Source organism: Mesoplodon mirus (assembly GCF_964341445.2).
Source record: "Mesoplodon mirus genome assembly, contig: HAP1_SCAFFOLD_434, whole genome shotgun sequence".
NCBI lineage: Eukaryota > Metazoa > Chordata > Mammalia > Artiodactyla > Ziphiidae > Mesoplodon > Mesoplodon mirus.
In genome coordinates, this window is record NW_028295540.1 from 73,408 (window position 1) to 145,496 (window position 72,089).

Below are 72,089 nucleotides of genomic sequence, written 5' to 3' on the forward strand. Positions count from 1 at the left end.
GGAGAAATGTAACAAAAATATTTTTAAAAATTTAATCATATAGATAATGATGTATAATAATGCTAAAATTTGAAAGAGAAAACGTTCTTCCAAAAACTTGGAGTGAATACTTTTTAAATCATGAATTTACCTCAAACGAGTTCGAAATCATAGCACGATACCCAACGAAGCAAGCTTTACATCTACTGTTTAGTCTATAATTGAACAATTTATTTGATTGAAACAACTGCGCAAAAGCGACAAACAAACATAAACTAATAATTTACTATTTATCCCCGTCGAAGACGCTTCTATTCATGTAGACTTAGAGCCTGAGGAGTTTTGTTTCAATATTAATAGACTTTATATCGATGGAACATTCTATCGATATGCTGTTTTTCAATACTTTATATTATTGTAGTATAATGAAGCCAAAGATTGTAGTGAATAACTTCTCACAGTTTCAAATTACTTTATTAATTACATTTCTGGTTGGTTTCATGCAAAAACATACAAGCAATATGACGGAATTAGTCGTCACAGCTGACACCACTTGCTCGCTAATTTCCGCTATTGCTGACAATGTGGCGCTGATCCAATGTTCAGTGTTCTCTTCTTTTTCCCATTATCTTTTCTTTGATCTTGATTCTGTAAATTGATAAATATTGAACAAGGGAAGTAAAACTGAATCAAAGAACTAGAAAATGGATGTATCGCACTTATATCCTTAACCCCTCAAGAGGTAAGGGTGTATTTTTTTTGCTAAAGTGATTGTAGTTGCTTAGTCAAGAACGGTAGAGATAAAAAATCGATAGTATACCGTAATGCTTGCTGACTTTCTAAGATTATGTCGCCATCTGCATTTAAGAGCTCACCTTAACGATCTCACTCGGTCTATATGCGAACACATCGTCCGCTTCATTCTAAAATGAACTAGAATAATTTGAAAGCAGAGTGATTTGATAAAACTTGCATGTTAAACTGAAGCATAGCTGTCTTGAGTTAGAGATTAATGGTGTGATTGAGTATGAAAGTCGTTACATCATTTGCCACCATTGACACGAGTAATTACGATATTTATTTGAATAAAATTCATCTATTCACATAGAAAAGGCTATGATGGAAGATTTAAAAAAAATGCTCGTCAAAACTTCAGAAGTCTACGAAAAAAAATCAAATTATGTACATATAAGCATCACAAGACAAGAAATGTTGGAGGAAAGTGATAGTGATAGCACGAAATGCTACAGAAATCTTAACGAAAAAAAAGGAAGTAAACAAAGAACACGATGAATGTTGGGTGATCAAAAATTGCATTTAAGAACTGTTTATGAAATGTGAAAATTAAACCATTGAAATGATAATGTCTTCATGCAGATTCTTCTACCTTAACTGGCTTCAAAAGCTTCTCCTTTGAAATGAATTTCCTCATATCTTTAGCCGACCAACGGTCTTTTCCTCGTGCCGTCAACGTTCTAAAATAAATATGCTCTTCTTCCACGACTATCTTAAGACTTCGAAAATTATTTAAACAAGTAATTTTTCTGCTCAATAACTGAATAATAAAAATAGACTCCTATACAAGTTTTAAGCACTAGAAATGTAACATTTTTGTTTTGTCCTCAATGATTTACTTGTCGACCGGGATGAAAGCGCTCCTGATTGTCAAACTGTGATGTACAACAGAGTTTCTTCGGACAGATGATCGCCCAAATTGAAAAGGAGTTTGAGATTTCCATCCAAAAACCAAGCTGTTATAAATTATTGAGAATAATAGCTATTTTCCTGTGAAGCATAGTCGTTAAGTTGTAAACCTTGTAAACCTTGAGAAATTCCTAATAATGTTATAACGGGAAAAGAAAGAGATCTCACTAAACCAGCAACATACTCTTCATGTGTAACGGCAATATGAGACAATAGGCTTACTCTTGAATGTGTTGCAGCATGGAAGTGCCGAACTTGTCCTCAGGAAACCAAATGCACGAGCAATTACAACTATCTCAGATTTTAGCCGCTTAAATTAGATCTTAGTAATATTTCACGATTACTATGTAGCTCATGCTACTCGTTCGCAAGAGTTGGATAAAAAGTAAAGAAAAATAGAAGTCCGGAAGTCGACATTTTTAGTCAAACTTACCTTTTCATAAGTTTAAATGCTTTTTCACTAAACAACGTCCATCGTTTTGGTAGTGTCGGATTTTTATGCTTCAACCATTGCTCCCATTCCCAGTACTCCTTACACATGATAGACGCTTTTTGCCATAGGAATCGTCCTCTCAAGCAGTAGTAAAAGATAACACCTGAAGTGGCATGAAAATCAGTATGCCTTGCCATAGTTAGTCATTAAATTCTATATATTGTTCTTTCATTTTACTAAATGCTTCCTGAACCTTCTTCAAAATACTTTGCAAGCTCTCATATAACTTCAATTGTATATATGTTCTCCATTTCAAAAACTTGTTTTAAAAGCTACACTTCAAACATTGTTGTATTTTCTTATTGTGTTGTTAATTAGTGGTAATTATTAAACTTTTGAATGAAACGCGTGTCGTGTGGAAACCCCAGAGTGATATTAATGATTATGAACAGAAACCATAGATTCATCAAGTCAAGAAAAAGATTGATTTTGGCTTTGAAAACATAACAGAAGAACTGCTGTAGGTAAGAGAACACAAATACTTACCTTGAACCTATTCTTGAAAAAGGGCATAAAGTGTAGATCCTAGAAGTGCAAGAATGTTTACCATTTTGAATACAGACAATCTAAGAAACCATGGGCACGGCTTCAGTGACCGAGTTATAAAAAGTGGTTTCTACCTCATTTTTACAGAGAAGATCTAATCATGAAACTTAGCCATGTACGTTTTTTGTGCATTCGTCTGTTTATTATGTAACCATTCATGAAATGAGAAATTCCGTCTAAAAATAAGAACCGCACGTCTTTTTCAAGCAGCTCCCTTACTGAGACTCCAGAAAGAGTGGACGGTGTCGTTTTGCCGAAGAGTGTCTAACTGACGCCCATATAGAACGAGATTGATAACCTCACATGAAAACGGATCAACGAACTCCATCATCAAATCTTATCCACGATGATTCAGATGAGGGATAAAATCGACGAAATCGATTCCAAGCATAGCTAGTGAGGAATAGAACTTTCGTCACACTAAAGGAAAGCTTGAAGCACATTCCAGATAAAGAAAGTGATGCTTGTAAACAGGAAATACTTTACACTACATTTTTCTAACTAGGTAGGTTTAACAAAAACTTTTTAATCCAAAATTTAGTGGAAATTGTAAGAAGAATTATTAGTGATGTCGACGCCAAAAATACGATAATTATAAGAGGCTGAAGATTTATGATAATGTAACACACCAAGTCAGTCTAGCCGCTGGGTTAAACGGCAACTTACAAGCGGTAGCATCATAATATCAGATGAATTCATTTCAAAATCATGTAAAACCACTATGAATTGTTTTCTATTGAACAGTTCCTGATCAATAGTACTCGCGATAATTCCTGATAAAAAAATTTCTTGCAATAATAAGTTAATAAAGCGAAGATAAAGTGGTATGCCTCGATCAATCCCTGAAGAATGCGCCATACAATCGACTTCATCAAGCATCGTAGAGGTAATTGAATGCATATTTGCTCCATACACTGATCTGCGGTGTCTTCCTATGTATCAAGTCGATGCCTTTACCCTCTCATTATCAATTTTCCGATCTCGGAGGTACGGAAGGATTGGTGAGCACGATGCGCTGAATCGAACCATCGATCGATCCAGTGTGAATTTCAGGACACATCTAATCGCTGCGCTACACTCGCCGACAAAATTATAAGAATTCGGAACGTAATAAATCTAAGGAACGGGCTATATTCACATCTATCTTCCCATCAAGGAAGAGAACTGCTAAATAGCAAGCTGAACTGCTTAAATACTATGCTGTCCAAACACATACATGCTCAAAGTCACGGCTGTTCGATAGCTGCGGATAAGATTTCGATAATCAGAGCTGAAGAGTTCCGAATATGACAGACTTGAAAAAGACAATTTATACTAACGTTCTATGTTTATATGTAAATTTCTTAAGCGCAATTTCCATCGGTTATAACTGGGCGGGATTTCGTTATGTTTCTCTGACTTTTGCATCTTAACGCAGTAATGATGCTCTTCTCTCGTCCTTCCTTTTATCCCTTCTCTGAAGAACTTTGCAAGATCGGCATGTTGCTCGCGCATCTCCGCGTTTGGGTATCTACCGGAGTGCTTCTGCCGACGGACTTGTGCTTTTAAATTATCGGCTTTATTAGCACTGACATGGAGACGTTGATTTAAAGAGTCTCTTCAACTGCTTGAGGTTTCGAGAAACCTTTTTTCTTCGGCATCATAAATCACTGAGGTATTCCAATCTCGGCCTATCTAGTGATACCGTTCTTAACCTTCTTAGCTAATATCACATCGTTAGTCAAAGATTCAGACGCAAGTGTGTATGCGTTGTAGCGACGTATGTACAATACGCCTTTATACTATCACCAGACCCTAGATGGCTAGAATGATGCTGAGATTTAGTGACCTTGTTTGGCTCATCCCACCCAAAGTTGCCTTATTATAAGTTCTTTTGAGGTGATGAAAATAAGACAATTTATTTTCGCTATTTTTGGCGACAGCTACCATTGGATCGTTTGCAAGACTCCGCCAAGGAAATTGATATTTCTACGAGCATAGCTCTTCGGACTTTTATACAGCATAAGTGAAGCGGAAATGCTAGACGTAAGGTTGCATACTTTGATACACGACAAACGGTATTAATAAAGGTAGAATAAAGCAGTTTCTAAAGCCATGTGTTCAGCAGATCTAGGAATAAGGGAGGACGGTATACTTAGATATCTAAGTGCGTAACTAACACACAGCAGATTCAATAGAAAAGAAAATGTTAGATGATTTAAAACGTCAAAATAGAAATGAAACTGAATCAGTTGAAGTTTGGACGACTGACTAACAGAGAATTGGTTAACATGATACAACTTCTTGTCTGCCATGGACAACAACATTGGAATGGGAGGCACTCAAAAATACCGTAACAAGGATGAGGCTAAGAAGATTGTTAATTAACATTGTTAAAACGCGCAAATATAACCTTTTTCAACATGTTGCTAGAACAAAAAAGAAGGAAAGCTTTCGAAAATAATCACAATAAAGAGGGAAAATCACTTAAGAATGCCGCAGATAAATGCTAAAAGAATACACCCGTTTAGAAGTCGTCACGTGTTTCTTGTACACGAGCGCCAACAACAATTTATTGCAATTCAAACAGCTTGTGTTTTCCTTGTCACTAATGGTTTTCGCCCACACATACAAACAGTCATCAACAAATGAATTTACCAAAACCATAACAAACAATCAACAATCTACTTTTGAATAAATTTAATTATTCTGAATCCTATAAAAAGAAAAAAAAGCAAATTCCTCTCCACAGTATCGAACGATATATGGTAGAAATGTGCTTAGCAAGAAGCATAATACTGTTATTAATGTTAAAGGATAAAGGATGAAGTGGTTGACGTTGATCAATCCTTGGGATGCGCCATGCATTCGACTTCATTAGACATCATAGAGGTGATTGAATGCATATGTGGCCTATACAATGCCTTGCGGGGGCCAGCCGATGTGTCAAGGCAGTATTTTTATCCTCCCATACAATTCTGGTACCAATTTACCGACTCCGAAGTGATAGTAATCTTGGTGAGCCCGCCGCGCGGTATCGAATGCATTTTGCATTGCAGGGCGCCTCTAACCACTGCGCTACACGTGTCCGTTATTATCGTTACGTTTATCAGTCTAACGTGCCCTTCCTCATCTTCGAAGTGGGATTCTCCACGGTGAAAGTTTGAAACCAACGTTGCACTGTGCGTTTGTTAACAGCTCCTTGACCCCATGCGTTAATTGTGCTACTCTATGTCCCAGTCTGAAATCGTAGAAATAGACTTGTCGAAATTTTTCTTTTGACACCTGAAATTCTAACGTTTTAGATGTGTCAAAAACATAATTGGCAGCATTAATTAATTATGAAGTTAATTAAAACATATACAAGAAAAAGATATAGAGAGAGATAAGATAGGGGCACGTGTAGAGCAGTGGTTAGAGGTGTCCTTCAATACACACTTCATTCGATCCCCACGCCCTGGGCTCACCAAACCTTCCATCCATCCGGTTCAACAAACTGGTACCAGAATTGTATGGGAGGATATAAAAAACACTGAGTAGACACATCGCGCAGCACCTCCAAGTTATAGTATAGGCCAGACATCATTCAATCACTTCTACGATGTCCGATGAAGTCGAATGCATGGTGCATCTATTAGGGATTGATCAACGCCAACCACTTTATCCTCTATCCTTTTGTAGAAGAAAAATGACATTACGAAAGCAACATTATTCTCCGAACAACCTAATACATTACTAACTAATTATGTGAATAAATAATAAACCTGATTTTTCGTGAATGAAGTTCTAACTTTCTTTTCTTGGCAATTTTGGTCCACGAATTCAGCTTCGTCATTTCGAGCACACCGGTTTTTTTTATCATTCATCTTAAAGTGTTACTGTTAGAACGCAAATATCCTTACAAAATACATGTGAATTTTCAAATTTACCTGTTGATATCCATATAAAATATTGTTGACAGAAAATGTAGGGTTTTCCATTCGCTCGAAATTGTATGAATGATAATACGAAGCAGCTACAGCAATTCCTCAGAAAAGAGGAGAATAAGCGGCGGAACCATAATGAAATTCGGTGTTAATGTCAATCAACTCGTTTATTTGCTATTAACAACCACAATAACATTGAAAATGAAAATTAAAAGCGGTGGAAAGTAAAATGACAATTAGGCAATCGACATAACTGTTTGCAAGCACTGTTATTCTCATCCCGTATGTCGATAAGATCATTACGACGTCTAGTTGTACTTTAATTGCGGAGAAACAAACTTTCTAATTGTATAATAAAAGAATAGAGCTAAATAATGGTACTCAATAATACGCAAAAATTTTGACCTCGCAATTTTACCAAAGGGGTGCATTTCAGTGCTTGGCCACGTTGCCTTTGGCTCGATCTCGTGTTCTCGGCAACCGAGGCCTCCATCATTCCGGATTCCAAAAATTGGTAGTGGATATGTTTGGGAGGATAAAAACATTGACTTGATAGGTGAGTTGCCCAACGAAAGTCATTGTTTAAATGTCATACTCATTCAATCATCTCTAATATGTATTAGCTCGAATGCATAGCGCATCCCTGAGGCATTAATATCACCAACACTGAGGATAACATTGAATTAAGAACAAACACACTTAATTGATGGATTTAATTCCAATGATTTCTGTCTGCATAACATGTCATAAAATTGGAATTTATAAAAGTCCTAACACAGCATTGCCATACACTGCATTTGCATATTTTCTGAAATTTAATGACCAAAGTAAAAATCGTAGAATTCCACTGTTTTCTTCAAAAAAGGCATTCTTTTCTAATATATATGTATATATTCGTATACTTTATGATGTCAAAAAATTTAGGAATTTGGGCATTCTTTGCATATTCCTTGAATGTGGATTTTGAAGCAAATGTACACCAAAAGTAGTATTCGAGAAGAATCTTGTTCTATAACCTCAAAGCGACAAAGCTAAGTCACTTTCTTAAGTCTCCAAGCTCTTCGCGGTGCTCAAGTACTTTAGTTGTCGGAAAATTATTGGGAGTTTTGGATAAACCATCATAACTCATTATGTGCTTACTATAGACTAGAATTATCATCAGGTCTAAACAATCCATCGTCGTTTGCTGTCAAGTTTTGTTAACAAATAAACGTTCAAGGTTATGGCTCACCTCCATGTTTCCTATAATTCATTCAACGATATGGAAGACAGGTTTCATAGGATTAGATTACATTTCGAACTTCCCAACAGAATTTACCAGGGACTTCTCAGACATCACAAGATACGAGTGTACTTGAATATTTATGAAATTATTAGTGTCCTAACGCTATCACTTAGCCATGTACTTGAAAAGGCTGATAGAATTTCGAGACAACGGAATGACAGAGACGCTGTGTTGCCTGTTATAACAGGTTCGAAAAAATCTACTTTAATGTGTACCAAACAGGTCAATACTAGATGTAGTCAATGTAGAGGTTGTACACTGCAATAATTGTAATATGTATATATATATATATATATATAGTGTATATTGTAAACGATACGGATTTCAATCATGTTTAAATGATGTAAAATGTAAACGTCACATTTTAGAGAAACATTTTATTGAATATTTTGTGAAGAAAAATCGTTTAAAGGGTGCAAGTTATGTGAACACCTAGCATTTTTTCAGACAATCGTTTTGACGAAGCCGAGTGTTCAACTACATTACAATTTCATTCGTACAAGTCTTCTCAATGATTTATTCTTTTTTTTTAACAAACAATTAAACAAGATATTATTGCAAATGTTGAGCTTCAGAGCTTAGAAAATACAGTATTTATAGTCGTAGCTTCAATGATTTCTTCTAAGATGATTCTCACTTCACCATCAGCAATCTGTCGCCCTAAATTGGTAGTGTCAGAAAAAGTACCTACTTCAACATTTCCAGTGCATTCACGGACTACAGAATCCAACTTAGACAAGAATAAGATCTTCGACAAGACAAAACGACAGATTAAAATTGTCATCAAAGTACTGAAGACAAGAGTAAAACCAGAACAAATGATGCGTGATGTGATCAATATTAACCTGGAGTGATTGGAGCTTGCTAATAGTCTCTAAATAAGAGCATATGAAATATTAGGATTTTGATTGTGAATTAATTTCACCGTCAGCATCTTCGACAGCTTCGCTCCTTTTATCATCCGACTCTTTTGTCTTATTTTCTTTATTGTCGACGTTCGAAGTAGACGCAATCTGAATTCTGTGTTCGACGCACGGAAATAACGAGCTGCGACTTATACTAGCAGCAGTGGTACACATGTATACAGTATAATACTTGTAAATGCTTACCTAGTTAGATGTACAGTATATAGAATCATTTTATATTACACAGCTATTCCGCTAGCATTACGAAACCATACGATTAAAATATGAACGAACCTCGGTGATTGATCCACTTGGCTCATCCGATGCTGCCGGACCAGTCTCCTCAACAGCTGGTGTTGAATCTTTATTTAATTCGCTATTAACGATATACTGAAATCATATCAAGTAAACCAATGACACGCCATTCTCGATGAGAATGTTTTGAAGAGTCGCTAATTTAAAAAATGAATTCAAATTTTTAGAGTATCTTTACACGAACGAAGAATACAAACACACACAAGCAAATATACACGCCCAAATATTCACATGAAAATACGTAGGTATACCTTAATACGTACACATGAACAAACGTTTATATGTATATATATCGGACCACAGTTTAAAGATTTAGGTTCTGTCAGCATTCGCATTTTCGTTGAAGAACGTACCACCAGAGGTAAGATGCGAGCACTTCTGCTTAGGAAATACTTTTGATTAAGGGCTGGTAATACCAATGAGGAAAAAATTGTTACAAAACATTCTTTGATAATGCCCTGATAATGTCATACTTTTGAATGAATTGGTTGGTGTTTGTTCAGTACGACGATGATAATACACTACAACTATGATTCTTAAAAGAGATTTCAAATGAAAAACAACCAATTGCTGGTAATAACTGGATGTTCCACGGATTTCCACTCACTGAGGTTATTCCTCACTGATGGATCTCGAGCCGGTTAGTCGTGAGGCTACGTGGCGCGTCCCCAGGTGGCGGATAGGGGGTCAAACGCGAACCAAAAGCGACCTTGTGCTTCCCAGAGCAGCAGGTGGATCAAAGGGATGAACACTCTTTTTCTGCTGCGCAGATCTGGCAGTGCAAATTGTATTCTACAAGTCAATTCGGCCAAAAGCCTGCAAGCAAGTGACTAGGAAGTACATGGGAGGCGGTTAGGAGTCCTGTCCACTCAACTCCAATGAACTCTGGGAAAGACTGGCAAGCTACTCATTAGTATATTCAGCCGCCATGGTTAGAGCCCGGCAAGCTACCCCATGGGTACAAAAGATGCCAAACAGAGTAAAATAAATGAAAGTCATTCCCCTGACCACGAAAGGGCCCCCGATAAGGCAGCGTTGGGTAGGACGAGTACGGAGAGGCTGCTACAATCTCAGGGCTATCTGGGCTACCTAAATGTGATAGGACTAAGGTGACGATCTGTACCTACAACGCAAGATCGCTTGCATCTGAGTCCGCTGTTGAGGACTTGCTGATGCAGGCCAGAAAGATCAGATACGACGACATCGGACTGGCTGAGACGAGGAGACATCATTCCTTTAACGCCGTTTATGATTCTGGAAAAGAACTCTTCCTTGGAACATGCGACAATAGAGGAGTTGGAGGCGTTGGTGTCCTCGTCAACACGAGTTTGGCCATGAACATCGAATCGTTTAAACAACTAACAACCCGAATCGGACGGGTAAGGTTGAAGAGATGTGGGCCTATGCCGGCTCTAATTATCTACGTCGTCTACGCAGCTACCTCAAGCTACGACGAAGATGAGGTCGAAGCGTTTTATATGGACTTGGAGAAGTTCTACAGAGAAGATCATACCTCCTTCAAAGTCATAATTGGCGACTTCAACGCTAAGATTGGACCGAACAGGGAGAGAGGCTATCCGAGTTTATCATGACGACCAAGACAATCCATGGTAACTCACAGTTCCAAAAGCCCCTCTCTCAACGCTGGACGTGGGAATCCCCCAATGGAGAGTACCATAGTGAAATAGACCACATCATAGTAAACCGAAGATTTTGCATAACCGATTTGGGTGTGCAAATGCACTGGCTCGTCTCTTCACAGGCTACCTGCCAGAATGCAAGGTTCCAAACAATGGAAGACCAGCAAAACCGTGTTGTTGTACAAAAAGGGAGACCTCCACGACATTGGCAACTATCGCCCAATCTGCCTGCTGTCCGTCGTAAATAAACTCTTTACTAGAGTCATTCTCAACAGGATGGACAGAACATTGGACGAGGTACAGCCATGCGAGGAAGCAGGGTTCCGAAAAGGATTCAGTACGATAGACCACATACACACAATAACGAGGCTCATCGAACTATCACGAGAGTATAAAAGACCGCTCTGTCTCACTTTCATCGACTTGAGGAAAGCCTTTGACTCCGTTGAGACAGAAGCGGTTATAGAAGCTCTGGGAAACCAGGGCGTCGCTACCCAAACACCACTCCTTCGTGAGCTATAGAAGAATTTCACGAATAGAATACCGTATCGCCATTTTACAACGCAATTAAAATGAACGTAAAGAGGGGTGTTCGACAAGGCGACACAATGTCGCCAAAACTTTTCACATGGAGCCTCGAAGACGTTATGCGAAAATTGGAATGGGACAATGAAAGAGTGAAAAATGATGGTCGGCAACTACACCATCTTCGCTTTGCTGATGATATCGTCCTTATAACATCAAACATCAGTCAGGCGGAACGAATGCTTGCCGACATTGACCGAGTATGTGGAAGTATTGGTCTTCGACTATACATGACGAAAACGGTATTCATGAAAACGGATCGGTCTCAAAGGCCCCATTTAAGCTCAACGGAACAAATATCTCCGAATGCAACAGTTATGTGTACCTAGAAGAACTCGAGAACTCAAATGATGAATGACGTAGCTCCATAGCTGAGCAGGAGGAAGAGAGCAGCTTAGGGAGCTTTTAAGAGCATCGAGGATGTAGTGAAGAGGATGAAGAACACTCGACTCCGTGCCCACATTTTTGAATCAACGATGCTTCCTGCATTAACATACGCATCAGAGACCTGATCGCTACGTAGGCAGGATGAAAGAACACTCAGCGAAAGGGCGATGCTAGGAGTGTCTCGTGTCACGCAAGTGAGAGAGGGAATACGAAGCTCGGACCTACGTCAACGATCGAAAATTAGAGACGCCGTCCTTTACGCCAAAATGTCAAAAATAAGGTGGGCCGGGCACGTGATGCGACGAAATGGCAACCGATGGACAAGAGCCGCCACGGATTGGATTCCTCGGGATGTCAAGCGCACAACAGGAAGACCACCGACCCGATTCTTCAGAGTTCTTTACAAACACGCTGAACGAATGGTATGATGCTCAACGTGTCCCTAGAGCGAGCAGAACCCTTTGGACCACTCTTGCACGCGACAGGGACAGATGGAGGAATTACTGGCGCCCGCTTGATTCAATCGAAGATCAACGGGAATACAGGTGATACAGTTGAACTGGATGTTAAATTGTATGTTCAAATAAACGCTTGTGTTATGTCGGCCGAAGACAACTGAACTTTTTCGAATTGTTCAACGAGTGTAAAAAATACAATTCATAAGCCACAGAAACATCCAGTGTTTCTCATATGCGAAGAAAGTAAAGAGAGGTACATAGAAGGACAAAGATGACTTCAGTGGTGGAGCAATATGATGCATCACGACACTTGGATTATCGAGAACAGATTTTGCAATGGACTGCAGCTGCTGGGAGAATGAACAGAACTTTAAGAATTTTTGGAGTACTTCTAATATCTCGTTGTGAAAGTAAAGTGGCTTGTGCAGGCGACGAATCAGAATCGAGGGTACCAACATCTTTTGAAGAGATGAACATATTTATTAGACTGTGCCTTCACATAACAACTGTTAACACTATTAAGAGGAATTCCAAACTTCGCTTATGTATTCCATCCTCTTGAATCCCAAATCCCATCAAGAGATAAATTTGAAAATCTGTCTTACTTAGCTTACAATGAAAGTAGAACTGGAGACTTTTAAAATGTCTTCTAAACAATATGCGAATTGCTAACTTTGCTTCAGTAGAGAAAATTTCCTGTTTGAAAACCTCTCTAGGACGCTGGAAAGATTGCACAAGCTCAAAGAGTTTCCAAATTGGTGAGTAGAAGCTCCTTAGGTAAAGGATTAACTATTCGGCTTTGATTAGACCATGAAGGAAGTGGCATGTGGTCGATTCCATCAACCATCATAGGAATGATTGAATGCGTATTTGGCCTATACACTAGCCAAAGGTGGCCCAATGATGTTTCAAGTTAGTGCTTTTATCCTTCCAAACAAGTTTTAACCAACTCGTCATCCACGGAGAGATGAAGGCATGGTGAGCTTAGATGAAGGGATCGAACCTTTGTTCGATACAGTGCATATTGCAAATTCACCTCTAATCACTGCTCTACACCAGCCCCTCCTGAGGTTATATATATGTATATATATTATAAATATATAAATGTTATATGTATATATGTTTGTATATATGTTTGTTTGTATGTATATATACATATATACAAACTCCACAAGTATATATATAAATGGTATACCAAAAGGTTCAAAAGTTGATGGCAAAACGTTTAGGTTATACGAGTTGTTACGATAGAGTCGAGTATCTCTAATGTCTTCAATGATAAAACATATGGAATCATAATAATAAGCTGGTACTCTTAGTTTCCTTCTTCTTAGAACAGTTCCGTCGCGAAAAGAACTAACCCGTTTGCAAAAAAATTTTGCAAACTTTAATTTGTACAAAATAAGCTTCTCAGGCGACGCGTGATATAACGTCTGCATCGGGAAGCTGTATAGATTAAATATATGGAGAAGAGCAATAAAAAAGTAGTGGGTGGGCGAGCAAAATAAAGAGCTGAAAGGAAAATGAATCATGCTAAATAGAACGATAGCAAAATAAAGTCAAAGAACAACCGTCAATGTGGTAGAAACCTTTGAAACCATTTCATTGTCAGGAACAATTGTCTTATTCATATCTGTAGTTTTATCCTGAACAGAATATGTTAGCCTTGAAAATAAATCAGGAAGACAGCCTTTACAGAAACACTTGAAACTTAACCTACCAAAGCATTTTCTGCCACAGCGAATCCAGCCTAAACTACAAATATATTGCGCAATGTTATTGCGGCAACTATAAAAGACAGCTCCTACCATGATTCCACCACTGCTACATGATTTAGTGGAAGAGAGATTACGCGAGGTACACGGCAATGATGGTTTACTTAAATAGAGCAGTGTGAATGCACCTTTTTTTACTAATTAAGATATATGCACTGACATATATGAAACCGGAGGCGCAAAAAGTTGATTATGATCTTTTCGTGCCTTCACTCGACTTTTTCTATGCTCTTCCAACACCTTCATTAACGATTCTGTGGAAGCACCAGAGGGTTGTTTCTGAAAAATTTTTCGTTTTAATTCTGGAAAGGTGTCCGACTAATAAGAAACATTTTCATAAACGGGTTAAAAGATTCGACATTAGAGATGATTCCACCGTTCTTCCAAGAACTCAAACACCGCGATCTTTTTTTTTAACGAATAAATAACTGAGAAAAACTATGCTGTTTTTCATGCCAGGGTTATCAATGTTTCGCAAGAATTTACTAACCTAACTTATGTGTAATAGTCACTTTTAAATATACTTCTTGCTTAAGTTAAGACAATAAATACTCGTTTCAGAATTTTTGATTATCGAAGATACACTCTTCGTTAGGATCAAAGGTATACCTTTAAAACCTCTTGAATTGTCCTTATACTTAAATGAAGCGATCCCGTGGTTTCCGCAACAGAGTGCTCATCAAGTGTAGATGAAGCTAAAAAGAAAAAACAACTCTATACACATAAAAGGAACCCGAACTAAAGCCAATTTTTCCATGTAAATTACCTTCAGGCAGGATCAGAGATATACCATGGAATTCTTTAGCAAGATCATGATGTCGAGATGTAGCTTTGGCTATTAAGGCTAAAAAACATATATGTATATATACACATATATGTATATATATGCATATATATATGTATATACACATGTATGTACGTGTGCATACGTATATATATATATATATATATATATATATATATATATATGTAAAAGAGTGAATATGCAGTGGATGGCTATAGAATTAATATGAAAATGCAGTAACACACAAATAGGAGTGCTCGTTTGTACGACTCCTGAAGATGAAACAGAAGGGTTTGTCGGTTCGTTGGTAACATACGATGAATCCAGAATCCGCTTGGGAGTACTCCAACTATGACTCAAATTAAGCTGAAATTTGAACGCCTCAGGAAGCTTAAAACATACAGTAACAGTTCCAAGAAAGTTCTTAATCACTTTTTGCATGTCTAATAGCATGTGATCGTAGTCTTTATTGGTAACATCACTCGTTATGTTTTCCTTGTTTACGATTTTAGTACTAACGGAAACCTGGAACAAGATATTCAATCGTTTAATTATTGCATGGCACTTTTATCCACTGCGCTTTTCCGCGCACTCTAACTTACCTCAACTTTCCTTCCCACCGTTTCTCCACACGATTTGGTAAGTTTTTCCACTTTGTACGGTTTGTTATCTGAATTTTTGGCGTTGATATGCACACATCGCTGCTCAAGAAAACGAAAAATCTCACACTCTGCTAACCTTCATATTACGACGATCTGTTATTCCAACGTATTTAGTGTATTTTAAGCTTTGTTAAAATTAAAAAAGAGCTAATGAAGAAGTTTGCGATTATTCGGCACACATAGAAGAAAAAACATAACTAGCCTCGAAGAACAACTCTACTACCCTCTCTTGAACTTTTTTTCGCTTTTTCTTTTTCGTAGTCTTCCTTAAAATATCATCGTTATTTGATTTATTTTTTCTAGTTATTCGTCGTAAAGTCGAAAAGAAAAGATGTGATTTACAAATATGATGAGATAAACTCCATAATCGTTGTTTTGTCTCCGACACGAAGAATTAATGTGTGACAAAGCAGAGAAGCTGTTATACCACTAAGGTTAAGTATTGTTAACCATTTATTTTTTGCATAGGTAGGTTATATGTTATTGCCTTCGCATTCGTATTCTCGTCCGATCGATACCTATCGTTTGTGCGCGCATCCGCAATGCTGTTACGGCTCGCTCAACCTATCACAGGTGTATTTTTGCTCTGCCTACTTTCAGTCTATGTTAATTTTGTAGCCTTTTTTCTAACTCACAAAACTTTATGCACTTTTTGGCATAGCAAAATGTTTGAAATACAGACTTGGTAAGTTAGAGAATAGTTCTACGTAGTGGTTTTCTATTGTGGTTGTTAAAAATTGTAATTATGCATCAGAAAGAGAGACTTGTAAATTATGTAGTTAGGTACATAGAAAAGTACACATGCGATGTACACATGCGCACACACATTACATTTATGCACAATTGAAAAAAGCTTCAAAAATTTTTACTCACTCACCGACATCATATGATTCTACCTTCTACACCGCAACACCGCAAATAAACTAAACCTCACCCAGTGCTGTTGTATTATCATCGTCGTACTGAACAAACATCAACCAATTCATTCAAAAGTATGACATTATCAGGGCATTATCAAAGAATGTTTTGTAACAATTTTTCCTCATTGGTATTACCAGCCCTTAATCAAAAGTATTTCCTAAGCAGAAGTGCTCGCATCTTACCTCTGGTGGTACGTTCTTCAACGAAAATGCGAATGCTGACAGAACCTAAATCTTTAAACTGTGGTCCGATATATATACATATAAACGTTTGTTCATGTGTACGTATTAAGGTATACCTACGTATTTTCATGTGAATATTTGGGCGTGTATATTTGCTTGTGTGTGTTTGTATTCTTCGTTCGTGTAAAGATACTCTAAAAATCTGAATTCATTTTTTAAATTAGCGACTCTTCAAAACATTCTCATCGAGAATGGCGTGTCATTGGTTTACTTGATATGATTTCAGTATATCGTTAATAGCGAATTAAATAAAGATTCAACACCAGCTGTTGAGGAGACTGGTCCGGCAGCATCGGATGAGCCAACTGGATCAATCACCGAGGTTCGTTCATATTTTAATCGTATGGTTTCGTAATGCTAGCGGAATAGCTGTGTAATATAAAATGATTCTATATACTGTACATCTAACTAGGTAAGCATTTACAAGTATTATACTGTATACATGTGTACCACTGCTGCTAGTATAAGTCGCAGCTCGTTATTTCCGTGCGTCGAACACAGAATTCAGATTGCGTCTACTTCGAACGTCGACAATAAAGAAAATAAGACAAAAGAGTCGGATGATAAAAGGAGCGAAGCTGTCGAAGATGCTGACGGTGAAATTAATTCACAATCAAAATCCTAATATTTCATATGCTCTTATTTAGAGACTATTAGCAAGCTCCAATCACTACAGGTTAATATTGATCACATCACGCATCATTTGTTCTGGTTTTACTCTTGTCTTCAGTACTTTGATGAAAATTTTAATCTGTCGTTTTGTCTTGTCGAAGATCTTATTCTTGTCTAAGTTGGATTCTGTAGTCCGTGACTGCACTGGAAATGTTGAAGTAGGTACTTTTTCTGACACTTCCAATTCAGGGCGACAGATTGCTGTTGGTGAAGTGAGAATCATCTTAGAAGAAATCATTGAAGCTACGACTATAAATACTGTATTTTCTAAGCTCTGAAGCTCAACATTTGCAATAATATCTTGTTTAATTGTTTGTTAAAAAAAAGAATAAATCATTGAGTAGACTTGTACGAATAAAATTGTAATGTAGTTGAACACTCGGCTTCGTCAAACGATTGTCTGAAAAAATGCTAGTGTTCACATAACTTGCACCCTTTAAACGATTTTTCTTCACAAAATATTCAATAAAATGTTTCTCTAAAATGTGACGTTTACATTTTACATCATTTAAACCTGGATTGAAAACCGTATCGTTTACAATATACACTATATATATACATATATATATATATATACATATTACAATTATTGCAGTGTACAACCTCTACATTGACTACATCTAGTATTGACCTGTTTGGTACACATTAAAGTAGATTTTTTCGAACCTGTTATAACAGGCAACACAGCGTCTCTGTCATTCCGTTGTCTCGAAATTCTATCAGCCTTTTCAAGTACATGGCTAAGTGATAGCGTTAGGACACTAATAATTTCATAAATATTCAAGTACACTCGTATCTTGTGATGTCTGAGAAGTCCCTGGTAAATTCTGTTGGGAAGTTCGAAATGTAATCTAATCCTATGAAACCTGTCTTCCATATCGTTGAATGAATTATAGGGAAACATGGAGGTGAGCCATAAACCTTGAACGTTATATGTTAACAAAACTTGACAGCAAACGACGATGGATTGTTTTAGACCTGATGATAATTCTAGTCTATAGTAAGCACATAATGAGTTATGATGGTTTATCCAAAACTCCCAATAATTTTCCGACAACTAAAGTACTTGAGCACCGCGAAGAGCTTGGAGACTTAAGAAAGTGACTTAGCTTTGTCGCTTTGAGGTTATAGAACAAGATTTCTTCTCGAATACTACTTTTGGTGTACATCTGCTTCAAAATCCACATTCAAGGAATATGCAAAGAATGCCCAAATTCCTAAATTTTTTGACATCATAAAGTATACGAATATATACATATATTAGAAAGAATGCCTTTTTTGAAGAAAACAGTGGAATCTACGATTTTTACTTTGGTCATTATATTTCAGAAAATATGCAAATGCAGTGTATGGCAATGCTGTGTTAGGACTTTTATAAATTCCAATTTATGACATGTTATGCAGACAGAAATCATTGGAATTAAATCCATCAATTAAGTGTGTTTGTTCTTAATTCAATGTTATCCTCAGTGTTGGTGATATTAATGCCTCAGGGATGCGCTATGCATTCGAGCTAATACATATAGAGATGATTGAATGAGTATGACATTTAAACAATGACTTTCGTTGGGCAACTCACCTATCAAGTCAATGTTTTTATCCTCCCAAACATATCCACTACCAATTTTTGGAATCCGGAATGATGGAGGCCTCGGTTGCCGAGAACACGAGATCGAGCCAAAGGCAACGTGGCCAAGCACTGAAATGCACCCCTTTGGTAAAATTGCGAGGTCAAAATTTTTGCGTATTATTGAGTACCATTATTTAGCTCTATTCTTTTATTATACAATTAGAAAGTTTGTTTCTCCGCAATTAAAGTACAACTAGACGTCGTAATGATCTTATCGACATACGGGATGAGAATAACAGTGCTTGCAAACAGTTATGTCGATTGCCTAATTGTCGTTTTACTTTCCACCGCTTTTAATTTTCATTTTCAGTGTTATTGTGGTTGTTAATAGCAAATAAACGAGTTGATTGACATTAACACCGAATTTCATTATGGTTCCGCCGCTTATTCTCCTCTTTTCTGAGGAATTGCTGTAGCTGCTTCGTATTATCATTCATACAATTTCGAGCGAATGGAAAACCCTACATTTTCTGTCAACAATATTTTATATGGATATCAACAGGTAAATTTGAAAATTCACATGTATTTTTGCAAGGATATTTGCCTTCTAACAGTAACACTTTAAGATGAATGATAAAAAAAACCGGTGTGCTCGAAATGGACGAAGCTGAATTCGTGGACCAAAATTGCCAAGAAAAGAAAGTTAGAACTTCATTCACGAAAAATCAGGTTTATTATTTATTCACATAATTAGTTAGTAATGTATTAGGTTGTTCGGAGAATAATGTTGCTTTCGTAATGTCATTTTTCTTCTACAAAAGGATAGAGGATAAAGTGGTTGGCGTTGATCAATCCCTAATAGATGCACCATGCATTCGACTTCATCGGACATCGTAGAAGTGATTGAATGATGTCCTGGCCTATACTATAACTTGCAGGTGCTGCGCGATGTGTCAACTCAGTGTTTTTTATATCCTCCCATACAATTCTGGTACCAGTTTGCTGAACCGGATGGATGGAAGGTTTGGTGAGCCCAGGGCGTGGGATCGAATGAAGTGTGTATTGAAGGACACCTCTAACCACTGCTCTACACGTGCCCCTTTCTTATCTCTCTCTATATCTTTTTCTTGTATATGTTTTAATTAATTTCATAATTAATTAATGCTGCCAATTATGTTTTTGACATATCTAAAACGTTAGAATTTCAGGTGTCAAAAGAAAAATTTCGACAAGTCTATTTCTACGATTTCAGACTGGGACATAGAGTAGCACAATTAACGCATGGGGTCAAGGAGCTGTTAACAAACGCACAGTGCAACGTTGGTTTCAAACTTTCACCGTGGAGAATCCCACTTCGAAGATGAGGAAGGGCACGTTAGACTGATAAACGTAACGATAATAACGGACACGTGTAGCGCAGTGGTTAGAGGCGCCCTGCAATGCACAATGCATTCGATACCGCGCGGCGGGCTCACCAAGATTACTATCTCTTCGGAGTCGGTAAATTGGTACCAGAATTGTATGGGAGGATAAAAATACTGCCTTGACACATCGGCTGGCCCCCGCAAGGCATTGTATAGGCCACATACGCATTCAATCACCTCTATGATGTCTAATGAAGTCGAATGCATGGCGCATCCCAAGGATTGATCAACGTCAACCACTTCATCCTTTATCCTTTAACATTAATAACAGTATTATGTTTCTTGCTAAGCACATTTCTACCATATATCGTTCGATACTGTGGAGAGGAATTTGCTTTTTTTTCTTTTTATAGGATTCAGAATAATTAAATTTATTCAAAAGTAGATTGTTGATTGTTTGTTATGGTTTTGGTAAATTCATTTGTTGATGACTGTTTGTATGTGTGGGCGAAAACCATTAGTGACAAGGAAAACACAAGCTGTTTGAATTGCAATAAATTGTTGTTGGCGCTCGTGTACAAGAAACACGTGACGACTTCTAAACGGGTGTATTCTTTTAGCATTTATCTGCGGCATTCTTAAGTGATTTTCCCTCTTTATTGTGATTATTTTCGAAAGCTTTCCTTCTTTTTTGTTCTAGCAACATGTTGAAAAAGGTTATATTTGCGCGTTTTAACAATGTTAATTAACAATCTTCTTAGCCTCATCCTTGTTACGGTATTTTTGAGTGCCTCCCATTCCAATGTTGTTGTCCATGGCAGACAAGAAGTTGTATCATGTTAACCAATTCTCTGTTAGTCAGTCGTCCAAACTTCAACTGATTCAGTTTCATTTCTATTTTGACGTTTTAAATCATCTAACATTTTCTTTTCTATTGAATCTGCTGTGTGTTAGTTACGCACTTAGATATCTAAGTATACCGTCCTCCCTTATTCCTAGATCTGCTGAACACATGGCTTTAGAAACTGCTTTATTCTACCTTTATTAATACCGTTTGTCGTGTATCAAAGTATGCAACCTTACGTCTAGCATTTCCGCTTCACTTATGCTGTATAAAAGTCCGAAGAGCTATGCTCGTAGAAATATCAATTTCCTTGGCGGAGTCTTGCAAACGATCCAATGGTAGCTGTCGCCAAAAATAGCGAAAATAAATTGTCTTATTTTCATCACCTCAAAAGAACTTATAATAAGGCAACTTTGGGTTGGATGAGCCAAACAAGGTCACTAAATCTCAGCATCATTCTAGCCATCTAGGGTCTGGTGATAGTATAAAGGCGTATTGTACATACGTCGCTACAACGCATACACACTTGCGTCTGAATCTTTGACTAACGATGTGATATTAGCTAAGAAGGTTAAGAACGGTATCACTAGATAGGCCGAGATTGGAATACCTCAGTGATTTATGATGCCGAAGAAAAAAGGTTTCTCGAAACCTCAAGCAGTTGAAGAGACTCTTTAAATCAACGTCTCCATGTCAGTGCTAATAAAGCCGATAATTTAAAAGCACAAGTCCGTCGGCAGAAGCACTCCGGTAGATACCCAAACGCGGAGATGCGCGAGCAACATGCCGATCTTGCAAAGTTCTTCAGAGAAGGGATAAAAGGAAGGACGAGAGAAGAGCATCATTACTGCGTTAAGATGCAAAAGTCAGAGAAACATAACGAAATCCCGCCCAGTTATAACCGATGGAAATTGCGCTTAAGAAATTTATATATAAACATAGAACGTTAGTATAAATTGTCTTTTTCAAGTCTGTCATATTCGGAACTCTTCAGCTCTGATTATCGAAATCTTATCCGCAGCTATCGAACAGCCGTGACTTTGAGCATGTATGTGTTTGGACAGCATAGTATTTAAGCAGTTCAGCTTGCTATTTAGCAGTTCTCTTCCTTGATGGGAAGATAGATGTGAATATAGCCCGTTCCTTAGATTTATTACGTTCCGAATTCTTATAATTTTGTCGGCGAGTGTAGCGCAGCGATTAGATGTGTCCTGAAATTCACACTGGATCGATCGATGGTTCGATTCAGCGCATCGTGCTCACCAATCCTTCCGTACCTCCGAGATCGGAAAATTGATAATGAGAGGGTAAAGGCATCGACTTGATACATAGGAAGACACCGCAGATCAGTGTATGGAGCAAATATGCATTCAATTACCTCTACGATGCTTGACGAAGTCGATTGTATGGCGCATTCTTCAGGGATTGATCGAGGCATACCACTTTATCTTCGCTTTATTAACTTATTATTGCAAGAAATTTTTTTATCAGGAATTATCGCGAGTACTATTGATCAGGAACTGTTCAATAGAAAACAATTCATAGTGGTTTTACATGATTTTGAAATGAATTCATCTGATATTATGATGCTACCGCTTGTAAGTTGCCGTTTAACCCAGCGGCTAGACTGACTTGGTGTGTTACATTATCATAAATCTTCAGCCTCTTATAATTATCGTATTTTTGGCGTCGACATCACTAATAATTCTTCTTACAATTTCCACTAAATTTTGGATTAAAAAGTTTTTGTTAAACCTACCTAGTTAAGAAAAATGTAGTGTAAAGTATTTCCTGTTTACAAGCATCACTTTCTTTATCTGGAATGTGCTTCAAGCTTTCCTTTAGTGTGACGAAAGTTCTATTCCTCACTAGCTATGCTTGGAATCGATTTCGTCGATTTTATCCCTCATCTGAATCATCGTGGATAAGATTTGATGATGGAGTTCGTTGATCCGTTTTCATGTGAGGTTATCAATCTCGTTCTTTATGGGCGTCAGTTAGACACTCTTCGGCAAAACGACACCGTCCACTCTTTCTGGAGTCTCAGTAAGGGAGCTGCTTGAAAAAGACGTGCGGTTCTTATTTTTAGACGGAATTTCTCATTTCATGAATGGTTACATAATAAACAGACGAATGCACAAAAAACGTACATGGCTAAGTTTCATGATTAGATCTTCTCTGTAAAAATGAGGTAGAAACCACTTTTTATAACTCGGTCACTGAAGCCGTGCCCATGGTTTCTTAGATTGTCTGTATTCAAAATGGTAAACATTCTTGCACTTCTAGGATCTACACTTTATGCCCTTTTTCAAGAATAGGTTCAAGGTAAGTATTTGTGTTCTCTTACCTACAGCAGTTCTTCTGTTATGTTTTCAAAGCCAAAATCAATCTTTTTCTTGACTTGATGAATCTATGGCTTCTGTTCATAATCATTAATATCACTCTGGGGTTTCCACACGACACGCGTTTCATTCAAAAGTTTAATAATTACCACTAATTAACAACACAATAAGAAAATACAACAATGTTTGAAGTGTAGCTTTTAAAACAAGTTTTTGAAATGGAGAACATATATACAATTGAAGTTATATGAGAGCTTGCAAAGTATTTTGAAGAAGGTTCAGGAAGCATTTAGTAAAATGAAAGAACAATATATAGAATTTAACGACTAACTATGGCAAGGCATACTGATTTTCATGACACTTCAGGTGTTATCTTTTACTACTGCTTGAGAGGACGATTCCTATGGCAAAAAGCGTCTATCATGTATAAGGAGTACTGGGAATGGGAGCAATGGTTGAAGCATAAAAATCCGACACTACCAAAACGATGGACGTTGTTTAGTGAAAAAGCATTTAAACTTATGAAAAGGTAAGTTTGACTAAAAATGTCGACTTCCGGACTTCTATTTTTCTTTACTTTTTATCCAACTCTTGCGAACGAGTAGCATGAGCTACATAGTAATCGTGAAATATTACTAAGATCTAATTTAAGCGGCTAAAATCTGAGATAGTTGTAATTGCTCGTGCATTTGGTTTCCTGAGGACAAGTTCGGCACTTCCATGCTGCAACACATTCAAGAGTAAGCCTATTGTCTCATATTGCCGTTACACATAAAGAGTATGTTGCTGGTTTAGTGAGATCTCTTTCTTTTCCCGTTATAACATTATTAGGAATTTCTCAAGGTTTACAACTTAACGACTATGCTTCACAGGAAAATAGCTATTATTCTCAATAATTTATAACAGCTTGGTTTTTGGATGGAAATCTCAAACTCGTTTTCAATTTGGGCGATCATCTGTCGGAAGAAACTCTGTTGTACATCACAGTTTGACAATCAGGAGCGCTTTCATCCCGGTCGACAAGTAAATCATTGAGGACAAAACAAAAATGTTACATTTCTAGTGCTTAAAACTTGTATAGGAGTCTATTTTTATTATTCAGTAATTGAGCAGAAAAATTACTTGTTTAAATAATTTTCGAAGTCTTAAGATAGTCGTTGAAGAAGAGCATATTTCTTTTAGAACGTTGACGGCACGAGGAAAAGACCGTTGGTCGGCTAAAGATATGAGGAAATTCATTTCAAAGGAGAAGCTTTTGAAGCCAGTCAAGGTAGAAGAATCTGCATGAAGACATTATCATTTCAATGGTTTAATTTTCACATTTCATAAACAGTTCTTAAATGCAATTTTTGATCACCCAACATTCATCGTGTTCTTTGTTTACTTCCTTTTTTTTCGTTAAGATTTCTGTAGCATTTCGTGCTATCACTATCACTTTCCTCCAACATTTCTTGTCTTGTGATGCTTACATGTACATAATTTGATTTTTTTTCGTAAACTTCTGAAGTTTTGACGAGCATTTTTTTTAAATCTTCCATCATAGCCTTTTCTATGTGAATAGATGAATTTTATTCAAATAAATCTCGTAATTACTCGTGTCAATGGTGGCAAATGATGTAACGACTTTCATACTCAATCACAAGGTCACAATCTTTCTTTTTATCTATGCAGCTAACAAAAATTTGCACATAGTCACTAATTCCATTAATCTCTAACTCAAGACAGCTATGCTTCAGTTTAACATGCAAGTTTTATCAAATCACTCTGCTTTCAAATTATTCTAGTTCATTTTAGAATGAAGCGGACGATGTGTTCGCATATAGACCGAGTGAGATCGTTAAGGTGAGCTCTTAAATGCAGATGGCGACATAATCTTAGAAAGTCAGCAAGCATTACGGTATACTATCGATTTTTTATCTCTACCGTTCTTGACTAAGCAACTACAATCACTTTAGCAAAAAAAATACACCCTTACCTCTTGAGGGATTAAGGATATAAGTGCAATACATCCATTTTCTAGTTCTTTGATTCAGTTTTACTTCCCTTGTTCAATATTTATCAATTTACAGAATCAAGATCAAAGAAAAGATAATGGGAAAAAGAAGAGAACACTGAACATTGGATCAGCGCCACATTGTCAGCAATAGCGGAAATTAGCGAGCAAGTGGTGTCAGCTGTGACGACTAATTCCGTCATATCGCTTGTATGTTTTTGCATGAAACCAACCAGAAATGTAATTAATAAAGTAATTTGAAACTGTGAGAAGTTATTCACTACAATCTTTGGCTTCATTATACTACAATAATATAAAGTATTGAAAAACAGCATATCGATAGAATGTTCCATCGATATAAAGTGTATTAATATTGAAACAAAACTCCTCAGGCTCTAAGTCTACGTGAATAGAAGCGTCTTCGACGGGGATAAATAGTAAATTATTAGTTTATGTTTGTTTGTTGCTTTTGCGCAGTTGTTTCAATCAAATAAATTGTTCAATTATAGACTAAACAGTAGATGTAAAGCTTGCTTCGTTGGGTATCGTGCTATGATTTCGAACTCGTTTGAGGTAAATTCATGATTTAAAAAGTATTCACTCCAAGTTTTTGGAAGAACGTTTTCTCTTTCAAATTTTAGCATTATTATACATCATTATCTATATGATTAAATTTTAAAAATATTTTTGTTACATTTCTCCTCGTTATTTCACAGATGAGCTTCCACAAAACTGCAAGCCAGAGCTGAGTTATAAGAGGCGATACTGATCTCTTGGTGCCTGTAAAAATCAGATTTCACCCATTCTGTAAAAAAGGTGATATATACAAAACACTATGAAAAGAGTATAACATATGTAGTGTTTTCTCAACTGAGTTTCTCAAATATTTGTTAGCAATAACATTACTCATCTGCCGAAAGTTCGAAGACCACATACTCGTTAGCGAGGAAAATCCATAAAAAGCTTATGCTCATTGCTTGTGAGCTTACTTCCGAAACACACCAAATGAACGTAATGCCTGCTTGGACGAATATCATGGTAGTATTCTTTATTAGAATTTTGTTCTATCATTCCTATAAGTTTCAGCCTGTGTCACACCTTACATCATTATCAATGAGGAAGACTGAGTCAACTAATATGCATTTCTAAGAGCATCATCCTTATTGTTACTAGCCAAAAATTTGTGCAAGAAGCTTGATATCACTTAAAGTTATAAAGCTTAGGTAAGAAAGTTATAATTCCACAATTTCCAAGACCGACTGTCTTTTAACCTCGGCATTGTTTAATACTTCTTGATTCTTCTTCTTTGAACGAGCGCGAGGTTGTTAAGTTTATTATGAGGCTGACGTTTCGGCCGTGTCGCCTTCTTCAGAGCCTGGAAAGGTCGACTGACAGCGATCTACCAAGCCAAACACGTCAATAACTCAAAGAGAGAAACTCAAAAACCAAGTCCTAACCGCGTGAATAACATCGAATACTCACCACTTCTCTGCCTTCGACCAACCGCTAGGTTGTGTCTGCGGAAGAGGAATGAGGTATACTTCCTTCTAGAGTGCCCCTTTATCAGACTAGAAGATCAATCTGATATATTGTGCGAAATCACGTGTGATTAGGAGGCACTCTTCCTTGCGGTTCATATTTGGGTTTTTGAAGTTAATCCAAAATGCCTCAAGAACCCTGCGCGTCGATATGCTAGTTTCTTGCGCAAGAATATTAACCTTAACATCAAAATCCTCTCCGTTGTGTCTTTGTGTCCTATGCGTGCCTAGTGGAGTACTCGTTTTGCTTTTAAATTTTCCATCTAGGTGTTCTTCTATGCGGACACAAAGAGGTCTTCCCGTTTCGCCAATATATTCGTCTCCGCAAGTTTTGCAAGAAATCAGGTACACTGTACCTGAGATCATGCAATCACCGTCTCTGCCCTGAGGGCAAATGCAAAATAATATAATAAATAAATATAAATAAATAAAATAATGTAATACAAATACAAAATATTATACATTACATGTTTTACACATACATTACATGGACGATGCAAAATTTTTAATAACACCAGTTATTTATCTGTAAAAAGTGATCTACCAAAGTAGGAAAGTACTAGTAAGTTTTCTAAGGTGTGTATACTTTTCATTTTAAGCTTATTTCACTTTAAAACATTCATCATGCCATCTCATTGTGTCATTGGCCTTTTATGTCAAGAAAGTGATTTGGATGTCCGATGGCAAATCTCCATTTTGCTGACGTATGACAATGTGACAATTCATTGTGACAGCTTTCTACCAGTACATCTCACATAAGAGATCCAAGAACAAAACCAAGTTCTTCAGAATTCACAAGTTATTCAGGATGTACTGAATTTTAGTGCAGATGTAGTGCATTCCATAATGATGTACTTTATGTACGAATTTCTAAATAAGAGAAGGCATTTGTACACCGATAGTGTTGGTATACAAGTATTCCTTTGGCTGAGGACTTACTGCATAGAAGGACCTATCTTATGGGCTGTGCTATAATATCGCATATATGTATGTTCTCGAACAGTAAGGGTCTAAACCAGCAATAAAAATTGGTGGTAATAAGAATTAATAATTGTTTCCAAACAGAAAATCTTCTCACCCCTAATGTCTGAACAGTCTGAAGAAGAATTCTCAAAGAACTGCAATGATGCTGTTATGTATCCAAATTATTTCCAATAATTTCACTGTCGTGAAAAGAAACACAGTAAGTTAGAACATTTATCATTACTGATTTATTATTACATCATAGTGAAAAGCTGTCCTAAGGTAATGAACCTCAATGTCTAAACAAGGGAATATCTGCGTTTTCTCATTGGCCATAATCTGTAGTGTATATTCTCTTAAAAAGCAATACACTCTTGTCCCAAATTGAGCTGCTCTAAATGGAGGTTTTTTATAAATTATTAGGAGAGAGAACAGTTTTCGAAGAGCTATTCCGGACATACGATTTACGTCGAATTTTCTTTTCTAGTGATTTCAAGAAGTGCGGTAAGAAAACCTCTGGGAATCTTTCAAGAGGTGTATACCGATTTTGGTACACATGGCGTTTTTGTGTTAAGGAAGCGAACCGAAAAGCTATATTCTAGGCAGCAGAATCCATTCAATTTTTTCATTAAATTTCATAGAGTACTATTAAAATTAGGAATTGATAACACAATAGAAGTGATACTGTTCAGCAAAAGAAAGGTATTGGTTCGATCATACACGAGGACCATTAAGCCTATCATCCCTCCGGAGTCGGGTCGGAGAATTGGTACCAGACTTGTTCAGAACCAATTGGCTTCTTCAAATCCGCATAACTGGCGACTACTTAAGGGTTGAACAACAATTGTTTAATTTTCAATTATGAAGTAGTATAAGTATCAATATCCTTCATATTTTTACCCAGATGTCTCTTTAGTAAATTCCAGAAGATTACACTTTCCTAACCATTTAACAACATAATAACCTTACTGGTTCAATGCGGCACCAGACCAACGAAGCCCTTAAACCTTGAATTTGGTTTGTAACATTGTTGTCGAGCAGTTCGTCTGTTAACAAATCGGAAGATTCAAATCGCTGCTCTCATGAAAACAATCTCAGGTGATAAAATAACGATGGATTGTAGACGATTTATTTATAAAGGTCATAATTTACTTTTAAAATGATATAATCCTGATCAAACACAACATGGCTACTCTGAAAAAAGGAACAGTTGGAATCTACTAATTCTACCAACGAGACACTTTTCTTTTGTTCGCATAGCATTTTGACGTCTTGAAATCGACGATTTTCCTGAAAACGTTTTCAGCAGCGGTCTAGTTGTTAAAGACTTCTTAGTAGTAGTAGCTTTCGAGATTCCTGCGAAAAAATGGTAATCGGTTAGCCAGAGATCCGATGTGAAATGATTCGTATGTGAGGGTTACGTAAATCTATTAGTCGAGAATCTACAGCGTTACAGGTACCAGATTTTGTCGAGGATTTTTGTACAAAATAATTGACTGTTTCTGGTTGCCCTTTTTAAAATGTGTGGCAAATTTGATCTAATTGTCCAAAGCCATATAACATGGATCTAAAAAGCGACAATGTTGCTAATTTCAAAACAATTTCCACGTAAATTAGTTCTTTTATTAAGGCTAGCAAACGGATAAAAAGAATCGCGAAGAAATACCTTTCTAATATATATCCACCCTACACACATAAATTAGTTGGGCATTTTAGATTCTTTCGAGTTTTTTCTTCGTTTCATTAAACCACAATATTATTTGACATCGGTCTCATCCTATGCACACTTTGGTTTTTTTATGTTTTTTTTTCATCGATATTTCCGTTTTCTTGCCAAGTACGATAGATTGTTGTGGTTTTTGTTATTATTTGAAAAATAAAGGACAATCAATCAGTGCTGATCAGTCTCGCGCTATGCATTCGACTTCATCAAGCATTGTAGAGATTAATAAATGCATATATTTGCCAATAAAATGACTTTCGGTGGCCTACCGATCTATCACGTCAGTGTGCTTATCCTCTCAACCATGTCTGGTACCAATATACCGATTCCAGCGGAATGGAAGGTTTAGTGTGCCTGGGTACGGGATCGAACCAAGGATTGTTGGAAAGCGTATTGCAGGCCACCTCTAACTACTACGCTACACGCGCACCATTAGTATTTAAATCAGGTGTATTGCAAATGCCATTTGAACACTTTCAACTATAGCAACACTCCACGAAAGTAGTGTATTGTAACCATTCAGGATTCTTTTTGAGATCAATTGAGAATTGTAGAACTATTTTATAATTTTCTGCGTTATTCGTTTCCATCTACACATGAGACTCAACCTATCTTTATTCATTTATTCACAGATAGGTCAGTGACTCCGTCATTGATTGCCAAATAAAATCATTACAAAATTCTTTCTGTTGAAAGCCACAAGCCATATGACGTCTTACTTTCAAAGGAAAGGATCCTAGATAGTCGATCTTTATGCACGCTCCTCCTCCTTAGGTTGCAAAAGAATTCTTCATCAGTACTGTCCGATACGCTTGTTGAGGGTTCTCTACAATTTTTACACGAAGATTACCCTCTTCTGCATATCGTAAACTTTGAGTCACAACAACAGCAATCAGGATTCCGTCATGAAACCTGTTGTATGGACCACATCCAGGCCGTATTCAGGACCATAAGAGTATGTCGACAGCATCATTTGCCTCTTGAATTCACTTTTTTCAAATATGACATTACATTAAACGCATTTCCAGCGTTGGAACGAAATGTATCACAAAAACACAGCTTTTATATCACCCTCTAACCATACATCGTGAAAGAGATCCAGAGATCGAAATAAGAAATTAGAAAATCTCTAGTTAAATATAAGATTTGATCCCATCTATTGCAGCGTTTGGTCAGGAACAGCTACTTTGTAAGTAGATTCCTCGCAAAAAGTGTCTTCTGGTTGAAGGCTCCTCTCAAACGATGTTGAATAGCTCGAGGCCAATGATTGCCTTAGGCGAACTAGCTGGGAGCAAACCTACAAATAATACAGCTATGAAAACCAGACATTGCGAAAAATTACCGACTCACATATATAGTAGACATCCTCAGCTTCTGATCGAAAAGTCGCACGTCCTCTTTGGTAATGGGATGGTCTTCAGGAGGGCAGAATGATAACTCTTCACCAAGAAAAGCATCCGTAAAACGAATCCCTTCACACAGATGTGAAATGTCTTTCAATTTCTCGAAACTAAAACTTCGTGAGCTATAAAAAATACAAGTAAGAAATATGTACAAAACTATTCTGAAATGACAGAGATACCTTTAAGAAAGTAAAAAATAGTGAAACGTAAGGATATGAAAACACCATATTCATGTCTCAAAAAAGAAGAATGAGGAGAAAGTAAATCAACCATCTTAGTCGTTGACGAGTGCGTTCTTCTCCCCAATATACCATCACTTGAAGCTCACTAGCTGTTCGCTGTTGCTACAACAAAACTACTTTAAATGGATCTAATAGGTTTCGAAACCAAAAGGGAGTACAGAAATACAGGTATGCAAAAATGCTTACTGCTGTTGACGCAGTAGAGACAATTGAGTTCATTGAAGATATGGGAGAATGGAGACGTATGGAAACCAGCTTAAAAAGGCTAAAATAACTGTAGGCGATATTAAGCGCGTCAAAATTTTTTGAAAAGTTAGATGAGCGTTACGATAAATTTTTCTTCAGGATAAAATCATAATTATAAGTTTTAAGTGAATTTTGTTTACGACCACATATCTAAATGTGTTACTACAGAGGACATTTAAATGAAAATAAAAACAAGACGTAAGCAAAATAAATAACAGTGAATATCCTTTCCTTAGAGTCACCACGGTCTATCACAATTCCAGGAGCTGGACGAATATCAGCAGGAATGTGTTCCAGAGCGCCAGATTCTGTAGTGCATAAAACGACTACACGGGAAAACGCTCGTCTAAAAGTTCAAGTTTTATAATGAATCATATAAGATATAATCACGTACAATGCTCTTCCAATAGCTTCTGAATCAACAACGGTTGTTAGTAACAAACCGGTTTCCTGAGTTTGTCAACGAAAATGAGAAAGTTGATTCATGACAAGACTGCAAGATATAAGTTCCATTTCGAGAAATACGTAGGTCATCTCTGGCCTCCACTGTAACAACTGCAGCTCCACCCAGTCCTCGAACCGGCATCTTAAAAGAAATAATACTTTATGTAGAAGTGTATTAAAAAAGTAGAAAGAAAAATTAAGAGTTTATTTCAGCTGAAAGTAACCATAAAAATGAAATTAACACCATTGAAGTTACACAACAAAGATTTAAGAAAAGAAAAGAAACAATGAAACATTATCTATAAATAAAAGCTTATAAGAAAAAAAAGAATACCCTATAGTTCATTTGAGGTCCACCTCCTCCCTCCACCGCAATCAGAAGATTTGTATAGAATCGAGCAATCTGAGACGGGGAAAATTCAATTCGAAGCGGAACAGTACGACGTGCATCCAGAAGTAAGATTTGGCTGTCCAAGAGCTGCAACCAATATAGTCGTTCTTCATTAGAGCATTGAATAGTGATAGGAAAGATTTTAGAAAATAACTAGTGTACAGTAAAAGGTGGTCCAGAATGACTGAGCTTCGCCCTTATTCGAAGAGAGGTATCTGTACGATTGGTAACATCAACGTTCGAAACAGCTGTATCTCCAATAGCTACGAAACCGAACGCTACTTCGAGTTGAGGGATATAAAGCACAGACCTAAATCTCAATTTTCAGAAAATAAAGCTGTCATAAAATTCTTATTGGTAAGTGAAAAAAAAACCTCCGCGTCGGATTAGAAGTCAGTTGTGAAAAGCATGGAACCATAGCGTTTGTAGATAAAGAGCTAGATGATCTTGCAGAGGAATGCGGTCGAGAGCTCAACTAAAGATATATTCGTCAACTTCATTCACTCGCACGTCATTAGGTTGTATGGGGCATACGAAAGAAGTGAATAACGACCAAAAACAGCTACGAGCCGCTCTCTGGGGAACTTAGCAAACCTATTAGTTGCCTTACCGACCTTTGAAGAGTATACGTGGACTTACTTCTTCAAGCTCTGAAGTGTCTCACCACTTCTTCCCAATCATAGAATCAACCAGTATACACAGAATCAAGAATGATTATGACTAATGTATGTTGTGTGCAAACCATCCCAGCACAACAGATATAGGAATTATATTTTTGATCATAAAAAATACATAGTTGGTTTTGGCTTACATTTACTCACAAACAGCAAAGGACGCAACATATAGTACTATGCAGCTAACGGAGTGAAGTGTCATCATAGAGATATGCGTACAATTACCAAAATATGTATGAAAAACAGCTTGAATAGCTAATAAACAAGCAAACAACAGCACGGAAGTTGATGAGAGCGAACACAAAAATTTATACACAAATACTAATTGTTTACTTATTATACATAGAGTGCTTGCTAATTAGATCCTACTTGCCTAGCTTTCCCTTTATTGCTTTCGTTGCCTTATAACCCTAATCCAAGGATGGAAAATGGATTGTATACGGGGTTTGAATTCAACTTTACAATCATTCTTCTAATCATTATAAATGGCCCAGAAAGATATCAGAGAGACAGAATAAGATGCAAGAGAGCTTTAAGGTGAACATTGGGATGGCTGACAATAATGATTGTGGCTTAAGCCACCCAGTTGTAGTTGCAACTTCAAAAGATTTGTACGTTTGTATTTTATAGAATAACACACGCAAACGTCGCGATGCTCGAAAAGGATCACCACCAGGAACGAATATTGTAAGAGAAAGAGGAACTATTAAAATCATAAAAGCAAAAAAACCGCCTCACAACGCACCTCTCCCTCGCATGTAACCTTCCCTTGATTACAAGCAGCACCATGATCCATTTTCTAAAATGTATACATTAGGAAATAAAAAAAAGAAAATCAAAAAGAAACCGAGAAGGAAATAATATTCAAATGAATGTTGGCGGTACCATTCGCTTCGGAGTAGAGTCTTCACCATGTAAAGCATTTTGAGAGGTGAATTTTTAGCCAGATATATTTCCAGTTCGTCTTGATCTAATCTCTTTTTTAACCCACCTAAGACAACGTGTACAACGTCTAAATTTTTGTGTCAAGCCCATGGAACAACGTATAATTTCTCATCTCTCACGCAACGAATAATATGTGACTCATGATTTTCACTGTAGTTTCGCAATAGCCCGCCCCTTATTTGTGTATTCGGCTCTACAATTTGGCTTATCTATTTAGTTTTCCATGTTTCTATTGAAATACGTTGCTGTCGCCTTTGGCGGTCGATTTTGCAACACATGTAGTATATTTCTCCAATTTTATACAACATTTACAACTATCCACTTTAAAGAAAAGTATTTATCGCCTAGGAACCCTATAATAAACGAGGCTTGGCTCGATCTCGCGCTCCAAACAAACCGAACTCTCCATACTTTGAGATCAGGAAAGTGGTTCCAAAAAAAAACATTACCTGGAAACATCGGTAGGCCACGCAAGATCGTATAGGGCAAATATTTTACCTGTTCGAGGCTCAGCGTAATAGATTGTAAATCCCAAAGTTATTGACCAACGCCAAAAACTCTACCCTCTTATAAATTCAGTACTACAACTATGATTCTTAAAAGAGATTTCAAATGAAAAACAACCAATTGCTGGTAATAACTGGATGTTCCACGGATTTCCACTCACTGAGGTTTTTCCTCACTGATGGATCTCGAGCCGGTTAGTCGTGAGGCTACGTGGCGCGTCCCCAGGTGGCGGATAGGGGGTCAAACGCGAACCAAAAGCGACCTTGTGCTTCCCAGAGCAGCAGGTGGATCAAAGGGATGAACACTCTTTTTCTGCTGCGCAGATCTGGCAGTGCAAATTGTATTCTACAAGTCAATTCGGCCGAAAGCCTGCAAGCAAGTGACTAGGAAGTACATGGGAGGCGGTTAGGAGTCCTGTCCACTCAACTCCAATGAACTCTGGGAAAGACTGGCAAGCTACTCATTAGTATATTCAGCCCCCATGGTTAGAGCCCGGCAAGCTACCCCATGGGTACAAAAGATGCCAAACAGAGTAAAATAAATGAGAGTCATTCCCCTGACCACGAAAGAGCCCCCGATAAGGCAGCGTTGGGTAGGACGAGTACGGAGAGGCTGCTACAATCTCAGGGCTATCTGGGCTACCTAAATGTGATAGGACTAAGGTGACGATCTGTACCTACAACGCAAGATCGCTTGCATCTGAGTCCGCTGTTGAGGACTTGCTGATGCAGGCCAGAAAGATCAGATACGACGACATCGGACTGGCTGAGACGAGGAGACATCATTCCTTTAACGCCGTTTATGATTCTGGAAAAGAACTCTTCCTTGGAACATGCGACAATAGAGGAGTTGGAGGCGTTGGTGTCCTCGTCAACACGAGTTTGGCCATGAACATCGAATCGTTTAAACAACTAACAACCCGAATCGGACGGTTAAGGTTGAAGAGATGTGGGCCTATGCCGGCTCTAATTATCTACGTCGTCTACGCAGCTACCTCAAGCTACGACGAAGATGAGGTCGAAGCGTTTTATATGGACTTGGAGAAGTTCTACAGAGAAGATCATACCTCCTTCAAAGTCATAATTGGCGACTTCAACGCTAAGATTGGACCGAACAGGGAGAGAGGCTATCCGAGTTTATCATGACGACCAAGACAATCCATGGTAACTCACAGTTCCAAAAGCCCCTCTCTCAACGCTGGACGTGGGAATCCCCCAATGGAGAGTACCATAGTGAAATAGACCACATCATAGTAAACCGAAGATTTTGCATAACCGATTTGGGTGTGCAAATGCACTGGCTCGTCTCTTCACAGGCTACCTGTCAGAATGCAAGGTTCCAAACAATGGAAGACCAGCAAAACCGTGTTGTTGTACAAAAAGGGAGACCTCCACGACATTGGCAACTATCGCCCAATCTGCCTGCTGTCCGTCGTAAATAAACTCTTTACTAGAGTCATTCTCAACAGGATGGACAGAACATTGGACGAGGTACAGCCATGCGAGGAAGCAGGGTTCCGAAAAGGATTCAGTACGATAGACCACATACACACAATAACGAGGCTCATCGAACTATCACGAGAGTATAAAAGACCGCTCTGTCTCACTTTCATCGACTTGAGGAAAGCCTTTGACTCCGTTGAGACAGAAGTGGTTATAGAAGCTCTGGGAAACCAGGGCGTCGCTACCCAAACACCACTCCTTCGTGAGCTATAGAAGAATTTCACGAATAGAATACCGTATCGCCATTTTACAACGCAATTAAAATGAACGTAAAGAGGGGTGTTCGACAAGGCGACACAATGTCGCCAAAACTTTTCACATCGAGCCTCGAAGACGTTATGCGAAAATTGGAATGGGACAATGAAAGAGTGAAAAATGATGGTCGGCAACTACACCATCTTCGCTTTGCTGATGATATCGTCCTTATAACATCAAACATCAGTCAGGCGGAACGAATGCTTGCCGACATTGACCGAGTATGTGGAAGTATTGGTCTTCGACTATACATGACGAAAACGGTATTCATGAAAACGGATCGGTCTCAAAGGCCCCATTTAAGCTCAACGGAACAAATATCTCCGAATGCAACAGTTATGTGTACCTAGAAGAACTCGAGAACTCAAATGATGAATGACGTAGCTCCATAGCTGAGCATGAGGAAGAGAGCAGCTTAGGGAGCTTTTAAGAGCATCGAGGATGTAGTGAAGAGGATGAAGAACACTCGACTCCGTGCCCACATTTTTGAATCAACGATGCTTCCTGCATTAACATACGCATCAGAGACCTGATCGCTACGTAGGCAGGATGAAAGAACACTCAGCGAAAGGGCGATGCTAGGAGTGTCGCGTGTCACGCAAGTGAGAGAGGGAATACGAAGCTCGGACCTACGTCAACGATCGAAAATTAGAGACGCCGTCCTTTACGCCAAAATGTCAAAAATAAGGTGGGCCGGGCACGTGATGCGACGAAATGGCAACCGATGGACAAGAGCCGCCACGGATTGGATTCCTCGGGATGTCAAGCGCACAACAGGAAGACCACCGACCCGATTCTTCAGAGTTCTTTACAAACACGCTGAACGAATGGTATGATGCTCAACGTGTCCCTAGAGCGAGCAGAACCCTTTGGACCACTCTTGCACGCGACAGGGACAGATGGAGGAATTACTGATGCCCGCTTGATTCAATCGAAGATCAACGGGAATACAGGTGATACAGTTGAACTGGATGTTAAATTGTATGTTCAAATAAACGCTTGTGTTATGTCGGCCGAAGAGAACTGAACTTTTTCGAATTGTTCAACGAGTGTAAAAAATACAATTCATAAGCCACAGAAACATCCAGTGTTTCTCATATGCGAAGAAAGTAAAGAGAGGTACATAGAAGGACAAAGATGACTTCAGTGGTGGAGCAATATGATGCATCACGACACTTGGATTATCGAGAACAGATTTTGCAATGGACTGCAGCTTCTGGGAGAATGAACAGAACTTTAAGAATTTTTGGAGTACTTCTAATATCTCGTTGTGAAAGTAAAGTGGCTTGTGCAGGCGACGAATCAGAATCGAGGGTACCAACATCTTTTGAAGAGATGAACATATTTATTAGACTGTGCCTTCACATAACAACTGTTAACACTATTAAGAGGAATTCCAAACTTCGCTTATGTATTCCATCCTCTTGAATCCCAAATCCCATCAAGAGATAAATTTGAAAATCTGTCTTACTTAGCTTACAATGAAAGTAGAACTGGAGACTTTTAAAATGTCTTCTAAACAATATGCGAATTGCTAACTTTGCTTCAGTAGAGAAAATTTCCTGTTTGAAAACCTCTCTAGGACGCTGGAAAGATTGCACAAGCTCAAAGAGTTTTCAAATTGGTGAGTAGAAGCTCCTTAGGTAAAGGATTAACTATTCGGCTTTGATTAGACCATGAAGGAAGTGGCATGTGGTCGATTCCATCAACCATCATAGGAATGATTGAATGCGTATTTGGCCTATACACTAGCCAAAGGTGGCCCAATGATGTTTCAAGTTAGTGCTTTTATCCTTCCAAACAAGTTTTAACCAACTCGTCATCCACGGAGAGATGAAGGCATGGTGAGCTTAGATGAAGGGATCGAACCTTTGTTCGATACAGTGCATATTGCAAATTCACCTCTAATCACTGCTCTACACCAGCCCCTCCTGAGGTTATATATATGTATATATATTATAAATATATAAATGTTATATGTATATATGTTTGTATATATGTTTGTTTGTATGTACATATACATATATACAAACTCCACAAGTATATATATAAATGGTATGCCAAAAGGTTCAAAAGTTGATGGCAAAACGTTTAGTTATACGAGTTGTTACGATAGAGTCGAGTATCTCTAATGTCTTCAATGATAAAACATATGGAATCATAATAATAAGCTGGTACTCTTAGTTTCCTTCTTCTTAGAACAGTTCCGTCGCGAAAAGAACTAACCCGTTTGCAAAAAAATTTTGCAAACTTTAATTTGTACAAAATAAGCTTCTCAGGCGACGCGTGATATAACGTCTGCATCGGGAAGCTGTATAGATTAAATATATGGAGAAGAGCAATAAAAAAGTAGTGGGTGGGCGAGCAAAATAAAGAGCTGAAAGGAAAATGAATCATGCTAAATAGAACGATAGCAAAATAAAGTCAAAGAACAACCGTCAATGTGGCAGAAACCTTTGAAACCATTTCATTGTCAGGAACAATTGTCTTATTCATATCTGTAGTTTTATCCTGAACAGAATATGTTAGCCTTGAAAATAAATCAGGAAGACAGCCTTTACAGAAACACTTGAAACTTAACCTACCAAAGCATTTTCTGCCACAGCGAATCCAGCCTAAACTACAAATATATTGCGCAATGTTATTGCGGCAACTATAAAAGACAGCTCCTACCATGATTCCACCACTGCTACATGATTTAGTGGAAGAGAGATTACGCGAGGTACACGGCAATGATGGTTTACTTAAATAGAGCAGTGTGAATGCACCTTTTTTTACTAATTAAGATATATGCACTGACATATATGAAACCGGAGGCGCAAAAAGTTGATTATGATCTTTTCGTGCCTTCACTCGACTTTTTCTATGCTCTTCCAACACCTTCATTAACGATTCTGTGGAAGCACCAGAGGGTTGTTTCTGAAAAATTTTTCGTTTTAATTCTGGAAAGGTGTCCGACTAATAAGAAACATTTTCATAAACGGGTTAAAAGATTCGACATTAGAGATGATTCCACCGTTCTTCCAAGAACTCAAACACCGCGATCTTTTTTTTTAACGAATAAATAACTGAGAAAAACTATGCTGTTTTTCATGCCAGGGTTATCAATGTTTCGCAAGAATTTACTAACCTAACTTATGTGTAATAGTCACTTTTAAATATACTTCTTGCTTAAGTTAAGACAATAAATACTCGTTTCAGAATTTTTGATTATCGAAGATACACTCTTCGTTAGGATCAAAGGTATACCTTTAAAACCTCTTGAATTGTCCTTATACTTAAATGAAGCGATCCCGTGGTTTCCGCAACAGAGTGCTCATCAAGTGTAGATGAAGCTAAAAAGAAAAAACAACTCTATACACATAAAAGGAACCCGAACTAAAGCCAATTTTTCCATGTAAATTACCTTCAGGCAGGATCAGAGATATACCATGGAATTCTTTAGCAAGATCATGATGTCGAGATGTAGCTTTGGCTATTAAGGCTAAAAAACATATATGTATATATACACATATATGTATATATATGCATATATATATGTATATACACATGTATGTACGTGTGCATACGTATATATATATATATATATATATATATATATATATATATATGTAAAAGAGTGAATATGCAGTGGATGGCTATAGAATTAATATGAAAATGCAGTAACACACAAATAGGAGTGCTCGTTTGTACGACTCCTGAAGATGAAACAGAAGGGTTTGTCGGTTCGTTGGTAACATACGATGAATCCAGAATCCGCTTGGGAGTACTCCAACTATGACTCAAATTAAGCTGAAATTTGAACGCCTCAGGAAGCTTAAAACATACAGTAACAGTTCCAAGAAAGTTCTTAATCACTTTTTGCATGTCTAATAGCATGTGATCGTAGTCTTTATTGGTAACATCACTCGTTATGTTTTCCTTGTTTACGATTTTAGTACTAACGGAAACCTGGAACAAGATATTCAATCGTTTAATTATTGCATGGCACTTTTATCCACTGCGCTTTTCCGCGCACTCTAACTTACCTCAACTTTCCTTCCCACCGTTTCTCCACACGATTTGGTAAGTTTTTCCACTTTGTACGGTTTGTTATCTGAATTTTTGGCGTTGATATGCACACATCGCTGCTCAAGAAAACGAAAAATCTCACACTCTGCTAACCTTCATATTACGACGATCTGTTATTCCAACGTATTTAGTGTATTTTAAGCTTTGTTAAAATTAAAAAAGAGCTAATGAAGAAGTTTGCGATTATTCGGCACACATAGAAGAAAAAACATAACTAGCCTCGAAGAACAACTCTACTACCCTCTCTTGAACTTTTTTTCGCTTTTTCTTTTTCGTAGTCTTCCTTAAAATATCATCGTTATTTGATTTATTTTTTCTAGTTATTCGTCGTAAAGTCGAAAAGAAAAGATGTGATTTACAAATATGATGAGATAAACTCCATAATCGTTGTTTTGTCTCCGACACGAAGAATTAATGTGTGACAAAGCAGAGAAGCTGTTATACCACTAAGGTTAAGTATTGTTAACCATTTATTTTTTGCATAGGTAGGTTATATGTTATTGCCTTCGCATTCGTATTCTCGTCCGATCGATACCTATCGTTTGTGCGCGCATCCGCAATGCTGTTACGGCTCGCTCAACCTATCACAGGTGTATTTTTGCTCTGCCTACTTTCAGTCTATGTTAATTTTGTAGCCTTTTTTCTAACTCACAAAACTTTATGCACTTTTTGGCATAGCAAAATGTTTGAAATACAGACTTGGTAAGTTAGAGAATAGTTCTACGTAGTGGTTTTCTATTGTGGTTGTTAAAAATTGTAATTATGCATCAGAAAGAGAGACTTGTAAATTATGTAGTTAGGTACATAGAAAAGTACACATGCGATGTACACATGCGCACACACATTACATTTATGCACAATTGAAAAAAGCTTCAAAAATTTTTACTCACTCACCGACATCATATGATTCTACCTTCTACACCGCAACACCGCAAATAAACTAAACCTCACCCAGTGCTGTTGTATTATCATCGTCGTACTGAACAAACATCAACCAATTCATTCAAAAGTATGACATTATCAGGGCATTATCAAAGATTAAGGGCTGGTAATACCAATGAGGAAAAAATTGTTACAAAACATTCTTTGATAATGCCCTGATAATGTCATACTTTTGAATGAATTGGTTGGTGTTTGTTCAGTACGACGATGATAATACAACAGCACTGAGTGAAGTTTAGTTTATTTGCGGTGTTGCGGTGTAGAAGGTAGAATCATATGATGTCGGTGAGTTAGTAAAAATTTTTGAAGCTTTTTTCAATTGTGCATAAATGTAATGTGTGTGCGCATGTGTACATCGCATGTGTACTTTTCTATGTACCTAACTACATAATTTACAAGTCTCTCTTTCTGATGCATAATTACAATTTTTAACAACCACAATAGAAAACCACTACGTAGAACTATTCTCTAACTTACCAAGTCTGTATTTCAAACATTTTGCTATGCCAAAAAGTGCATAAAGTTTTGTGAGTTAGAAAAAAGGCTACAAAATTAACATAGACTGAAAGTAGGCAGAGCAAAAATACACCTGTGATAGGTTGAGCGAGCCGTAACAGCATTGCGGATGCGCGCACAAACGATAGGTATCGATCGGACGAGAATACGAATGCGAAGGCAATAACATATAACCTACCTATGCAAAAAATAAATGGTTAACAATACTTAACCTTAGTGGTATAACAGCTTCTCTGCTTTGTCACACATTAATTCTTCGTGTCGGAGACAAAACAACGATTATGGAGTTTATCTCATCATATTTGTAAATCACATCTTTTCTTTTCGACTTTACGACGAATAACTAGAAAAAATAAATCAAATAACGATGATATTTTAAGGAAGACTACGAAAAAGAAAAAGCGAAAAAAAGTTCAAGAGAGGGTAGTAGAATTGTTCTTCGAGGCTAGTTATGTTTTTTCTTCTATGTGTGCCGAATAATCGCAAACTTCTTCATTAGCTCTTTTTTAATTTTAACAAAGCTTAAAATATACTAAATACGTTGGAATAACAGATCGTCGTAATATGAAGGTTAGCAGAGTGTGAGATTTTTCGTTTTCTTGAGCAGCGATGTGTGCATATCAACGCCAAAAATTCAGATAACAAACCGTACAAAGTGGAAAAACTTACCAAATCGTGTGGAGAAACGGTGGGAAGGAAAGTTGAGGTAAGTTAGAGTGCGCGGAAAAGCGCAGTGGATAAAAGTGCCATGCAATACATGTGGTCACGAGTCGACCCAGCAATTCGACGTGACCAAGCCGCCATTCATTCAGTGGAGGCGAATTCGTACAAGATTTATTTGTTAGGCAATCAATACTATACCTCGTATATTAAAAGGTCATAACGAATTATTTTCTGGACCAAATATGTATTGGGTCAATTTTAGTAAATGAAAAAAAAAAGTAAAAAATTAATGAATTTCGAATGCGTGGCGTATCTCTAAGGATTGTTCAACGCCAAACGTTTCAAGCTTATGGAACGTGTGCGTTTGTTTTCTTCTGGAATAGAAATGGGTAATTGAATTGGCCATGTGCACTGCTTTTACCTTGTATCCATTTACAGATCTACACATATTGCTGGAAAATTTTGATAGCTGTGCTAGAGTTTTCTCACATATTCATTCAAATGGAGTCGCTATTCTTTGTAGATCGAAGGAGGCTTGTCCCAATAAATCTGGCACCAATCTGCCGATTTCGGATGGTTGTGAGGGTTGGCTGGCCCTAGGCGTGGAAAACTACACTTATTATGCATGTGTTTTACAACATCTTCAACCACTACCCTTCCAATGCCCGAAAATGAACCGTCCAAATAAAATTGTAGGCTTATTGCTGCTCACATGTGTGAATAATGATGGAAGCAATTTTTAGGGCGAAAACAGAAAGGAATGTGGTGAAGTAGCAGTTGACATTGACAAATCTCAGAAACGTAGAGGAATCGTGGTTGAAAAAGAGAGAAGAAAAAAACTGAAACAAGAACGAAAGTCTCGCAGTGCCGATAGAGCACAAAGGCGTAGTGAAGTTAGCAACAACGAGAATGCATCGATGTTAAAAACACGGAACGATAAGTCCTTCTACGATGTACCGAAAGCGAAAAGTCTATGCAGAATGCAGAATGTCGATGATGAGCCGCAAGCAAAATCATTGAAACGATCGACAGAGAGGCTCTCAATTTCGCTATCAACAGATAATCGCTCTATTTGGGCTCAAAACCTCTTGATGCACGTGGTTTGTCTTTTTTATATTATTATTCTACTATGAACCGCCATGGAAGACAGCCTGTAAAAATCTACATAACAAAAAGAAAGGAACACGTTTAAGAACAATGTAAAATTTTAGAATATAACATCGTTAAGAAAAGAATTCATTCAAAATAAGAGAAATTCGCAAACGAACTACACATTTGAACACTGCAAGTGAAATATGACGAAGAACAGGTGTATTTATAATAGAAGAATAAAGTAGTGGTTTTATTATTAGTACTTAAATTTGTGCTTTCGATAAATAAAATTTGCTAAAGACTAGTAACTATAGCGACTCTTTCTTAGGCTTAGACAAGTTAATCGAACTATACTTTTTATTATACATGTTACATCACCCGATATCTCATATTTGCTAATACCAATACTTGCTCCATCGGAATCGCCTCCAACCACTAGTCTTTGAATTTGGGGGTAGATTCAGCTGATCCTTGAGGGTTTTAGTATTCTTTATGAAAGTGGTAAAATACGGATCGAATATCTCTTCGTTATCCTGGGACAGCTCTGAGGAGCGTTCTCATGTCTTAAACATAGGCAGTCACCAGTCCATTATTAATCATTCTTCGTGCGAAAAAACAAATAAGGCTAGATTTTCCCAAGGCCTTCCAGTGCCGGTATGTCTTTTAAAACTTTCTCAGTTATTCGTTTCATCAACTATATTACTGCAGGATAATGGTGATTGTTGCCTGAAATCTGACGGAACATGCTTGAATGCTGCTAATGAAGCACCTTCAGAAAGCAACAACGGCGCGGTTGGTATAATCACAAGTATTTCGTTCTATCATTATTAAACGATTGAATATCTTGTTCCAGGTTTCCGTTAGTACTAAAATCGTAAACAAGGAAAACATAACGAGTGATGTTACCAATAAAGACTACGATCACATGCTATTAGACATGCAAAAAGTGATTAAGAACTTTCTTGGAACTGTTACTGTATGTTTTAAGCTTCCTGAGGCGTTCAAATTTCAGCTTAATTTGAGTCATAGTTGGAGTACTCCCAAGCGGATTCTGGATTCATCGTATGTTACCAACGAACCGACAAACCCTTCTGTTTCATCTTCAGGAGTCGTACAAACGAGCACTCCTATTTGTGTGTTACTGCATTTTCATATTAATTCTATAGCCATCCACTGCATATTCACTCTTTTACATATATATATATATATATATATATATATATATATACGTATGCACACGTACATACATGTGTATATACATATATATATGCATATATATACATATATGTGTATATATACATATATGTTTTTTAGCCTTAATAGCCAAAGCTACATCTCGACATCATGATCTTGCTAAAGAATTCCATGGTATATCTCTGATCCTGCCTGAAGGTAATTTACATGGAAAAATTGGCTTTAGTTCGGGTTCCTTTTATGTGTATAGAGTTGTTTTTTCTTTTTAGCTTCATCTACACTTGATGAGCACTCTGTTGCGGAAACCACGGGATCGCTTCATTTAAGTATAAGGACAATTCAAGAGGTTTTAAAGGTATACCTTTGATCCTAACGAAGAGTGTATCTTCGATAATCAAAAATTCTGAAACGAGTATTTATTGTCTTAACTTAAGCAAGAAGTATATTTAAAAGTGACTATTACACATAAGTTAGGTTAGTAAATTCTTGCGAAACATTGATAACCCTGGCATGAAAAACAGCATAGTTTTTCTCAGTTATTTATTCGTTAAAAAAAAAGATCGCGGTGTTTGAGTTCTTGGAAGAACGGTGGAATCATCTCTAATGTCGAATCTTTTAACCCGTTTATGAAAATGTTTCTTATTAGTCGGACACCTTTCCAGAATTAAAACGAAAAATTTTTCAGAAACAACCCTCTGGTGCTTCCACAGAATCGTTAATGAAGGTGTTGGAAGAGCATAGAAAAAGTCGAGTGAAGGCACGAAAAGATCATAATCAACTTTTTGCGCCTCCGGTTTCATATATGTCAGTGCATATATCTTAATTAGTAAAAAAAGGTGCATTCACACTGCTCTATTTAAGTAAACCATCATTGCCGTGTACCTCGCGTAATCTCTCTTCCACTAAATCATGTAGCAGTGGTGGAATCATGGTAGGAGCTGTCTTTTATAGTTGCCGCAATAACATTGCGCAATATATTTGTAGTTTAGGCTGGATTCGCTGTGGCAGAAAATGCTTTGGTAGGTTAAGTTTCAAGTGTTTCTGTAAAGGCTGTCTTCCTGATTTATTTTCAAGGCTAACATATTCTGTTCAGGATAAAACTACAGATATGAATAAGACAATTGTTCCTGACAATGAAATGGTTTCAAAGGTTTCTGCCACATTGACGGTTGTTCTTTGACTTTATTTTGCTATCGTTCTATTTAGCATGATTCATTTTCCTTTCAGCTCTTTATTTTGCTCGCCCACCCACTACTTTTTTATTGCTCTTCTCCATATATTTAATCTATACAGCTTCCCGATGCAGACGTTATATCACGCGTCGCCTGAGAAGCTTATTTTGTACAAATTAAAGTTTGCAAAATTTTTTTGCAAACGGGTTAGTTCTTTTCGCGACGGAACTGTTCTAAGAAGAAGGAAACTAAGAGTACCAGCTTATTATTATGATTCCATATGTTTTATCATTGAAGACATTAGAGATACTCGACTCTATCGTAACAACTCGTATAACTAAACGTTTTGCCATCAACTTTTGAACCTTTTGGCATACCATTTATATATATACTTGTGGAGTTTGTATATATGTATATGTACATACAAACAAACATATATACAAACATATATACATATAACATTTATATATTTATAATATATATACATATATATAACCTCAGGAGGGGCTGGTGTAGAGCAGTGATTAGAGGTGAATTTGCAATATGCACTGTATCGAACAAAGGTTCGATCCCTTCATCTAAGCTCACCATGCCTTCATCTCTCCGTGGATGACGAGTTGGTTAAAACTTGTTTGGAAGGATAAAAGCACTAACTTGAAACATCATTGGGCCACCTTTGGCTAGTGTATAGGCCAAATACGCATTCAATCATTCCTATGATGGTTGATGGAATCGACCACATGCCACTTCCTTCATGGTCTAATCAAAGCCGAATAGTTAATCCTTTACCTAAGGAGCTTCTACTCACCAATTTGAAAACTCTTTGAGCTTGTGCAATCTTTCCAGCGTCCTAGAGAGGTTTTCAAACAGGAAATTTTCTCTACTGAAGCAAAGTTAGCAATTCGCATATTGTTTAGAAGACATTTTAAAAGTCTCCAGTTCTACTTTCATTGTAAGCTAAGTAAGACAGATTTTCAAATTTATCTCTTGATGGGATTTGGGATTCAAGAGGATGGAATACATAAGCGAAGTTTGGAATTCCTCTTAATAGTGTTAACAGTTGTTATGTGAAGGCACAGTCTAATAAATATGTTCATCTCTTCAAAAGATGTTGGTACCCTCGATTCTGATTCGTCGCCTGCACAAGCCACTTTACTTTCACAACGAGATATTAGAAGTACTCCAAAAATTCTTAAAGTTCTGTTCATTCTCCCAGAAGCTGCAGTCCATTGCAAAATCTGTTCTCGATAATCCAAGTGTCGTGATGCATCATATTGCTCCACCACTGAAGTCATCTTTGTCCTTCTATGTACCTCTCTTTACTTTCTTCGCATATGAGAAACACTGGATGTTTCTGTGGCTTATGAATTGTATTTTTTACACTCGTTGAACAATTCGAAAAAGTTCAGTTCTCTTCGGCCGACATAACACAAGCGTTTATTTGAACATACAATTTAACATCCAGTTCAACTGTATCACCTGTATTCCCGTTGATCTTCGATTGAATCAAGCGGGCATCAGTAATTCCTCCATCTGTCCCTGTCGCGTGCAAGAGTGGTCCAAAGGGTTCTGCTCGCTCTAGGGACACGTTGAGCATCATACCATTCGTTCAGCGTGTTTGTAAAGAACTCTGAAGAATCGGGTCGGTGGTCTTCCTGTTGTGCGCTTGACATCCCGAGGAATCCAATCCGTGGCGGCTCTTGTCCATCGGTTGCCATTTCGTCGCATCACGTGCCCGGCCCACCTTATTTTTGACATTTTGGCGTAAAGGACGGCGTCTCTAATTTTCGATCGTTGACGTAGGTCCGAGCTTCGTATTCCCTCTCTCACTTGCGTGACACGCGACACTCCTAGCATCGCCCTTTCGCTGAGTGTTCTTTCATCCTGCCTACGTAGCGATCAGGTCTCTGATGCGTATGTTAATGCAGGAAGCATCGTTGATTCAAAAATGTGGGCACGGAGTCGAGTGTTCTTCATCCTCTTCACTACATCCTCGATGCTCTTAAAAGCTCCCTAAGCTGCTCTCTTCCTCATGCTCAGCTATGGAGCTACGTCATTCATCATTTGAGTTCTCGAGTTCTTCTAGGTACACATAACTGTTGCATTCGGAGATATTTGTTCCGTTGAGCTTAAATGGGGCCTTTGAGACCGATCCGTTTTCATGAATACCGTTTTCGTCATGTATAGTCGAAGACCAATACTTCCACATACTCGGTCAATGTCGGCAAGCATTCGTTCCGCCTGACTGATGTTTGATGTTATAAGGACGATATCATCAGCAAAGCGAAGATGGTGTAGTTGCCGACCATCATTTTTCACTCTTTCATTGTCCCATTCCAATTTTCGCATAACGTCTTCGAGGCTCGATGTGAAAAGTTTTGGCGACATTGTGTCGCCTTGTCGAACACCCCTCTTTACGTTCATTTTAATTGCGTTGTAAAATGGCGATACGGTATTCTATTCGTGAAATTCTTCTATAGCTCACGAAGGAGTGGTGTTTGGGTAGCGACGCCCTGGTTTCCCAGAGCTTCTATAACCACTTCTGTCTCAACGGAGTCAAAGGCTTTCCTCAAGTCGATGAAAGTGAGACAGAGCGGTCTTTTATACTCTCGTGATAGTTCGATGAGCCTCGTTATTGTGTGTATGTGGTCTATCGTACTGAATCCTTTTCGGAACCCTGCTTCCTCGCATGGCTGTACCTCGTCCAATGTTCTGTCCATCCTGTTGAGAATGACTCTAGTAAAGAGTTTATTTACGACGGACAGCAGGCAGATTGGGCGATAGTTGCCAATGTCGTGGAGGTCTCCCTTTTTGTACAACAACACGGTTTTGCTGGTCTTCCATTGTTTGGAACCTTGCATTCTGACAGGTAGCCTGTGAAGAGACGAGCCAGTGCATTTGCACACCCAAATCGGTTATGCAAAATCTTCGGTTTACTATGATGTGGTCTATTTCACTATGGTACTCTCCATTGGGGGATTCCCACGTCCAGCGTTGAGAGAGGGGCTTTTGGAACTGTGAGTTACCATGGATTGTCTTGGTCGTCATGATAAACTCGGATAGCCTCTCTCCCTGTTCGGTCCAATCTTAGCGTTGAAGTCGCCAATTATGACTTTGAAGGAGGTATGATCTTCTCTGTAGAACTTCTCCAAGTCCATATAAAACGCTTCGACCTCATCTTCGTCGTAGCTTGAGGTAGCTGCGTAGACGACGTAGATAATTAGAGCCGGCATAGGCCCACATCTCTTCAACCTTAACCGTCCGATTCGGGTTGTTAGTTGTTTAAACGATTCGATGTTCATGGCCAAACTCGTGTTGACGAGGACACCAACGCCTCCAACTCCTCTATTGTCGCATGTTCCAAGGAAGAGTTCTTTTCCAGAATCATAAACGGCGTTAAAGGAATGATGTCTCCTCGTCTCAGCCAGTCCGATGTCGTCGTATCTGATCTTTCTGGCCTGCATCAGCAAGTCCTCAACAGCGGACTCAGATGCAAGCGATCTTGCGTTGTAGGTACAGATCGTCACCTTAGTCCTATCACATTTAGGTAGCCCAGATAGCCCTGAGATTGTAGCAGCCTCTCCGTACTCGTCCTACCCAACGCTGCCTTATCGGGGGCTCTTTCGTGGTCAGGGGAATGACTCTCATTTATTTTACTCTGTTTGGCATCTTTTGTACCCATGGGGTAGCTTGCCGGGCTCTAACCATGGGGGCTGAATATACTAATGAGTAGCTTGCCAGTCTTTCCCAGAGTTCATTGGAGTTGAGTGGACAGGACTCCTAACCGCCTCCCATGTACTTCCTAGTCACTTGCTTGCAGGCTTTCGGCCGAATTGACTTGTAGAATACAATTTGCACTGCCAGATCTGCGCAGCAGAAAAAGAGTGTTCATCCCTTTGATCCACCTGCTGCTCTGGGAAGCACAAGGTCGCTTTTGGTTCGCGTTTGACCCCCTATCCGCCACCTGGGGACGCGCCACGTAGCCTCACGACTAACCGGCTCGAGATCCATCAGTGAGGAAAAACCTCAGTGAGTGGAAATCCGTGGAACATCCAGTTATTACCAGCAATTGGTTGTTTTTCATTTGAAATCTCTTTTAAGAATCATAGTTGTAGTACTGAATTTATAAGAGGGTAGAGTTTTTGGCGTTGGTCAATAACTTTGGGATTTACAATCTATTACGCTGAGCCTCGAACAGGTAAAATATTTGCCCTATACGATCTTGCGTGGCCTACCGATGTTTCCAGGTAATGTTTTTTTTTGGAACCACTTTCCTGATCTCAAAGTATGGAGAGTTCGGTTTGTTTGGAGCGCGAGATCGAGCCAAGCCTCGTTTATTATAGGGTTCCTAGGCGATAAATACTTTTCTTTAAAGTGGATAGTTGTAAATGTTGTATAAAATTGGAGAAATATACTACATGTGTTGCAAAATCGACCGCCAAAGGCGACAGCAACGTATTTCAATAGAAACATGGAAAACTAAACAGATAAGCCAAATTGTAGAGCCGAATACACAAATAAGGGGCGGGCTATTGCGAAACTACAGTGAAAATCATGAGTCACATATTATTCGTTGCGTGAGAGATGAGAAATTATACGTTGTTCCATGGGCTTGACACAAAAATTTAGACGTTGTACACGTTGTCTTAGGTGGGTTAAAAAAGAGATTAGATCAAGACGAACTGGAAATATATCTGGCTAAAAATTCACCTCTCAAAATGCTTTACATGGTGAAGACTCTACTCCGAAGCGAATGGTACCGCCAACATTCATTTGAATATTATTTCCTTCTCGGTTTCTTTTTGATTTTCTTTTTTTTATTTCCTAATGTATACATTTTAGAAAATGGATCATGGTGCTGCTTGTAATCAAGGGAAGGTTACATGCGAGGGAGAGGTGCGTTGTGAGGCGGTTTTTTTGCTTTTATGATTTTAATAGTTCCTCTTTCTCTTACAATATTCGTTCCTGGTGGTGATCCTTTTCGAGCATCGCGACGTTTGCGTGTGTTATTCTATAAAATACAAACGTACAAATCTTTTGAAGTTGCAACTACAACTGGGTGGCTTAAGCCACAATCATTATTGTCAGCCATCCCAATGTTCACCTTAAAGCTCTCTTGCATCTTATTCTGTCTCTCTGATATCTTTCTGGGCCATTTATAATGATTAGAAGAATGATTGTAAAGTTGAATTCAAACCCCGTATACAATCCATTTTCCATCCTTGGATTAGGGTTATAAGGCAACGAAAGCAATAAAGGGAAAGCTAGGCAAGTAGGATCTAATTAGCAAGCACTCTATGTATAATAAGTAAACAATTAGTATTTGTGTATAAATTTTTGTGTTCGCTCTCATCAACTTCCGTGCTGTTGTTTGCTTGTTTATTAGCTATTCAAGCTGTTTTTCATACATATTTTGGTAATTGTACGCATATCTCTATGATGACACTTCACTCCGTTAGCTGCATAGTACTATATGTTGCGTCCTTTGCTGTTTGTGAGTAAATGTAAGCCAAAACCAACTATGTATTTTTTATGATCAAAAATATAATTCCTATATCTGTTGTGCTGGGATGGTTTGCACACAACATACATTAGTCATAATCATTCTTGATTCTGTGTATACTGGTTGATTCTATGATTGGGAAGAAGTGGTGAGACACTTCAGAGCTTGAAGAAGTAAGTCCACGTATACTCTTCAAAGGTCGGTAAGGCAACTAATAGGTTTGCTAAGTTCCCCAGAGAGCGGCTCGTAGCTGTTTTTGGTCGTTATTCACTTCTTTCGTATGCCCCATACAACCTAATGACGTGCGAGTGAATGAAGTTGACGAATATATCTTTAGTTGAGCTCTCGACCGCATTCCTCTGCAAGATCATCTAGCTCTTTATCTACAAACGCTATGGTTCCATGCTTTTCACAACTGACTTCTAATCCGACGCGGAGGTTTTTTTTTCACTTACCAATAAGAATTTTATGACAGCTTTATTTTCTGAAAATTGAGATTTAGGTCTGTGCTTTATATCCCTCAACTCGAAGTAGCGTTCGGTTTCGTAGCTATTGGAGATACAGCTGTTTCGAACGTTGATGTTACCAATCGTACAGATACCTCTCTTCGAATAAGGGCGAAGCTCAGTCATTCTGGACCACCTTTTACTGTACACTAGTTATTTTCTAAAATCTTTCCTATCACTATTCAATGCTCTAATGAAGAACGACTATATTGGTTGCAGCTCTTGGACAGCCAAATCTTACTTCTGGATGCACGTCGTACTGTTCCGCTTCGAATTGAATTTTCCCCGTCTCAGATTGCTCGATTCTATACAAATCTTCTGATTGCGGTGGAGGGAGGAGGTGGACCTCAAATGAACTATAGGGTATTCTTTTTTTTCTTATAAGCTTTTATTTATAGATAATGTTTCATTGTTTCTTTTCTTTTCTTAAATCTTTGTTGTGTAACTTCAATGGTGTTAATTTCATTTTTATGGTTACTTTCAGCTGAAATAAACTCTTAATTTTTCTTTCTACTTTTTTAATACACTTCTACATAAAGTATTATTTCTTTTAAGATGCCGGTTCGAGGACTGGGTGGAGCTGCAGTTGTTACAGTGGAGGCCAGAGATGACCTACGTATTTCACGAAATGGAACTTATATCTTGCAGTCTTGTCATGAATCAACTTTCTCATTTTCGTTGACAAACTCAGGAAACCGGTTTGTTACTAACAACCGTTGTTGATTCAGAAGCTATTGGAAGAGCATTGTACGTGATTATATCTTATATGATTCATTATAAAACTTGAACTTTTAGACGAGCGTTTTCCCGTGTAGTCGTTTTATGCACTACAGAATCTGGCGCTCTGGAACACATTCCTGCTGATATTCGTCCAGCTCCTGGAATTGTGATAGATCGTGGTGACTCTAAGGAAAGGATATTCACTGTTATTTATTTTGCTTACGTCTTGTTTTTATTTTCATTTAAATGTCCTCTGTAGTAACACATTTAGATATGTGGTCGTAAACAAAATTCACTTAAAACTTATAATTATGATTTTATCCTGAAGAAAAATTTATCGTAACGCTCATCTAACTTTTCAAAAAATTTTGACGCGCTTAATATCGCCTACAGTTATTTTAGCCTTTTTAAGCTGGTTTCCATACGTCTCCATTCTCCCATATCTTCAATGAACTCAATTGTCTCTACTGCGTCAACAGCAGTAAGCATTTTTGCATACCTGTATTTCTGTACTCCCTTTTGGTTTCGAAACTTATTAGATCCATTTAAAGTAGTTTTGTTGTAGCAACAGCGAACAGCTAGTGAGCTTCAAGTGATGGTATATTGGGGAGAAGAACGCACTCGTCAACGACTAAGATGGTTGATTTACTTTCTCCTCATTCTTCTTTTTTGAGACATGAATATGGTGTTTTCATATCCTTACGTTTCACTATTTTTTACTTTCTTAAAGGTATCTCTGTCATTTCAGAATAGTTTTGTACATATTTCTTACTTGTATTTTTTATAGCTCACGAAGTTTTAGTTTCGAGAAATTGAAAGACATTTCACATCTGTGTGAAGGGATTCGTTTTACGGATGCTTTTCTTGGTGAAGAGTTATCATTCTGCCCTCCTGAAGACCATCCCATTACCAAAGAGGACGTGCGACTTTTCGATCAGAAGCTGAGGATGTCTACTATATATGTGAGTCGGTAATTTTTCGCAATGTCTGGTTTTCATAGCTGTATTATTTGTAGGTTTGCTCCCAGCTAGTTCGCCTAAGGCAATCATTGGCCTCGAGCTATTCAACATCGTTTGAGAGGAGCCTTCAACCAGAAGACACTTTTTGCGAGGAATCTACTTACAAAGTAGCTGTTCCTGACCAAACGCTGCAATAGATGGGATCAAATCTTATATTTAACTAGAGATTTTCTAATTTCTTATTTCGATCTCTGGATCTCTTTCACGATGTATGGTTAGAGGGTGATATAAAAGCTGTGTTTTTGTGATACATTTCGTTCCAACGCTGGAAATGCGTTTAATGTAATGTCATATTTGAAAAAAGTGAATTCAAGAGGCAAATGATGCTGTCGACATACTCTTATGGTCCTGAATACGGCCTGGATGTGGTCCATACAACAGGTTTCATGACGGAATCCTGATTGCTGTTGTTGTGACTCAAAGTTTACGATATGCAGAAGAGGGTAATCTTCGTGTAAAAATTGTAGAGAACACTCAACAAGCGTATCGGACAGTACTGATGAAGAATTCTTTTGCAACCTAAGGAGGAGGAGCGTGCATAAAGATCGACTATCTAGGATCCTTTCCTTTGAAAGTAAGACGTCATATGGCTTGTGGCTTTCAACAGAAAGAATTTTGTAATGATTTTATTTGGCAATCAATGACGGAGTCACTGACCTATCTGTGAATAAATGAATAAAGATAGGTTGAGTCTCATGTGTAGATGGAAACGAATAACGCAGAAAATTATAAAATAGTTCTACAATTCTCAATTGATCTCAAAAAGAATCCTGAATGGTTACAATACACTACTTTCGTGGAGTGTTGCTATAGTTGAAAGTGTTCAAATGGCATTTGCAATACACCCGATTTAAATACTAATGGTGCGCGTGTAGCGTAGTAGTTAGAGGTGGCCTGCAATACGCTTTCCAACAATCCTTGGTTCGATCCCGTACCCAGGCACACTAAACCTTCCATTCCGCTGGAATCGGTATATTGGTACCAGACTTGGTTGAGAGGATAAGCACACTGACGTGATAGATCGGTAGGCCACCGAAAGTCATTTTATTGGCAAATATATGCATTTATTAATCTCTACAATGCTTGATGAAGTCGAATGCATAGCGCGAGACTGATCAGCACTGATTGATTGTCCTTTATTTTTCAAATAATAACAAAAACCACAACAATCTATCGTACTTGGCAAGAAAACGGAAATATCGATGAAAAAAAAACATAAAAAAACCAAAGTGTGCATAGGATGAGACCGATGTCAAATAATATTGTGGTTTAATGAAACGAAGAAAAAACTCGAAAGAATCTAAAATGCCCAACTAATTTATGTGTGTAGGGTGGATATATATTAGAAAGGTATTTCTTCGCGATTCTTTTTATCCGTTTGCTAGCCTTAATAAAAGAACTAATTTACGTGGAAATTGTTTTGAAATTAGCAACATTGTCGCTTTTTAGATCCATGTTATATGGCTTTGGACAATTAGATCAAATTTGCCACACATTTTAAAAAGGGCAACCAGAAACAGTCAATTATTTTGTACAAAAATCCTCGACAAAATCTGGTACCTGTAACGCTGTAGATTCTCGACTAATAGATTTACGTAACCCTCACATACGAATCATTTCACATCGGATCTCTGGCTAACCGATTACCATTTTTTCGCAGGAATCTCGAAAGCTACTACTACTAAGAAGTCTTTAACAACTAGACCGCTGCTGAAAACGTTTTCAGGAAAATCGTCGATTTCAAGACGTCAAAATGCTATGCGAACAAAAGAAAAGTGTCTCGTTGGTAGAATTAGTAGATTCCAACTGTTCCTTTTTTCAGAGTAGCCATGTTGTGTTTGATCAGGATTATATCATTTTAAAAGTAAATTATGACCTTTATAAATAAATCGTCTACAATCCATCGTTATTTTATCACCTGAGATTGTTTTCATGAGAGCAGCGATTTGAATCTTCCGATTTGTTAACAGACGAACTGCTCGACAACAATGTTACAAACCAAATTCAAGGTTTAAGGGCTTCGTTGGTCTGGTGCCGCATTGAACCAGTAAGGTTATTATGTTGTTAAATGGTTAGGAAAGTGTAATCTTCTGGAATTTACTAAAGAGACATCTGGGTAAAAATATGAAGGATATTGATACTTATACTACTTCATAATTGAAAATTAAACAATTGTTGTTCAACCCTTAAGTAGTCGCCAGTTATGCGGATTTGAAGAAGCCAATTGGTTCTGAACAAGTCTGGTACCAATTCTCCGACCCGACTCCGGAGGGATGATAGGCTTAATGGTCCTCGTGTATGATCGAACCAATACCTTTCTTTTGCTGAACAGTATCACTTCTATTGTGTTATCAATTCCTAATTTTAATAGTACTCTATGAAATTTAATGAAAAAATTGAATGGATTCTGCTGCCTAGAATATAGCTTTTCGGTTCGCTTCCTTAACACAAAAACGCCATGTGTACCAAAATCGGTATACACCTCTTGAAAGATTCCCAGAGGTTTTCTTACCGCACTTCTTGAAATCACTAGAAAAGAAAATTCGACGTAAATCGTATGTCCGGAATAGCTCTTCGAAAACTGTTCTCTCTCCTAATAATTTATAAAAAACCTCCATTTAGAGCAGCTCAATTTGGGACAAGAGTGTATTGCTTTTTAAGAGAATATACACTACAGATTATGGCCAATGAGAAAACGCAGATATTCCCTTGTTTAGACATTGAGGTTCATTACCTTAGGACAGCTTTTCACTATGATGTAATAATAAATCAGTAATGATAAATGTTCTAACTTACTGTGTTTCTTTTCACGACAGTGAAATTATTGGAAATAATTTGGATACATAACAGCATCATTGCAGTTCTTTGAGAATTCTTCTTCAGACTGTTCAGACATTAGGGGTGAGAAGATTTTCTGTTTGGAAACAATTATTAATTCTTATTACCACCAATTTTTATTGCTGGTTTAGACCCTTACTGTTCGAGAACATACATATATGCGATATTATAGCACAGCCCATAAGATAGGTCCTTCTATGCAGTAAGTCCTCAGCCAAAGGAATACTTGTATACCAACACTATCGGTGTACAAATGCCTTCTCTTATTTAGAAATTCGTACATAAAGTACATCATTATGGAATGCACTACATCTGCACTAAAATTCAGTACATCCTGAATAACTTGTGAATTCTGAAGAACTTGGTTTTGTTCTTGGATCTCTTATGTGAGATGTACTGGTAGAAAGCTGTCACAATGAATTGTCACATTGTCATACGTCAGCAAAATGGAGATTTGCCATCGGACATCCAAATCACTTTCTTGACATAAAAGGCCAATGACACAATGAGATGGCATGATGAATGTTTTAAAGTGAAATAAGCTTAAAATGAAAAGTATACACACCTTAGAAAACTTACTAGTACTTTCCTACTTTGGTAGATCACTTTTTACAGATAAATAACTGGTGTTATTAAAAATTTTGCATCGTCCATGTAATGTATGTGTAAAACATGTAATGTATAATATTTTGTATTTGTATTACATTATTTTATTTATTTATATTTATTTATTATATTATTTTGCATTTGCCCTCAGGGCAGAGACGGTGATTGCATGATCTCAGGTACAGTGTACCTGATTTCTTGCAAAACTTGCGGAGACGAATATATTGGCGAAACGGGAAGACCTCTTTGTGTCCGCATAGAAGAACACCTAGATGGAAAATTTAAAAGCAAAACGAGTACTCCACTAGGCACGCATAGGACACAAAGACACAACGGAGAGGATTTTGATGTTAAGGTTAATATTCTTGCGCAAGAAACTAGCATATCGACGCGCAGGGTTCTTGAGGCATTTTGGATTAACTTCAAAAACCCAAATATGAACCGCAAGGAAGAGTGCCTCCTAATCACACGTGATTTCGCACAATATATCAGATTGATCTTCTAGTCTGATAAAGGGGCACTCTAGAAGGAAGTATACCTCATTCCTCTTCCGCAGACACAACCTAGCGGTTGGTCGAAGGCAGAGAAGTGGTGAGTATTCGATGTTATTCACGCGGTTAGTACTTGGTTTTTGAGTTTCTCTCTTTGAGTTATTGACGTGTTTGGCTTGGTAGATCGCTGTCAGTCGACCTTTCCAGGCTCTGAAGAAGGCGACACGGCCGAAACGTCAGCCTCATAATAAACTTAACAACCTCGCGCTCGTTCAAAGAAGAAGAATCAAGAAGTATTAAACAATGCCGAGGTTAAAAGACAGTCGGTCTTGGAAATTGTGGAATTATAACTTTCTTACCTAAGCTTTATAACTTTTAGTGATATCAAGCTTCTTGCACAAATTTTTGGCTAGTAACAATAAGGATGATGCTCTTAGAAATGCATATTAGTTGACTCAGTCTTCCTCATTGATAATGATGTAAGGTGTGACACAGGCTGAAACTTATAGGAATGATAGAACAAAATTCTAATAAAGAATACTACCATGATATTCGTCCAAGCAGGCATTACGTTCATTTGGTGTGTTTCGGAAGTAAGCTCACAAGCAATGAGCATAAGCTTTTTATGGATTTTCCTCGCTAACGAGTATGTGGTCTTCGAACTTTCGGCAGATGAGTAATGTTATTGCTAACAAATATTTGAGAAACTCAGTTGAGAAAACACTACATATGTTATACTCTTTTCATAGTGTTTTGTATATATCACCTTTTTTACAGAATGGGTGAAATCTGATTTTTACAGGCACCAAGAGATCAGTATCGCCTCTTATAACTCAGCTCTGGCTTGCAGTTTTGTGGAAGCTCATCTGTGAAATAACGAGGAGAAATGTAACAAAAATATTTTTAAAATTTAATCATATAGATAATGATGTATAATAATGCTAAAATTTGAAAGAGAAAACGTTCTTCCAAAAACTTGGAGTGAATACTTTTTAAATCATGAATTTACCTCAAACGAGTTCGAAATCATAGCACGATACCCAACGAAGCAAGCTTTACATCTACTGTTTAGTCTATAATTGAACAATTTATTTGATTGAAACAACTGCGCAAAAGCAACAAACAAACATAAACTAATAATTTACTATTTATCCCCGTCGAAGACGCTTCTATTCACGTAGACTTAGAGCCTGAGGAGTTTTGTTTCAATATTAATACACTTTATATCGATGGAACATTCTATCGATATGCTGTTTTTCAATACTTTATATTATTGTAGTATAATGAAGCCAAAGATTGTAGTGAATAACTTCTCACAGTTTCAAATTACTTTATTAATTACATTTCTGGTTGGTTTCATGCAAAAACATACAAGCGATATGACGGAATTAGTCGTCACAGCTGACACCACTTGCTCGCTAATTTCCGCTATTGCTGACAATGTGGCGCTGATCCAATGTTCAGTGTTCTCTTCTTTTTCCCATTATCTTTTCTTTGATCTTGATTCTGTAAATTGATAAATATTGAACAAGGGAAGTAAAACTGAATCAAAGAACTAGAAAATGGATGTATTGCACTTATATCCTTAATCCCTCAAGAGGTAAGGGTGTATTTTTTTTGCTAAAGTGATTGTAGTTGCTTAGTCAAGAACGGTAGAGATAAAAAATCGATAGTATACCGTAATGCTTGCTGACTTTCTAAGATTATGTCGCCATCTGCATTTAAGAGCTCACCTTAACGATCTCACTCGGTCTATATGCGAACACATCGTCCGCTTCATTCTAAAATGAACTAGAATAATTTGAAAGCAGAGTGATTTGATAAAACTTGCATGTTAAACTGAAGCATAGCTGTCTTGAGTTAGAGATTAATGGAATTAGTGACTATGTGCAAATTTTTGTTAGCTGCATAGATAAAAAGAAAGATTGTGACCTTGTGATTGAGTATGAAAGTCGTTACATCATTTGCCACCATTGACACGAGTAATTACGAGATTTATTTGAATAAAATTCATCTATTCACATAGAAAAGGCTATGATGGAAGATTTAAAAAAAATGCTCGTCAAAACTTCAGAAGTTTACGAAAAAAAATCAAATTATGTACATGTAAGCATCACAAGACAAGAAATGTTGGAGGAAAGTGATAGTGATAGCACGAAATGCTACAGAAATCTTAACGAAAAAAAAGGAAGTAAACAAAGAACACGATGAATGTTGGGTGATCAAAAATTGCATTTAAGAACTGTTTATGAAATGTGAAAATTAAACCATTGAAATGATAATGTCTTCATGCAGATTCTTCTACCTTGACTGGCTTCAAAAGCTTCTCCTTTGAAATGAATTTCCTCATATCTTTAGCCGACCAACGGTCTTTTCCTCGTGCCGTCAACGTTCTAAAAGAAATATGCTCTTCTTCAACGACTATCTTAAGACTTCGAAAATTATTTAAACAAGTAATTTTTCTGCTCAATTACTGAATAATAAAAATAGACTCCTATACAAGTTTTAAGCACTAGAAATGTAACATTTTTGTTTTGTCCTCAATGATTTACTTGTCGACCGGGATGAAAGCGCTCCTGATTGTCAAACTGTGATGTACAACAGAGTTTCTTCCGACAGATGATCGCCCAAATTGAAAACGAGTTTGAGATTTCCATCCAAAAACCAAGCTGTTATAAATTATTGAGAATAATAGCTATTTTCCTGTGAAGCATAGTCGTTAAGTTGTAAACCTTGAGAAATTCCTAATAATGTTATAACGGGAAAAGAAAGAGATCTCACTAAACCAGCAACATACTCTTTATGTGTAACGGCAATATGAGACAATAGGCTTACTCTTGAATGTGTTGCAGCATGGAAGTGCCGAACTTGTCCTCAGGAAACCAAATGCACGAGCAATTACAACTATCTCAGATTTTAGCCGCTTAAATTAGATCTTAGTAATATTTCACGATTACTATGTAGCTCATGCTACTCGTTCGCAAGAGTTGGATAAAAAGTAAAGAAAAATAGAAGTCCGGAAGTCGACATTTTTAGTCAAACTTACCTTTTCATAAGTTTAAATGCTTTTTCACTAAACAACGTCCATCGTTTTGGTAGTGTCGGATTTTTATGCTTCAACCATTGCTCCCATTCCCAGTACTCCTTATACATGATAGACGCTTTTTGCCATAGGAATCGTCCTCTCAAGCAGTAGTAAAAGATAACACCTGAAGTGTCATGAAAATCAGTATGCCTTGCCATAGTTAGTCGTTAAATTCTATATATTGTTCTTTCATTTTACTAAATGCTTCCTGAACCTTCTTCAAAATACTTTGCAAGCTCTCATATAACTTCAATTGTATATATGTTCTCCATTTCAAAAACTTGTTTTAAAAGCTACACTTCAAACATTGTTGTATTTTCTTATTGTGTTGTTAATTAGTGGTAATTATTAAACTTTTGAATGAAACGCGTGTCGTGTGGAAACCCCAGAGTGATATTAATGATTATGAACAGAAGCCATAGATTCATCAAGTCAAGAAAAAGATTGATTTTGGCTTTGAAAACATAACAGAAGAACTGCTGTAGGTAAGAGAACACAAATACTTACCTTGAACCTATTCTTGAAAAAGGGCATAAAGTGTAGATCCTAGAAGTGCAAGAATGTTTACCATTTTGAATACAGACAATCTAAGAAACCATGGGCACGGCTTCAGTGACCGAGTTATAAAAAGTGGTTTCTACCTCATTTTTACAGAGAAGATCTAATCATGAAACTTAGCCATGTACGTTTTTTGTGCATTCGTCTGTTTATTATGTAACCATTCATGAAATGAGAAATTCCGTCTAAAAATAAGAACCGCACGTCTTTTTCAAGCAGCTCCCTTACTGAGACTCCAGAAAGAGTGGACGGTGTCGTTTTGCCGAAGAGTGTCTAACTGACGCCCATAAAGAACGAGATTGATAACCTCACATGAAAACGGATCAACGAACTCCATCATCAAATCTTATCCACGATGATTCAGATGAGGGATAAAATCGACGAAATCGATTCCAAGCATAGCTAGTGAGGAATAGAACTTTCGTCACACTAAAGGAAAGCTTGAAGCACATTCCAGATAAAGAAAGTGATGCTTGTAAACAGGAAATACTTTACACTACATTTTTCTTAACTAGGTAGGTTTAACAAAAACTTTTTAATCCAAAATTTAGTGGAAATTGTAAGAAGAATTATTAGTGATGTCGACGCCAAAAATACGATAATTATAAGAGGCTGAAGATTTATGATAATGTAACACACCAAGTCAGTCTAGCCGCTGGGTTAAACGGCAACTTACAAGCGGTAGCATCATAATATCAGATGAATTCATTTCAAAATCATGTAAAACCACTATGAATTGTTTTCTATTGAACAGTTCCTGATCAATAGTACTCGCGATAATTCCTGATAAAAAAATTTCTTGCAATAATAAGTTAATAAAGCGAAGATAAAGTGGTATGCCTCGATCAATCCCTGAAGAATGCGCCATACAATCGACTTCGTCAAGCATCGTAGAGGTAATTGAATGCATATTTGCTCCATACACTGATCTGCGGTGTCTTCCTATGTATCAAGTCGATGCCTTTACCCTCTCATTATCAATTTTCCGATCTCGGAGGTACGGAAGGATTGGTGAGCACGATGCGCTGAATCGAACCATCGATCGATCCAGTGTGAATTTCAGGACACATCTAATCGCTGCGCTACACTCGCCGACAAAATTATAAGAATTCGGAACGTAATAAATCTAAGGAACGGGCTATATTCACATCTATCTTCCCATCAAGGAAGAGAACTGCTAAATAGCAAGCTGAACTGCTTAAATACTATGCTGTCCAAACACATACATGCTCAAAGTCACGGCTGTTCGATAGCTGCGGATAAGATTTCGATAATCAGAGCTGAAGAGTTCCGAATATGACAGACTTGAAAAAGACAATTTATACTAACGTTCTATGTTTATATGTAAATTTCTTAAGCGCAATTTCCATCGGTTATAACTGGGCGGGATTTCGTTATGTTTCTCTGACTTTTGCATCTTGACGCAGTAATGATGCTCTTCTCTCGTCCTTCCTTTTATCCCTTCTCTGAAGAACTTTGCAAGATCGGCATGTTGCTCGCGCATCTCCGCGTTTGGGTATCTACCGGAGTGCTTCTGCCGACGGACTTGTGCTTTTAAATTATCGGCTTTATTAGCACTGACATCGAGACGTTGATTTAAAGAGTCTCTTCAACTGCTTGAGGTTTCGAGAAACCTTTTTTCTTCGGCATCATAAATCACTGAGGTATTCCAATCTCGGCCTATCTAGTGATACCGTTCTTAACCTTCTTAGCTAATATCACATCGTTAGTCAAAGATTCAGACGCAAGTGTGTATGCGTTGTAGCGACGTATGTACAATACGCCTTTATACTATCACCAGACCCTAGATGGCTAGAATGATGCTGAGATTTAGTGACCTTGTTTGGCTCATCCCACCCAAAGTTGCCTTGTTATAAGTTCTTTTGAGGTGATGAAAATAAGACAATTTGTTTTCGCTATTTTTGGCGACAGCTACCATTGGATCGTTTGCAAGACTCCGCCAAGGAAATTGATATTTCTACGAGCATAGCTCTTCGGACTTTTATAGAGCATAAGTGAAGCGGAAATGCTAGACGTAAGGTTGCATACTTTGATACACGACAAACGGTATTAATAAAGGTAGAATAAAGCAGTTTCTAAAGCCATGTGTTCAGCAGATCTAGGAATAAGGGAGGACGGTATACTTAGATATCTAAGTGCGTAACTAACACACAGCAGATTCAATAGAAAAGAAAATATTAGATGATTTAAAACGTCAAAATAGAAATGAAACTGAATCAGTTGAAGTTTGGACGACTGACTAACAGAGAATTGGTTAACATGATACAACTTCTTGTCTGCCATGGACAACAATATTGGAATAGGAGGCACTCAAAAATACCGTAACAAGGATGAGGCTAAGAAGATTGTTAATTAACATTGTTAACACGCGCAAATATAACCTTTTTCAACATGTTGCTAGAACAAAAAAGAAGGAAAGCTTTCGAAAATAATCACAATAAAGAGGGAAAATCACTTAAGAATGCCGCAGATAAATGCTAAAAGAATACACCCGTTTAGAAGTCGTCACGTGTTTCTTGTACACGAGCGCCAACAACAATTTATTGCAATTCAAACAGCTTGTGTTTTCCTTGTCACTAATGGTTTTCGCCCACACATACAAACAGTCATCAACAAATGAATTTACCAAAACCATAACAAACAATCAACAATCTACTTTTGAATAAATTTAATTATTCTGAATCCTATAAAAAGAAAGAAAAGCAAATTCCTCTCCACAGTATCGAACGATATATGGTAGAAATGTGCTTAGCAAGAAACATAATACTGTTATTAATGTTAAAGGATAAAGGATGAAGTGGTTGACGTTGATCAATCCTTGGGATGCGCAATGCATTCGACTTCATTAGACATCATAGAGGTGATTGAATGCATATGTGGCCTATACAATGCCTTGCGGGGGCCAGCCGATGTGTCAAGGCAGTATTTTTATCCTCCCATACAATTCTGGTACCAATTTACCGACTCCGAAGAGATAGTAATCTTGGTGAGCCCGCCGCGCGGTATCGAATGCATTGTGCATTGCAGGGCGCCTCTAACCACTGCGCTACACGTGTCCGTTATTATCGTTACGTTTATCAGTCTAACGTGCCCTTCCTCATCTTCGAAGTGGGATTCTCCACGGTGAAAGTTTGAAACCAACGTTGCACTGTGCGTTTGTTAACAGCTCCTTGACCCCATGCGTTAATTGTGCTACTCTATGTCCCAGTCTGAAATCGTAGAAATAGACTTGTCGAAATTTTTCTTTTGACACCTGAAATTCTAACGTTTTAGATATGTCAAAAACATAATTGGCAGCATTAATTAATTATGAAATTAATTAAAACATATACAAGAAAAAGATATAGAGAGAGATAAGAAAGGGGCACGTGTAGAGCAGTGGTTAGAGGTGTCCTTCAATACACACTTCATTCGATCCCACGCCCTGGGCTCACCAAACCTTCCATCCATCCGGTTCAGCAAACTGGTACCAGAATTGTATGGGAGGATATAAAAAACACTGAGTTGACACATCGCGCAGCACCTGCAAGTTATAGTATAGGCCAGACATCATTCAATCACTTCTACGATGTCCGATGAAGTCGAATGCATGGTGCATCTATTAGGGATTGATCAACGCCAACCACTTTATCCTCTATCCTTTTGTAGAAGAAAAATGACATTACGAAAGCAACATTATTCTCCGAACAACCTAATACATTACTAACTAATTATGTGAATAAATAATAAACCTGATTTTTCGTGAATGAAGTTCTAACTTTCTTTTCTTGGCAATTTTGGTCCACGAATTCAGCTTCGTCATTTCGAGCACACCGGTTTTTTTTATCATTCATCTTAAAGTGTTACTGTTAGAACGCAAATATCCTTACAAAATACATGTGAATTTTCAAATTTACCTGTTGATATCCATATAAAATATTGTTGACAGAAAATGTAGGGTTTTCCATTCGCTCGAAATTGTATGAATGATAATACGAAGCAGCTACAGCAATTCCTCAGAAAAGAGGAGAATAAGCGGCGGAACCATAATGAAATTCGGTGTTAATGTCAATCAACTCGTTTATTTGCTATTAACAACCACAATAACATTGAAAATGAAAATTAAAAGCGGTGGAAAGTAAAACGACAATTAGGCAATCGACATAACTGTTTGCAAGCACTGTTATTCTCATCCCGTATGTCGATAAGATCATTACGACGTCTAGTTGTACTTTAATTGCGGAGAAACAAACTTTCTAATTGTATAATAAAAGAATAGAGCTAAATAATGGTACTCAATAATACGCAAAAATTTTGACCTCGCAATTTTACCAAAGGGGTGCATTTCAGTGCTTGGCCACGTTGCCTTTGGCTCGATCTCGTGTTCTCGGCAACCGAGGCCTCCATCATTCCGGATTCCAAAAATTGGTAGTGGATATGTTTGGGAGGATAAAAACATTGACTTGATAGGTGAGTTGCCCAACGAAAGTCATTGTTTAAATGTCATACTCATTCAATCATCTCTAATATGTATTAGCTCGAATGCATAGCGCATCCCTGAGGCATTAATATCACCAACACTGAGGATAACATTGAATTAAGAACAAACACACTTAATTGATGGATTTAATTCCAATGATTTCTGTCTGCATAACATGTCATAAAATTGGAATTTATAAAAGTCCTAACACAGCATTGCCATACACTGCATTTGCATATTTTCTGAAATTTAATGACCAAAGTAAAAATCGTAGAATTCCACTGTTTTCTTCAAAAAAGGCATTCTTTTCTAATATATATGTATATATTCGTATACTTTATGATGTCAAAAAATTTAGGAATTTGGGCATTCTTTGCATATTCCTTGAATGTGGATTTTGAAGCAAATGTACACCAAAAGTAGTATTCGAGAAGAATCTTGTTCTATAACCTCAAAGCGACAAAGCTAAGTCACTTTCTTAAGTCTCCAAGCTCTTCGCGGTGCTCAAGTACTTTAGTTGTCGGAAAATTATTGGGAGTTTTGGATAAACCATCATAACTCATTATGTGCTTACTATAGACTAGAATTATCATCAGGTCTAAACAATCCATCGTCGTTTGCTGTCAAGTTTTGTTAACAAATAAACGTTCAAGGTTATGGCTCACCTCCATGTTTCCTATAATTCATTCAACGATATGGAAGACAGGTTTCATAGGATTAGATTACATTTCGAACTTCCCAACAGAATTTACCAGGGACTTCTCAGACATCACAAGATACGAGTGTACTTGAATATTTATGAAATTATTAGTGTCCTAACGCTATCACTTAGCCATGTACTTGAAAAGGCTGATAGAATTTCGAGACAACGGAATGACAGAGACGCTGTGTTGCCTGTTATAACAGGTTCGAAAAAATCTACTTTAATGTGTACCAAACAGGTCAATACTAGATGTAGTCAATGTAGAGGTTGTACACTGCAATAATTGTAATATGTATATATATATATATATGTATATATATAGTGTATATTGTAAACGATACGGATTTCAATCATGTTTAAATGATGTAAAATGTAAACGTCACATTTTAGAGAAACATTTTATTGAATATTTTGTGAAGAAAAATCGTTTAAAGGGTGCAAGTTATGTGAACACCTAGCATTTTTTCAGACAATCGTTTTGACGAAGCCGAGTGTTCAACTACATTACAATTTCATTCGTACAAGTCTACTCAATGATTTATTCTTTTTTTTAACAAACAATTAAACAAGATATTATTGCAAATGTTGAGCTTCAGAGCTTAGAAAATACAGTATTTATAGTCGTAGCTTCAATGATTTCTTCTAAGATGATTCTCACTTCACCAACAGCAATCTGTCGCCCTGAATTGGAAGTGTCAGAAAAAGTACCTACTTCAACATTTCCAGTGCAGTCACGGACTACAGAATCCAACTTAGACAAGAATAAGATCTTCGACAAGACAAAACGACAGATTAAAATTGTCATCAAAGTACTGAAGACAAGAGTAAAACCAGAACAAATGATGCGTGATGTGATCAATATTAACCTGTAGTGATTGGAGCTTGCTAATAGTCTCTAAATAAGAGCATATGAAATATTAGGATTTTGATTGTGAATTAATTTCACCGTCAGCATCTTCGACAGCTTCGCTCCTTTTATCATCCGACTCTTTTGTCTTATTTTCTTTATTGTCGACGTTCGAAGTAGACGCAATCTGAATTCTGTGTTCGACGCACGGAAATAACGATCTGCGACTTATACTAGCAGCAGTGGTATTCATGTATACAGTATAATACTTGTAAATGCTTACCTAGTTAGATGTACAGTATATAGAATCATTTTATATTACACAGCTATTCCGCTAGCATTACGAAACCATACGATTAAAATATGAACGAACCTCGGTGATTGATCCAGTTGGCTCATCCGATGCTGCCGGACCAGTCTCCTCAACAGCTGGTGTTGAATCTTTATTTAATTCGCTATTAACGATATACTGAAATCATATCAAGTAAACCAATGACACGCCATTCTCGATGAGAATGTTTTGAAGAGTCGCTAATTTAAAAAATGAATTCAGATTTTTAGAGTATCTTTACACGAACGAAGAATACAAACACACACAAGCAAATATACACGCCCAAATATTCACATGAAAATACGTAGGTATACCTTAATACGTACACATGAACAAACGTTTATATGTATATATATCGGACCACAGTTTAAAGATTTAGGTTCTGTCAGCATTCGCATTTTCGTTGAAGAACGTACCACCAGAGGTAAGATGCGAGCACTTCTGCTTAGGAAATACTTTGATTAAGGGCTGGTAATACCAATGAGGAAAAATTGTTACAAAACATTCTTTGATAATGCCCTGATAATGTCATACTTTTGAATGAATTGGTTGATGTTTGTTCAGTACGACGATGATAATACAACAGCACTGGGTGAGGTTTAGTTTATTTGCGGTGTTGCGGTGTAGAAGGTAGAATCATATGATGTCGGTGAGTGAGTAAAAATTTTTGAAGCTTTTTTCAATTGTGCATAAATGTAATGTGTGTGCGCATGTGTACATCGCATGTGTACTTTTCTATGTACCTAACTACATAATTTACAAGTCTCTCTTTCTGATGCATAATTACAATTTTTAACAACCACAATAGAAAACCACTACGTAGAACTATTCTCTAACTTACCAAGTCTGTATTTCAAACATTTTGCTATGCCAAAAAGTGCATAAAGTTTTGTGAGTTAGAAAAAAGGCTACAAAATTAACATAGACTGAAAGTAGGCAGAGCAAAAATACACCTGTGATAGGTTGAGCGAGCCGTAACAGCATTGCGGATGCGCGCACAAACGATAGGTATCGATCGGACGAGAATACGAATGCGAAGGCAATAACATATAACCTACCTATGCAAAAAATAAATGGTTAACAATACTTAACCTTAGTGGTATAACAGCTTCTCTGCTTTGTCACACATTAATTCTTCGTGTCGGAGACAAAACAACGATTATGGAGTTTATCTCATCATATTTGTAAATCACATCTTTTCTTTTCGACTTTACGACGAATAACTAGAAAAAATAAATCAAATAACGATGATATTTTAAGGAAGACTACGAAAAAGAAAAAGCGAAAAAAAGTTCAAGAGAGGGTAGTAGAGTTGTTCTTCGAGGCTAGTTATGTTTTTTCTTCTATGTGTGCCGAATAATCGCAAACTTCTTCATTAGCTCTTTTTTAATTTTAACAAAGCTTAAAATACACTAAATACGTTGGAATAACAGATCGTCGTAATATGAAGGTTAGCAGAGTGTGAGATTTTTCGTTTTCTTGAGCAGCGATGTGTGCATATCAACGCCAAAAATTCAGATAACAAACCGTACAAAGTGGAAAAACTTACCAAATCGTGTGGAGAAACGGTGGGAAGGAAAGTTGAGGTAAGTTAGAGTGCGCGGAAAAGCGCAGTGGATAAAAGTGCCATGCAATAATTAAACGATTGAATATCTTGTTCCAGGTTTCCGTTAGTACTAAAATCGTAAACAAGGAAAACATAACGAGTGATGTTACCAATAAAGACTACGATCACATGCTATTAGACATGCAAAAAGTGATTAAGAACTTTCTTGGAACTGTTACTGTATGTTTTAAGCTTCCTGAGGCGTTCAAATTTCAGCTTAATTTGAGTCATAGTTGGAGTACTCCCAAGCGGATTCTGGATTCATCGTATGTTACCAACGAACCGACAAACCCTTCTGTTTCATCTTCAGGAGTCGTACAAACGAGCACTCCTATTTGTGTGTTACTGCATTTTCATATTAATTCTATAGCCATCCACTGCATATTCACTCTTTTACATATATATATATATATATATATATATATATATATATATATATATACGTATGCACACGTACATACATGTGTATATACATATATATATGCATATATATACATATATGTGTATATATACATATATGTTTTTTAGCCTTAATAGCCAAAGCTACATCTCGACATCATGATCTTGCTAAAGAATTCCATGGTATATCTCTGATCCTGCCTGAAGGTAATTTACATGGAAAAATTGGCTTTAGTTCGGGTTCCTTTTATGTGTATAGAGTTGTTTTTTCTTTTTAGCTTCATCTACACTTGATGAGCACTCTGTTGCGGAAACCACGGGATCGCTTCATTTAAGTATAAGGACAATTCAAGAGGTTTTAAAGGTATACCTTTGATCCTAACGAAGAGTGTATCTTCGATAATCAAAAATTCTGAAACGAGTATTTATTGTCTTAACTTAAGCAAGAAGTATATTTAAAAGTGACTATTACACATAAGTTAGGTTAGTAAATTCTTGCGAAACATTGATAACCCTGGCATGAAAAACAGCATAGTTTTTCTCAGTTATTTATTCGTTAAAAAAAAAGATCGCGGTGTTTGAGTTCTTGGAAGAACGGTGGAATCATCTCTAATGTCGAATCTTTCAACCCGTTTATGAAAATGTTTCTTATTAGTCGGACACCTTTCCAGAATTAAAACGAAAAATTTTTCAGAAACAACCCTCTGGTGCTTCCACAGAATCGTTAATGAAGGTGTTGGAAGAGCATAGAAAAAGTCGAGTGAAGGCACGAAAAGATCATAATCAACTTTTTGCGCCTCCGGTTTCATATATGTCAGTGCATATATCTTAATTAGTAAAAAAAGGTGCATTCACACTGCTCTATTTAAGTAAACCATCATTGCCGTGTACCTCGCGTAATCTCTCTTCCACTAAATCATGTAGCAGTGGTGGAATCATGGTAGGAGCTGTCTTTTATAGTTGCCGCAATAACATTGCGCAATATATTTGTAGTTTAGGCTGGATTCGCTGTGGCAGAAAATGCTTTGGTAGGTTAAGTTTCAAGTGTTTCTGTAAAGGCTGTCTTCCTGATTTATTTTCAAGGCTAACATATTCTGTTCAGGATAAAACTACAGATATGAATAAGACAATTGTTCCTGACAATGAAATGGTTTCAAAGGTTTCTACCACATTGACGGTTGTTCTTTGACTTTATTTTGCTATCGTTCTATTTAGCATGATTCATTTTCCTTTCAGCTCTTTATTTTGCTCGCCCACCCACTACTTTTTTATTGCTCTTCTCCATATATTTAATCTATACAGCTTCCCGATGCAGACGTTATATCACGCGTCGCCTGAGAAGCTTATTTTGTACAAATTAAAGTTTGCAAAATTTTTTTGCAAACGGGTTAGTTCTTTTCGCGACGGAACTGTTCTAAGAAGAAGGAAACTAAGAGTACCAGCTTATTATTATGATTCCATATGTTTTATCATTGAAGACATTAGAGATACTCGACTCTATCGTAACAACTCGTATAACCTAAACGTTTTGCCATCAACTTTTGAACCTTTTGGTATACCATTTATATATATACTTGTGGAGTTTGTATATATGTATATATACATACAAACAAACATATATACAAACATATATACATATAACATTTATATATTTATAATATATATACATATATATAACCTCAGGAGGGGCTGGTGTAGAGCAGTGATTAGAGGTGAATTTGCAATATGCACTGTATCGAACAAAGGTTCGATCCCTTCATCTAAGCTCACCATGCCTTCATCTCTCCGTGGATGACGAGTTGGTTAAAACTTGTTTGGAAGGATAAAAGCACTAACTTGAAACATCATTGGGCCACCTTTGGCTAGTGTATAGGCCAAATACGCATTCAATCATTCCTATGATGGTTGATGGAATCGACCACATGCCACTTCCTTCATGGTCTAATCAAAGCCGAATAGTTAATCCTTTACCTAAGGAGCTTCTACTCACCAATTTGAAAACTCTTTGAGCTTGTGCAATCTTTCCAGCGTCCTAGAGAGGTTTTCAAACAGGAAATTTTCTCTACTGAAGCAAAGTTAGCAATTCGCATATTGTTTAGAAGACATTTTAAAAGTCTCCAGTTCTACTTTCATTGTAAGCTAAGTAAGACAGATTTTCAAATTTATCTCTTGATGGGATTTGGGATTCAAGAGGATGGAATACATAAGCGAAGTTTGGAATTCCTCTTAATAGTGTTAACAGTTGTTATGTGAAGGCACAGTCTAATAAATATGTTCATCTCTTCAAAAGATGTTGGTACCCTCGATTCTGATTCGTCGCCTGCACAAGCCACTTTACTTTCACAACGAGATATTAGAAGTACTCCAAAAATTCTTAAAGTTCTGTTCATTCTCCCAGCAGCTGCAGTCCATTGCAAAATCTGTTCTCGATAATCCAAGTGTCGTGATGCATCATATTGCTCCACCACTGAAGTCATCTTTGTCCTTCTATGTACCTCTCTTTACTTTCTTCGCATATGAGAAACACTGGATGTTTCTGTGGC